This window comes from Bactrocera dorsalis, chromosome 6 (assembly GCF_023373825.1).
Source record: "Bactrocera dorsalis isolate Fly_Bdor chromosome 6, ASM2337382v1, whole genome shotgun sequence".
Classification (NCBI taxonomy): domain Eukaryota; kingdom Metazoa; phylum Arthropoda; class Insecta; order Diptera; family Tephritidae; genus Bactrocera; species Bactrocera dorsalis.
Genome location: NC_064308.1, coordinates 41,190,726 through 41,262,814, shown reverse-complemented (window position 1 = coordinate 41,262,814; position 72,089 = coordinate 41,190,726). Strand labels below are relative to the sequence as shown.

Sequence of the window (72,089 nt, the reverse complement as noted above, 5' to 3'; positions counted from 1 at the left end):
TATTACCGTTATTGGCGTCGGTATACCGTTTAGTAAGAATAGGCAAATTTGATTTGAATGGTACATTAGGTAATTTTTTAGTATTATTAGCACATTGAAAGTTGGTGGACACGGAGTTTAATTTGAATACAACGTAATGGGTCGTCGTACATCTATTGAAAAGCGCGAATTGGTGGTTTCACATTACAAAAATGGAAAAACACAAAAAAAATTGCTGAAATTGTGGATTTAAGTATTTCGACCGTCCAATACATAATCCAACGCTTTGTTCGTGAAAATAGAGTGGTTGACAAAGGTCGTAATGCCCCAAATAAAATTTTCACAGAAGCCGAAGAAAGGTGGATTATAAGAAAAATTAAAAAAGAACCAACTATAAGTGCTCCAGACTTGACAAAAGAGACAGTGCTTGGTAAGTCATGCCATCCTGAAACAATAAGAAGGATTCTACGTAAAGCTGATTTCCATGGCAGGACAGCTCGAAACAAACCGTTTGTTAGTGAGCGTAACAAAAAGGTCAGGTTGCGGTTTGCTGAAAGGTATATCAATAAAGACGAAACGTATTGGGAAGACGTTATTTTTGCCGACGAAAGCAAATTTAACCTCTTTGGTTCCGATGGAAAGTCTTTTGTATGGCGTAAGCCCAACACGGAGTTCGAACCGAAGAATCTACGTGGCACAGTTAAACATGGCGGAGGACACGTAATGGTTTGGGGCTGTATGACATCAGCTGGTGTCGGCAATTTAGTTTTTATAGACCAAAATATGGATAAAACCATTTATTTAAATTTACTAAAAAATAATTTGCTACAAAGTGCAGAAAAATTGGGCATTCGAGACAGGTTTAGATTCTACCAAGACAATGACCCGAAGCACAAGTCACAGTTAGTGCAAATGTGGCTTATATGAAACTGTCCCCATTTGGTAGAAACACCGGCACAATCGCCTGATCTCAACGTTATAGAGAATTTATGGAGTGTTCTCGAGAAAAACATTAGAAAGCATCATATTAGCAACCAACAAGACCTTAAAACAGCGTTGGTGGCGGAATGGGAGAAAATATCTCCAGAATACACTAAAAAACTCGTTGGCTCCATGCAATCCCGGCTAAGATCGGTTTTAAAGCAAAAAGGTTACCCTACAAAATATTAATTTCCAAAAAGCTTCATTTAGTTCTAAGAAACATTCATGTATTTTTAAGTTTCGTTAATCACACGAAATAAGATGTGAGGTTGATTTACCAGGTATTTTGTTTTTGTTGTGTATATTATACTTAAGAGGAAATTATTTTGAATGTTTTTGGATGTGTTCGTAATGTAAAATAACTTTGCTTTGAATGTACATTTAAGATTTAAAAAAAAAAAAATAAAGTATCGAAAATATTTCACATTTTCTTTTAAATAACGGGTGATTTTTTTGAGGTTAGGATTTTCATGCATTAGTATTTGACAGATCACGTGGGATTTCAGACATGGTGTCAAAGAGAAAGATGCTCAGTATGCTTTGACATTTCATCATGAATAGACTTACTAACGAGCAACGCTTGCAAATCATTGAATTTTATTACCAAAATCAGTGTTCGGTTCGAAATGTGTTTATCGACAAATTTTGTTCAGCGATGAGGCTCATTTCTGGTTGAATGGCTACGTAAATAAGCAAAATTGCCGCATTTGGGGTGAAGAGCAACCAGAAGCCGTTCAAGAACTGCCCATGCATTCCGAAAAATGCACTGTTTGGTGTGGTTTGTACGCTGGTGGAATCATTGGACCGTATTTTTTCAAAGATGCTGTTGGACGCAACGTTACGGTGAATGGCGATCGCTATCGTTCGATGCTAACAAACTTTTTGTTGCCAAAAATGGAAGAACTGAACTTGGTTGACATGTGGTTTCAACAAGATGGCGCTACATGCCACACAGCTCGCGATTCTATGGCCATTTTGAGGGAAAACTTCGGACAACAATTCATCTCAAGAAATGGACCCGTAAGTTGGCCACCAAGATCATGCGATTTAACGCCTTTAGACTATTTTTTGTGGGGCTACGTCAAGTCTAAAGTCTACAGAAATAAGCCAGCAACTATTCCAGCTTTGGAAGACAACATTTCCGAAGAAATTCGGGCTATTCCGGCCGAAATGCTCGAAAAAGTTGCCCAAAATTGGACTTTCCGAATGGACCACCTAAGACGCAGCCGCGGTCAACATTTAAATGAAATTATCTTCAAAAAGTAAATGTCATGAACCAATCTAACGTTTCAAATAAAGAACCGATGAGATTTTGCAAATTTTATGCGTTTTTTTTTTAAAAAAAGTTATCAAGCTCTTAAAAAATCACCCTTTAAAAGAGCACACGAAATAAGCTGTGAGCCACTGTATATGTATAAGATTGACGACATTCTGAGAGAGCACATAGGAAAGATATGTTACGTTTATGTTGAAAACGTAATCATTTTTTCTAAAAGCTATGTATATTGATAATGTGCAAGAAATATTTGTGTGATGCTAACATGAGAAAGAAATGTATTCTTAGGCTACGTAATAACCAAAACGGAGTAAAAACTGACACTGAAAAAATAGTGCCATAAAGGAATATTTTGGTCAGAAAAATCTGTACAGTGTGCTATGGTTGCGTGGATTTGTTAGCTATTGAAGAGAGTTTATTTAAGACTTCGAGGCAATAGCGATGTCTTTGAGCAATACTCTCAATCTGAAAATGGCACGGTGAGAAAGCATATGCCAAAAAAGGTTAAACTCGAGTTTAATGAAACTCAAAGAAACGTCTTCGAATGTGTAAAGAGCGTATTGGCATCAGTTTCAGATAGAAACACTAATGCGAAAATTAGATGGAAAAATTACTTTGATGAGCACAGTGCAGGAGTATTCTACTTGTATATACCATGTTTGTATCTGGTATGATAGTTCATGTTAAAATGCTCATTACTAAAATTCTGAATTTATTCCCACAAACTAAGCCAAGGGGTTAATCATTCATTCCACATCGAAATCGAATTCGCGGCGAATTTTCGATAACCTGCTTTACAAATATTTTAAATAGATACAATTGTATTATATTTAAATGTTTAAGCTAAAAACCAAAAGTTTATTTACATATTGTCATCACCATATTTGTCACGATTGGCATCTCTGCAATTTATTAGAATACACATTCATTTTTATTTGTTCTACTGTATATATTCATTCATTCATTTTTACTTTGAATAAGTTCATTTTAACATGTAAGAGTCAGTCGCATTTTGAATTCAATAAAGAACGGTCATCTGACTCTGTCTTGAAGGACAGACTTCAGAAGTGGGATGGACCTAAATAATTCAACGGTAGTGCAACTAAAAGGCTAGCCGGGGAAAACGCTACTCCCTTCTTTCCTTTTCCTTCCTTATCGGCAAAATGTGTACACAGTTAAAAACGTGGTAAAAACGCAGGAATCAGCCATCTTTAGTTTGTTTTCATTTGACCAATGTCGCCATTGCCCAATACGCATATATAGTTTTGAGCACATCTTTGTTTTCAATTACAATTTTTTACAATGTAAAATATCAAAACTGAAAACAAACTATTAAAAATAGTTTATATATTTATAAATAATAGCATTCGACTCTGATTTTGAGTTATTTTAAGAAATTTTCAAACATATTGAACAGATTAAATTATAAAAGTTGATAATTACTGCAGTATATCGATATTGGCAACCCTACGTTGTGAGAGAGCAATCAGCTGCGACGTTTGCGACGGTAAAAATCCAAATGTCGCGGATTCTCACGTCATCCCACGTCAAAGAGAGAAGGAAGTACCGTTTTTCACTCTTCAGTTACATTGCGCGCCCATAAGATAGCTGGCACGACCCACGATTCTGCGTTTTTGACTGGCTAGCCTATAAAAGAAGCGTTAAAAAACTTAAATTTAAAGACCAGCGGCACAAAAGCCGAATTAATAAGCCGACTCCAAGACGTCAATACAGATTTGCTAAAGCAGGTTATGGCGTCAGGTGAATCATGTGGCGCAGAGTTAGCGCAGGGAAGTGGTGAAAATCAGGAGGAGAATGGTGGGCCATCATTGAACAACGATCGGGTAAGGACGCAGTTGGAGGTGCAGGTTAGTGCGTTATGTGGCGCAGTGGAAATGCTAACTGCACAACTGCATACCCCACGTTCAACAGGACCGGACATTCAGGAAACAGTGCACCCAGTTACCCGAGCGCCGATAGCAACGTCGTCAGTATCATTTGTGTCGCAAGGAGAACGCAATTTATTTGCTCAGCCTATGTATGTATATGCACAGTCGCACGCATATACGCAACCATCATCATATCTGCATATGTATATGTACGCGAGACAACGCAGCCAAGTACGCAGCAACCACCTACGTCGCGCAGTGGTGCCAGAGGGGGAAAAAAGGTTTTTTTTTATCATTCCAAATTTGTACCATCTTTTCAATTTAAGCTAAGAACTAATCAAACAACATTATCCGAATACTTGGGCTTGATATATTCAATGGTTTTTTGTTGGGAGAGCTTCAAAGTCCAACAAAGTATCAACGCAAAGTTACTCAGAAAAATGTGATGAATATTGCAAAGGTTAAAACTCAAAAGTTAACCATAAAATATCAATTGTAAAGTTTTTATTTATTAAAACCAATGTTATAGATGTGATTTACATCATCAAATTCTTTTTCAAGATTTTTTTAATATGATGTTTTTTCATGGTCCAAAACAATCATACATATGTTTCACAACAGAATATAACTATTGTGCGCAGGAGCGCGCAGGTTAAATAAACTTTAAAATCTCTCTTAATCGATAGCAGTGATCTGCAGTGAATACTTGGCTTATGATTACACTCTCATATTTATGAATCACCCGCAATGTTCACTTATACTTGCTCTCACTAAAAATATTATCTTCTCACAATCACATGGCTTGCTTGTGTAATAATGAGTGTGAATATGTCTCACAATCACTTATCACTCACACTTGGCTTGGCTTGGTTCTCTGTATACAATTGTTTGAGCTATTCGTTGCATACCATTAGATGAGTTGAAAGGCTCATAAATACATTCACTAATAACTGGCTCACTGTTTATTCATGAATGCATTCACAAATTCCGTGCCTATTCAAAATGTATTTTATACCTACGCGAAGGGGCTTAAAAGGAACGAAACGGGCGATTTTAGTGACTAAAAAACTGAAACTTCTTTATTTATTATCCTTTTATTCAATTATTTCTTAAACCTAGATGCAAGCTTTATCTTACATTCTAGAAAGTGAAGAGCTTAGGTAAATGAGTCTCTTATACCTACGCGGAGGGGTTTTAAAAGGAACGAGTGAGTCTAGTGACTTCGTAAAAACTACGAAACTGAAACTTCTTTGTTTCTTATCCTTTTATTCAGTTTTCTTTTAAAATAGCACATAGCAAAATTACTAAGAGATACATACATATATACAAGAAATGTGGGTGGGTTTTGTGTCAATATGTTTTGTACTTCCTTAAATTTTTCGATTAAAAACGATATGCGGAGTAGTTCATATAGACATTCCAACAATAGTCAGCTTTAAACGTAACATATCAACATATATCGACAGTATATGGCTTGCTAATTTAAGCATTTACCACAAAGTAGCACCATTTTTATATCCTCCAGCAAAAGCTATGAGAGATATCGATATTGAAGCTGTGAAGCATTTCTGCATTGAGAAGATATCAGGCAATATTGAGTTTTACACTTCCGAACACAATGAGACCCCACAAAGTCCATCTTCACCAATTACTTCAACATCAAATACGTCTTCACCTGCAAATGACCTGAACTTCTTTTTTTCCAAATATTTCAAACATGGGCGCGCAGGAACGTATCGAAGATGAGTTAGATCGATATTTTACAAAAAGAGTACAATTTGATAATGACTTTGACGCAATTCAATGGTGGAAGCAACATCAAACTAACTTTCCACGCATGTCAAAACTTGCACTTAAAATATCAATTATACCTGCAAGTAGTGCGGCGTCTGAACGTGTATTTTCCTTGGCATGCAATTTAATAACTGATAAAAGAAATCGACTTGCACCCAAAACCGTAGATAATATAATATTCCTGAATTCTATATTAAAGACTAACTAATATGACAATAAGACCTTAGAAACTTAAAAAACAAAAATATACAATGATATTGAAAAGTAATTTTTTGCACTACCTCAATCTTAATATATATTTAGAAGCTATACTTATAGTATATACATACTTGTATCTTTGGAGTTGAATCTTATGTACTTATGTACATTAGGGTGGCTCTTATATAGCACTTTTTACAATTATTAATAATTTTTCGTGGGCTACCCTTCAGTTTCGTTCCATTCTATGAAAAAAAGAGCTCTATGGAATTTGGTGTCAATCAGATAAGGGTAAGGTGTGCCCCTAGGCCCTTAAAAATCCAAAATGAACCGAAAATCACATGAAAATCAAATTATTTGTTTTTTTGTTCCAAAAACTGTTTATTGAGTAAGTAACTAGCAAGAATTCTTACAGTTAAATTATATTAAATCATATTTAATTTGTATTCATAAAGATTATTAAGTAATAAATATTAAATAATTAATTATTTTTTATAATTTATTAATTATTATCTATATTATATTTAGCTTATACATATAATTCTATAAAACTTTTTCTTCAATTCATTTCAGTTTATTAGAAAAAATAATGGTAAGAAAATATTTACAAAATAATAACATACAAATTTGAAATAAAGAAAGGTTAATAATTTACAAAAGAAAATGTCATGATGAATTAAAAATCCTTATTCATCGATAAAGTTTGTTTTCTGCTATCTGGAAACTTTTGACGGTACTCATTTACAACCTGAAGCACATACTGCTTCTGTTCCTCGTTTTTGGTAAATGAATTATTGTAATCCTCCATTAGTTTCACGCCTCTTTTCGCCGGATCGTTTACAACTTTCAGTTTCTTAACTAGATTAGAGCATTAATGAAATCTTCATTTTTGTGCCACTGCGAAGGATCTATGTTAAGGAACTCGTCACTTAAATCGAATCTAGTGAAAAATTTCCTTGTTTTATTAGAAACAAATTGTTCGATTTCATTGTTCATTATTTCTGGGATTTGATTTATTTGCACATTAATCTTTTTGGTATTTTCTTCTGATATATCTGCTTCACGATATAGTGCACTGACCATTTTTCTTTTTGATTCAGAAGACAAGAACGCGAAGGCGATGGGTTCAGGAGATAAATACCACAAATGATTTTTAATTTTTTGTAAAGCCACACGGGAGATGTCACTATCAATATTCTGATATTTATAAAGTGTTGAAAGAACACTGAAATCTAAATATGGGGCTTTGGTTGCAGAAGGAGCACAAAACCACGCTTCGACATATACACGGATTAGGAAAATGCAAATATCACAAATAGCATTTTCTTCATGCGGTGATAACCTAAATTAATCGCGAAACATGAATATTTCCAAGCAATAAATAGCCTTTGCCATCCACCTTGCATGATGGATAGCCCCTGGTACTCGGAAGATCACTCCACGAGGCGGTGTTGTGCCAAGAAAAATAGCAGTCAATTCTAAAAATTCTCTATAATCCTCTCTGGGATGTTGTTCTTGCAAAGCGTCTTGTACAAAATCAAGAATTCGAGATACATCGACCGAATCAAAATTTTCCTTGACCTTTTCATGCTCGATTCCGGTTTTAAAATTATTAACGTTAATTCCAGATCAAGCAGCTTGGAACTTTTTAATATTGGTACAGTTAAGCCTGTAGTTTTCCCCATCTTTTCCTTATAAATTGCTTTTAAAATTATCTCGTACATGTGATGCCGACAGGGTAAATACAAGAGATCTTTTTCCAAAAAGTTTTCAATCAAAACACATGCACCTTTAAAAGCGCCTGTATTTGATGCTGTTGTGTCAAAAACGAATGCTTTTACGTAATTCTGAAGACCCCATTCTGCAAGAGTTTCACAAAACGCTGTTGCTTGTTCTTTTCCATTCCACGATTGCAATGCAGGTACACCAAGAAGTTGATCAGTACCACAATTTGAAAGAATTACAGAAAGTCGGTCTACTGTCTCTTTACCCGTGAATGCTGGAAGTAGTTTACCATCCCAATGCAAGGCAGCAGCGTGCAATTTCCTATCCTTGAAAATATTTTTAATTTCAGCAGCTTTTTATTCGCGAAGATTCTCTCGAAAATTGTGAATAGAGCATCTGTTGATAGCGAAATTTTCAACATTATAACCAAGCGCTTCGATGGAAGCTACCAGAATATGAACAGCATTCCTGTCACTGATCTTGCACTTATCCAAGGCAGCAGCAAGCTTAGGAGTGATTATTGTTCGACGCCCCCTTTTCCTTTTTGCTTGTGGTGATAAATCTTTTGAGACTCGCGGAACTTCCTCCAAATCACAGAAATCCAATTCTTCACTACTGCTTGAACTAGACGTCATGAGCATAGCAGGTTGAGCTGAAAAAATTAAAAAATTTAATCAAATGAAAACATATGTATGTAAGGTGGCAACGCTGGTCAATAGAGGACAGCCCGGCAGGAAGAGGTGATGAAGAGAGAGCGCAAAGAACCGATAGCAGCACAGTGTGAATTTGGCATTCAAAGACTGAGGTTCAACGTTGTATAATTTAATTTCTTTTTATATTAACTTTTGTCCATTAAAACTCATTTGTATTAATAAACTTTGGTCCTATTTGACCTTACATGGGGGCTCAACCGAAGAGCAAAAACGGAGCGCGGAATGTTGCATTCAAATAAAAAGCCGAGTAAATTCACAGCAGCCAAAAAAACGCAGAAGAACGGAGCAGAAAATTCGAAGAACGAAGCGGTTGCTGTCGAAGTAAGCAGCGAAAACAAAGCAGAGCACAGCAGTGAGAACAGAGCAGCAGTCAACGAAGTTGAGTTATTCGAACAAAAGCAGAGCAACGTAGAGTTCGACGAAGAAGGAGAGAAGAAAGAAGAAGAAGCAAGAAACATGGCCGGTGGTAACGACGTTGGAGAATTATTCAAATTATTTGTGGAAACATTGAAGCAGAGTGACACAAACAAAAATAATGTGTCAATAGAGGCGTTCGCGAAAATTATAGCGTGTTTTGATGGGGAATCTATTCCAATTGGACAGTGGATTGCTAATTTCGACGAAAATGCTGAGGCTTATGATTTGACACCCAAGCAAAAGTATGTCAACGCACGTAACAAAATGAAAGGCACAGCAGCATTGTTTTTAGAAACTGTTACAGTATCCAGCTATGAATCATTGTGTATTGCATTACTGGAGGAGTTCGAGAAAACACCAAGCAGCGCGGAGGTACATAAACGGCTAAGGCAACGACGAAAACTTGCATCAGAGAAATTTCATGAGTACGTTCTTCAGATGCGTAAAATAGCAGCGGTAGGTAATGTAGAAGAGGAATCAGTGATTTCGTAAATAGCTGACGGTGTCGAAGTGCGAAGTGATCTAAAATATCCCTTATATAGCGCACGAAGTTATAAAGAATTAATCAAGGCATATGAATTGATCGAGCCGTTGGTTAAGCCTAACGAAGCAGGTAAACGTCGATATGCAGCAGGTGGTCGTGAGCAAATTGAAACAGATAAGAGTGGCAGCAACGTAGAGCGTAAGAATCAGCATTGTTTTAATTGTGGTTCAACACAACACAAAAGGGTCGATTGCAAACAAGACACAAAGTGTTTTAAATATAATGGCACGGGTCATATGGCTAAACAGTGTCCCGAGTATAGGCGTAACATCAACATTGTATTTAACAAAGAGCGAATGAAGCAGTTGACAATTAATAACGAAAACTTGTGCTGTTTGGTAGACACTGGTGCAGACGTGTCGTTAATACGTATGGGTGTGTATGAGCAAAGATTTAGCACATGTAAATTGCAGAAAAGTTTCGCTACACTATATGGTTTAGGCAACGTCACCGCAGATGTGGTGGGTGAATTTGTAGCACAAGTCATAGTCGACGGGTTATGTACGCAGCACACCTTTTTAGTAATCACAGATAGTAAAATCAATGTAGACGTAATCATTGGGTACGATTTTTTAAAAAAATTTGTTGTAACAATAGACGGCAATGGGTATTGCTTTCGTCAGATTGAAGATAACACAAGTGCTTGTAATGTTTATTTTGTGAGTAGCAACAATGAAGTAGATGTCAGAGCTAAATTCAAGAAGGTTGTCGAACAGTTAATTGAAAACTATAAGCCGAGTTTTATTCAGTTGAACTGTCCAATTAAGTTGAATATTGTTCCAAAAAATAATGATATCGTCTTTCGTGAGTCTCCTACTCGTTTGTCAATAGCGGAAAGAAAATTTGTAAGGGAACAAGTAGATGAATGGTTGCAGAAAGGCATTATACGTGAGTCGTGCTCAGAGGTCGCTAGCAAGGTGGTATTGGCGAAGAAAAAAGATGGTCGATACAGATTATGCGTAGACTTTCGTAAACTAAATACAATGGTGTTAAAAGATGGGTTTCCAGTACCAATTGTTGAAGAAGTACTCGAAAAAATGCAAGCCGCAAAATATTTTACCGTCATGGACCTTTCAAATGGTTTCTTCCACGTCGAAGTCGAAGAACGTTGTCGAAAATATACAGCGTTTGTAACGAAAGAAGGGCTCTATGAATTTAACAGAGCTCCATTTGGTTTTTGCAACTCTCCCGCCGTTTTTGTAAGCTACGTTAACTATATTTTCCAAAAATTAATAAACGAAGGTATAATGGAAATGTATGTAGATGACATCGTAATTTTTGGGTGTACAGAAGAACAATGTTTAAGCAATATGCAACGGGTATTACAACAAGCGCAGCAGTATGGGCTAGAAATTAAGTGGGCAAAGTGCCAATTTTTAAAAAAATCGAATTCTTTTTCTTGGACACGAGGTTGAAGACGGGCGTGTCTGGCCTGGGCAAGGTAAAGTTAAAGCAGTCAAAAACTTTCCGATACCAAAAAACGTACGAGATGTACAGGCGTTCTTGGGTTTAACCGGATATTTTCGAAAATTTATACGAGACTACGCTAAACATGCCAGACCATTAACAGAACTGCTCAAAAGAGATTCAGTATTTCAGATTGGAGAGACAGAGGTTATAGCGATCAATTACCTGAAGTCGGCACTCACGTCAGAACCAGTTTTACAAATATACAAGCAGAATGCTAATACGCAGTTACATGTCGATGCATCGAAACATGGCTTTGGTGCAACACTTTTGCAGCAGCATGACGGAAAGTGGCATCCTGTTTTCTATTGGAGTAAAAAGACTTCCTCACAAGAGGAAAAATTACACAGCTATTTCCTTGAAGTTAAAGCAGCTTATTTAGCATCCAAGAAGTTGCGTCACTACCTGATGGGCACAGAATTCACCTTGGTGACAGATTGTGCGGCTTTCAAGCAGACAAATGGAAAAAAAGATATGCCACGTGAAGTGGTGCAATGGCTGATGTATCTTCAGGACTTTTCATTTAATATAGAGCATCGCGCCGGAAGCAGGATGAAGCACGTGGACAGCTTAAGTCGATTTCCCGTGCTGACAGTAACGTCAGAGGTTCAAGCTCAGATCTTAAGGGCCCAGACGAAAGATGAACATCTGGCAGCTGTGGCAGAGATCCTGAAAACAAAGCAGTACGGCGATTATAAAATAAAAAACAAGTTAATCTACAAGCAAGTTGACGGGCAAGATTTATTGGCGGTTCCGAAGAAGATGGAAGGCGAAATAATAAAGGAGACGCACAGATTTGGGCATATGGGGTGTAAAAAAACCATACATGCTATACGGCAGAACTATTTTATCCCACATCTCGAAAAGAAAGTTCAGCAGACTATCAAAAACTGTATTGAATGCATAATGCATAACCAGAAGCTGGGTAAAAAAGATGATTTTCTACATTGCATCGACAAAGGTGATATTCCACTATCTACGCTTCATATTGACCATTTGGGTACATTGGATGCGACATCAAAGAGCTACAAATATATTTTTGCTGTCGTGGATGGTTTTTCCAAATATACTTGGATATATCCTACTAAAACTACAGAAACACAAGAAGTTGTAAGACACCTTGAGTCATGGGTGACAATTTTCGGCAGTCCGCAGCGTATAATAAGCGATAAGGGTACAGCTTATACTTCCAAAATGTTTAAAGAATTTTGTAGCAAATATAAAATCGAGCATGTCGAGATAACAGCGGGCGTACCAAGGGGTAACGGTCAGATTGAGAGAGTCAACCGAGTTATTCTTTCCGTTTTAGCGAAGATGTCAGCAACAGAACCGGACAAGTGGTATAAGTACACGTCACAAGTGCAGCGGGCCATTAATTCTCACATTCATGATTCGACAAAGTTTACACCATTTGAAATTGTGTTCGGTGTGAAGATGCGCAACGAAACAGATAGCGAGCTGCTAAAGATACTGCAAGAAGAGGTACGAGAAGGTATGCAAGACGAACGCAACAAGATTCGACAAGAGGCCCGAAAGCAAATTTTAAAAGCACAAAACGCATACAAATCAAATTACGATAGTAAGAGAAAAGGCGAACATGGGTATCAGGTAGCTGATTTAGTAGCCATTAAGGTCACTCAGTTTATAACAGGCAAAAAACTAGCCAGTAAGTATATTGGTCCACACGAGGTGGTTAAGATCAAAGGGCATGGCAGATATTGTGTTAGAAAGGTTGCTGATTTTCAAGGACCACACCAAACGTCAACTAGTGCAGATCATATGAAACTGTGGCGTTACGTCGAAAATGGTGAAGATGACTTTCATGAGGAGTAATCTGAGACAGATGACGATCAGGATGACCGAATGTAAGGTGGCAACGCTGGTCAATAGAGGACAGCCCGGCAGGAAGAGGTGATGAAGAGAGAGCGCAAAGAACCGATAGCAGCACAGTGTGAATTTGGCATTCAAAGACTGAGGTTCAACGTTGTATAATTTAATTTCTTTTTATATTAACTTTTGTCCATTAAAACTCATTTGTATTAATAAACTTTGGTCCTATTTGACCTTACATGTATAAATCCATAAATATTTATATATACAATCGATACTTACTCAGTTGTTGCATTTCATGATCGCTTCGCCTTTTCCTCTTCATCTCTTGCATTTTTCGTTCAGAAACTCGTGCTTCTTTCGCAATTAGCTGGTAATCAATTCCATACATAAACCCTGGCCGTCCTCTCAACCGCTGATTGATTAAGAACTGTTTATCTTCTTCAATGGTAATGATACTCAAAGCATTGGCGTGTGCTCTATCAAAAAGGTCCTCAAGTTTTTCAAGGAAATCTGTTTCTTTTTTCTTATGAACCTCCGACAATCTTCCAGCATGTTTTTGAAGTTGCCTCCATTGTCGATACAGACCTTCCAACTTTGGTATACAATTCCTTAACTCTTGCGTCGGAATTCGTGCTTTTTCCCAATATATCATCGCTTCCCGCACAGCTAGTGAGGCACTTCCCCGTACGGTTAACTTACACACTCGCAAATTGGAAAAGAAAACGTTTAACACTTGTTTCACCGATGACAGTTTACTTCCAACAATTTCATTCGAGTAATGCCCAAGAAGATAAATTTTCTCTCGTAATCTAGGAGTTGACATTGTGCTACCGTATGTGTTCACTTCGAATGTTATAGGAGACTGATATTTTCATCCACTCAATTCACAATACACGAAGCACACCCAAAATTTAAAAAAACGCACAATAACCGTCAATATTTACTGTAAATAGTTATTTTCATCCACTCAATTCACAATACTCCTTAGTAATTCACAATAAACTGCGTTTTCGTTCTGATTTTGGTGAAAACATCCTGAAAATACGCTATGCATTTGACAGTTAACACATGACGAAAACCATGTTTTCAATTAGGTTTTCAGCTGAAAACACGGAAAGCGTGTTTTCGCTGCAATGCGAACATACTTTTACGAATCTTTTTCACTTTCTTTTTGCAGTAAAACAAAGCAATTTTCCCCCGGACCTAATTTGGGCGATAACTTTATACAAGTTTTTGAAACCAAGAAACAAAATTGATTTTTTATTTGAATTTTCGTTTATTTTGTATTTTTGAGGGCCAAGGGGCACACTTTAAACTTATCGGATTAACTTCAAATTTCGCTCATCTGATTTTTTTATAAAAAGGAACTAAATTGAGTGGTAGCACAAGAAAAAAATTGTATTTGAAAAATAAGAGCCACCCTAATGTACATAAATCTTGAAGTAAATGTTATGCTTAGTATTTTTATTTTTTACCGAAATTAACTGAAATGTGTTATTTTGTTAATAATTCATTTAATTTTTATACCATTAAACTGACGTGATTTTTATTTTTAATTTTAATTCCATTGAAAGGAACTGAATTGTCATTTTATAAAATAAAATGTAATATTATAAGTGATAACATAATAATGTAAGTATGTATGTATATGTGATTTTTTTTAATAATAGAGAAAATTAACACAAAATATGAAAATCCAGTTTTTTTTCATTATATCTAGTCATTATTAGAACCAGTTACAAAATCCTTGTTGTTATACAATAATATAATAGTAATTCTTACTGATCTCGTAATGGATTTCTTAGCCTTTGGTTCATAGCGTTACGGCTCAAGTGGCTTGCGCACAATTGAGCTTCTTCGTATATTCACAAGTGTTTTGTATTCATGAATGTCAGAGAATCTTAAGCAAAGATTCATAAGTATTGTGAGCTCATAAGCAAACACTTGTGAATATATGCTTCATACAAGCTAAGCAGCTCATAAGCCAAAACTCTCTCTCTCGTAAATGTAAGTGAGCAGTATTCACACTTATACTCATTCCGTGAATAATTTGCTTGCTTCATACTCAATTTTTCGCAAGTGGCTCAAAGTTGTGTTTAACTTGTTCACTGCAGATCACGGCACCACACCACACATGGCATGCAAGTTAACGATAGCCTCCGCATAGAAACCTTAGCATAACTGTAAACAAAAATTGAATCTTTGCACTCTGCAATTACACTGCCTCATAAACTAGAAACATAATTCACTTTTCTGATTATTTAAGAATTCGATACGCTTTTTCCGTTCTGTATCCAAAAATCCATATCGCTCGCCCTCACACGAAGGCATAACAATAACAATCATAAATAAACCACTTAACATTCCGTTGGAATTTGATGTCACAGCTAAAAATGTAATTCAACACTTTGTTCTGGACTCAATGAAGCTGATGCTTACACTTCAGCTCTAACCTTAAGTAAACAAAAGTAAATTGTATAAATACTAGTATCTTAGAAATAAAGAATTGATTTGTATCTTACAATCCAAAGTAACCACAAGCGTTTTTATTTAATCCGCGCGTTCGCGGATGTAAAATATATATTTTTTTTAAAATTCCCTCGTTACGGGAATTAATTGGCGCCCAACGTGGGGCACGAATCAAAAAGTGCCTAATAAAGTTTAAATTTATTAAAAATATAAAAAATTGAGTTATTAAAAATTGTGAAAAATTGTAAAATTAAAAGTATAAAAAATCGCGTTATTAAAAATTGTGAAATTAAAAAAATTGCGTTATTAAAAATTGTAAAATTAAAAGTATAAAAAATCAAGTTCTTAAAAACTGTGAAATTAAAAGTATAAAAAATCACGTTATTAAAAATTGTGAAATAAAAAGTATAAAAAGTTGCGGTATTGAAAATTATGAAATAAAAGGTATAAAAAGTTGCGGTATTAAAAATTGTGAAGAAAAATTTGTAAAAAGTCGTCTTATTAAAAATAACTTGCAATGAGTAAAAAAGTGCCTATTAAAATAAGAGAAAAAGTAATAGTGACCAAAAAAGTAAAAAACTTTCACTAAAAAATTTTTAAGTAAGAACATTTAACGAAGTGACAATCGCAAGATAATAAAAACAAGAAATTTTTTTTTTTAAATAATCTATTAGAAAAATAACAGTGACTAAAAAAGTGTAAAAGAAAAACTTTCAATAAAAAATAACTGCTTGAGTAAGAACATTTAACGAAATGACAATCGCAAGATAAAAAAACAACAAGAAATTTTTTAAAATAATCTATTAGAAAAATAACAGTGACCAAAAAAAGTGTAAGTGAAAAACTTCCACTCAAAAAATAACTGTCAAAGAGTGACTTAAAAGTGCAACAGAATAACAGCCAAGCAACAGGGGTAACAACATCAGCGGACGTGTCAACAGTAGTAGCAGCAGGCATAAAGGAAACAGCAGTAACACCAACAGCATCATCAGCAGAAACTTTAAAAGAGACAGCAGAATATATTTGTAAGTTAAAATTAAAATATTCTTGTATATTAGAAATGGGAAATAGCCCAAGTATCAAATATAAAAAATTGTCATATTGCGATTTTTGTAAGGGCGATCACGAAATTAAGAAATGTCCTAAACTAAGAAAATAAAGAAACAAAAACTATAACTAATGGTTTGTACAACCAATAAATTAAATAATTAAAAGCTGCGATTCACCACCGCAAGGGGGACCCTCCAGCTTATAACAAATTAAAATTCTCTGCGATTCACCACCCAAGGGACCCTCCAGAGAATTATAAAAAAATTAATTCAACCAAAATTTTTTTTAAATTAAAACAATAATTAAAGGCTCGATCAGCCATATAATAAAAATATATTGAAACCGCGATTCACCACCGCAAGGGGGACCCTCCGGTTTATAACAAAGCTTAATTCTGCGATTCTGAACTCCAGACCCTCCAGAATAAAAAAGCATCTCTTCCTAGAAGGGATAAAATAAAAAAATTAAAAAGAAAAACCAGAAATTGAAAATTAGACAAAATGGCTAACGGTGACGCTTTGACCGTAGACTTAATAACTCGCCTTATTGCTGACAGCAACATAGCATTACGTGAGGAAGTAGAACAATTACGCTCACAAATAACAGTCAATACCACTAGTGCAACTGATTTTTTAACACAAACGATAGACGACAATATAGCTTGCCTAGAATCATTAGATGTAGTTAAATCCGTACCTGAATTTACTGGTAGGATTAATTCATATGTTAGTTGGAGAGAGGCTGCGCTTAACGCTATGAGCCTATACGTGAGGGGCAGTAGGAAGTACTTTGCCGCACTCACAATACTAAGAAATAAAATAACGCATGATGCAAATGATGCATTAACAAATCACGGAACAGTACTAAATCTCGATGCAATTCTATCTCGTCTAGACTTTGCATATGCGGACAAACGTCCAATACACATAATTGAACAAGAATTAAGCATCTTAAGGCAAGGTGCAATGTCGGTTGTAGAATACTACAATCTCGTCAACAAAAAGTTGACGTTATTAATAAATAAAACCATTATGACACACGGAAACAACGCTGACTTGACCAAAGAATTAAACAACAAAAACAGAGAACATGCCTTAAGGATCTTCATTACAGGACTAAACACACCATTACGAGACATAATTTTCTCTTTAAGCCCACAAGATTTACCTGACGCTTTAGCAAAAGCACAGGAACTTGAATCGAATAATCAAAGAGCTCGATTTGCTCAAAACTTTATGTTTGACAGAAATAGAATGAAGCCAACTTACCCAAACAATAACTTAAGATTTCCTCAAAGGAACAATCCCAATACACATTATAATTATCCGAAACCAACCCCAATGGATATAGATCCTTCTGTATCCAGACTTTATAATCGAGATTTTAATATGAGGGGACAACAAAGTAATAATAATTTTTACCAACAACAAAGAAATACCAATAATAATCAAAATTTAAAACCTTTGCAAACCAATGCAAACTTTCAGGCCAATAGGGGGCAAAATCAGGAAACCCATGGGATAAAGCGGCATAGAGAAAGCAATAATAGCTTTCGCCCGCAAGAAAAAAGTCAGCGAATTAACAATATGAACGAGAGCCATTTTTTAGGCGAAGAGGGGACGAACTCCCCTATCTCAAATTACATGACTCAAAATTAAATAAAACTTTAAAAGCTCTAATTGATACGGGAGCAACCTCATGCTACATTAAGCCTGGGGTTTATAATAATAAAAACGAATTAGCCATTTATAAACGCATAAAAACCGTGAATGGCTATTCCATAATAAAATTTTACCACTTAATTACCCTATTTGGAGTCGAAGAAATCTTCTATGAAATAGAAGGATTAGAATCGGATCTCCTTTTAGGATACAATTTCCTTAAAAATATTGAGGCACTCATCGATGTGTCCAATGGGAAAATTAATTATAGGGTAAAAAATAACTCAGAAAATAAAAAAGGTAGCATGAATATTTATTTTGAAAACAAAACTAAGGAACAAAAAGCTTCCAAAAAACCAGCCGAGAAAAGTATCGGTGATATTAAAAATGAAAGAAATATTAAATCTGTAGAACAAGCAAGTTCTACACCGCCAGCCGAAGATTTTACCGGCAATATTATATTAAAAAAATTTATTTTGGGACAAAAAGGTCCTAAAACGCCAGCTGATGATTTATACCAGCAAAATGAAAAAAATAATCATAAAAAACATATTGTGGAACGAAAAAGTTCTACAAAGCCAGCCGATGATAATACCGGCAAATTATGTAAAGAAAATATTGTGGAAAGAAAAAGTTCTACAACGCCAGCCGATGAATTTGCCGGCAACATAAACGATAATTATTCGATACTGGGTGAAAATGGCTCAGAAATTAATGATGATAATGATTATTATTCAGAAAAGAATTCCAAAAAGTTAGATATTGAAAATCAAGATGAAAGATTAACTCAGCTTAAAGCCAAAATAAAAGAAAAAATTGCTCAAATGCATTCAAATATTAATACAAGCTTTCCCTTCATGACAAATGTTAAAGCGGAAATAAGAATGAAAAATGAGGATCCGATATGGAGCAGACAATATCCATATCCCCTATCTGTAAACTCGTTTGTAAATGAGGAAATAAATAAAATGATTAACGATAATATAATAAGACCTAGTAAAAGTCCATATAACTCACCAATTTGGGTGGTACCAAAAAAGGGTACAAATGACAATGGAACACCAAAACTTAGAATGGTAATAGACTACAAAAAAATAAATGAGCATACAATTTCTGATCGTTATCCGATTCCGGATACAAACGTAATACTGTCTAATCTAGGCAAAGCAAAATATTTTTCAACCATTGATTTAGAATCAGGGTTTCATCAAATTTTAATGACAGAAAATGATATTGAGAAAACAGCTTTTTCCGTTAATAATGGGAAATATGAATTTTTAAGGATGCCTTTTGGGTTAAAAAATGCCCCTAGAATTTTTCAGAGAGCAATGGATGATATATTGCGAGAACATATAGGAAAAATCTGTCACGTTTATATGGATGACATAATCATTTTTTCGAAAAACGTAACTCAACACTTAAAAGATTTAGAAACAATTACAAAAATACTAAGAAATGCTAATATGAAAATTTCATTAGAAAAATCAAAATTTTTCGCTGAAGAAATAGAGTTTTTGGGTTATATAGTAGCTCAAAATGTCATCAAAACAGACCCAAATAAAATAAAACTAATCTTAAACTATCCAATACCAAAAAGTTTGCGAGCATTAAGAGGATTCTTGGGACTTGCAGGATATTATCGTAAATTTGTTAAAGACTATGCTTCGATAGCCAAACCTTTGACAAAATACCTATCAGGAGAAAACGGTAGGATTTCTAAAAATAAATCAAAAAAATTTGAAATAACTCTAGATGAAGAAGGAATAAATGCATTTAATAAACTAAAAAAACAATTAGCTTCAGAAATGGAATTGATACAGCCTGACTACTCAAAAACATTTGTATTAACTACCGATGCATCTAACGTTGCAATGGGTGCGGTACTATCACAAGGGGGTAAACCAATAACCTTCATTTCAAAAACTCTTAATAAAACAGAAAGAAATTATGCAACTAATGAAAAAGAGCTTTATGCCATTGTTTGGGCATTAAAAAATCTACGAAATTACCTCTATGGTGTAACCAATTTGGAAATACACACTGATCACCAACCATTAACATTTGCTTTATCACCCCGTAATCCTAATCCAAAAATGAAAAGATGGCACGCATTAATAGAAGAATTTTCTCCAAAATTTGTATATCAACCCGGTAAATCCAATATTGTAGCTGACGCATTGTCGCGTCTTGAATTATATAACATTTCCGATGATTCCCACAGTCAGGAATCGCAACATTCAGCACAGAGTAGTGAAAGCGTTCAAATACAAGAAACACAAAAACCAATAAATCAATTTAAACAACAAATAATATTATGTAAGAACAGATTTACTGTCCATGAGTTAATTGAAACTTTTGGAAATAAAAGGCATTTAATAGAATTTGATACAGTAGAAAATTTAGTAACAATTTTGAAAGAATATATTCAACCAAAGTTAGTGACAGGGATTCACTGCACCGTTGAAGATTTGCATGAAGTTCAGGAAACTCTCAAACAAACATTTCAGAACAAATTCGTATTTACAAAACTTTTTCCAATGGATATTATTAATAGAGAAGATCAGTCCGGATTAATCGAACAAACCCATAATAGAGCTCATCGAAGCTATAATGAAAATATTAAACAAATTGAAAAATTATATTACTGGCCAGAAATGAGGAAAAGAATGAAAGAATACGTTCGAAATTGTATGATATGTAATAAAAATAAATATGATCGTCATCCCAAGAAAATACAAATAGGCAAAGCCCCAATCCCAGAAAAAGAAGGGGAACAACTTCATTTAGACATTTTCTACGCACAAAAACTTAAATTCATCACATGTATAGATGCTTATTCAAAATTTTTAGTATTAAAACATATAGAAGATAAATCAAATATTGAAGAAAAGGTTTTAGAATTGCTTCAAAGCTTCACAGATGTAAAACAAATTACTTTAGACAATGAACCAAGCTTTACCACACCAACATTTAAATCCTTAATGCAAAGGTTAAATATTGAAATTTATTTTTGTGATCCACGTCACAGCATAACTAACGGACAAGTTGAAAGAGTCCATTCAACAATAATTGAAATAGCCAGATGTATTAAAGAGGAATACAATATTGTCAGTAATTTAGAAACAATACTTAGAGCAGCACAAAAATACAATTCAACAATACATTCAGTAACAAATTTTAAACCAAATGAAGTACTTTACAATAAAATAAACCATGAAACTTTGCCAACAACTTTAAAGCAAGCACAGGAGAAAATGTTAACGTTTCATAATAAACATAGATCAGATAAGCAATATCATCCCGGCCAAATCATTTACGAGAAAATAATAGGAGAGAGAAATAAATTAGAACCTAGGTATAAAAAACAGCAAGTTAAGGAAAATTTAGAGAATAAAATAATAATTAATAATAGAAATAGAATTATTCATAAAGATAATATAAAATCATAATTTTATAGGTTTCCAATATGATCATTTTAATCTTGACTGCATTAATCAGCTCAGCATCCGCTGATGTTATTGACTATACTCGACAAGACTACGTACTTATCGAAAATGGAGATGTTTCCATTTATGAAGAATACGGGGACCTATTCCACATTACTAATTTATCTTATTTTGAAAATATAATAGCAGACGAAAATAGAAACTTTTACAGTATTAACGAACAAAATCACGACAGCCTAGGAATTATTACACAGGAAACTGAATCTGAAATTTTGATAATTAAAACTTTAATAGAACAATTAAAACAAACTAATTTTCGACAAAAAAGAGGTATAAATGAATTAGGAACGCTTTGGAAATGGATAGCTGGTACACCAGACCATGATGACATTGTAAAAATTAATAATAAATTGGACGAACTGGTAATAAATAACAATAAGCAATATACTACAAATTCAGAAATTTTTAAAATAATAACAGAATTAACTGAAACAGTAAATAATATTAAAGGCGATACTGCCAACCGGAAAATAAAAAGAAAACGAAATCAATATGTTATTCATGAACTGCAAAATCTAATAAATACAATAACTTTTGGTAAAATTGGAATTTTAAATCCAACAATTTTACACTATGATGAATTAAAAAACATAACATATTACCAACACGGTATTATAACTATAACAGATTTAATGGACATTTCTAAATTTAAAATAGCCCAAAAAGGAAACATAATTATAATTTATATTAAATATCCTAAAATACAACTAACATGTAAGTACTACGATGTAAGAGCCATAGCTCAATTAGATGGTAAGCTTATTATTGACCAGAACATAATATATTGTAAAAATAAGTTTTTTAATATTCAAAATTGTAAGACAGAAATTTCAAAAACCTATTGTAAATTAAATAAGAAAAACACATGTTTGTCAGAAATTTTAAATAAAAAACAAGGAAAATGTAACAAAATAAAAGAAAAAAATTTACAAATTGAAGAAATTAAATCAGGAGCGATATTAGTTTCAGGAAAAAACATTGTAGATAATCAAACATTAAATGGAACATATTTAATAACATTTGAAAATTATACTATAATAAATAATCAATCTTATGAAAACACTGAAGTAAAAATTTGGAATTATTTTAAAAATAACCACATTAATAATTTTGAAATATTAGAATATTTTGAAACAACCAATAAAATGTTAAAATTAGACAATATAAATATTTTAGCAGAACGGAACAAGAACATAATAGTAAATTCATATTTTTGGTATATAATTTTAATCTTGGGAATAATTTTCATAACTTACTTAATACTAAAATTAAAAAAATCTCGCGCAATTCCCAAACCAATCGAAAATGCGCAATTTCAAGAGATCACTTACAATGCTCTTTTAAATCAAATATCTAAATTAACTCAAAATAATAGTGAATCGGGGACGATTCATTTTAGGAAGGGGGGAGTTAACGATAGCCTCCGCATAGAAACCTTAGCATAACTGTAAACAAAAATTGAATCTTTGCACTCTGCAATTACACTGCCTCATAAACTAGAAACATAATTCACTTTTCTGATTATTTAAGAATTCGATACGCTTTTTCCGTTCTGTATCCAAAAATCCATATCGCTCGCCCTCACACGAAGGCATAACAATAACAATCATAAATAAACCACTTAACATTCCGTTGGAATTTGATGTCACAGCTAAAAATGTAATTCAACACTTTGTTCTGGACTCAATGAAGCTGATGCTTACACTTCAGCTCTAACCTTAAGTAAACAAAAGTAAATTGTATAAATACTAGTATCTTAGAAATAAAGAATTGATTTGTATCTTACAATCCAAAGTAACCACAAGCGTTTTTATTTAATCCGCGCGTTCGCGGATGTAAAATATATATTTTTTTTAAAATTCCCTCGTTACGGGAATTAATTTGCATACAGCAAGTATGCCGGATCGGGTAATGTTGGCAACAGCAGTAATTTTAGTGACGACCAGCTGTGGAGATTACCTGCCTGCGAGAGCGTTGCTGGACTCAACCTCCGACGTAACCTTTATGGCGGAGGACTTGGCACAGAAGTTGCGGATTCGACGTCAGCACAAAACATTAAGCGTAATAGGAATTGGCAATTCAAATACAAAAGCGGGGTCAAAACTAAGCGCGCTTATCAAGTCGCGGTTAAATAATTACGAATTTTCGGCGGAATTCTGGGTAATGCGATGCATTTCGGCAAATCATCCAGACCATAACATCAATGTTAGTGGCTGGAAAATTCCGCACAATATTGAATTGGCGAACCCAGAATTCCACAAATCTAAAAAAGTGGATATCCTTTTGGGTGCTGAAATATTTTTCGATGTTTTAGCTGTTGGCCAAATTAAAAATGGTTCTAACCAACCAACTTTTCAGAAAACCCTTTTAGGATAGATTGTATCTGGCAAATACGCCAGTAATATAAGTTATCCTCCCAGATTACATAACACATTATGCCAAGCTGAAAAAGACTTTACTACAATAGATTGAGTAATCCAAAAATTTTGGGCTCTAGATGAATTACCTTCAGATCCAAATGGCATTAAAATCACACAAGAGCCACAAGAGTGTGAAAAATTTCTCGTAAATACAACTCGAGTATTGCCTCCTGTACGGCTTAAAGTCAGAATCCCTTTTAAAGCTGACCGTAAGTTACTCGGAGGATGGAGTCGAGTGTAGAAGTTCACGCAAGTGAGGAAAGTTCTCTGATTGCTATCCACTTTGGAGTGGCCGGAAACGATTCTTTTACATATGACTGAAGCAGCTCACGACTTCTGGTCTTTGACGAAGTATCCTCCTCCGCCGCGTAAAAAAATACCCCCAATGAAAAATCAACAACAGCCCTGGATGGGAGACCCCTCTTTTGATGACGACTATGGCAAACGAAATAAGGACTACGAATTGAGGGCATACACCTGGAATGTCCGGTCCCTTAATTGGGAAGGTGCCGCTGCCCAGCTGGTTGATGTCCTCGTGGAAATAAAGGCTGACATCACCGACGCCCACGAAATGCGATGGACAGGACAAGGACAGAGACGAGCAGGTACTTGTGGCATTTACTACAGTGGCCATATAAAGGAGCGCAAGTTTGGTGTGGGATTCGTGGTGGGAGAGAGACTTCGTCGCCGAGTACTATCATTCACTCCGGTGAATAAACGTCTAGCCACAATCAAAGCGAGGTTCTTCAACATATCGCTGATTCGCGCCCACGCCCCGACGGAAGAGAAGGACGATGTGACCATGTGAGCGCTTGAAGCGCACTTACGAGAGCTGCCCCCGCCACGATGTCAAAATCGTGCTTGGCGACTTTAACGCCAGGGTGAGCAAAGAAGGTATCTTTGGCACTACGGTCGGTAAATTCACCCTCCACGAGGAAACATCCTCAAATGGGTTGAGGCTGATCGACTTCGCCGGGGTTCGAAATATGGTTATCTGTAGTACTAGATTCCAGCATAAGAAGATTCATCAAGCTATCTGGCTGTCTCCAGATCAAAAAACAACCAACCAGATCGATCAAGTTGTGATAGACGGAAGACACGCCTCCAGTGTTTTAGATTTGCGTGCGCTCCGAAGTCCTAACATCGACTCGGACCACTATCTTGTTGCAGCCAAGATTCACACCCGCCTCTGCGCAGCAGAAAACGCACGCCAACGAACAGAAGGAAGGTTCGACGTCAAGAAGCTGCAATCACAACAGACAGCCGAACGATTTTCTACTCGGTTTGCACTCCTGCTCTCTGAGAGCACTCGTCAACCACTCGGTATAAGGGAACTGTGGGACGGCATTTCAAATTCCTTACGTACAGCTGTGACCGAAACCATTGGTTTTCGGAAAGTGCAAAAGAACAGCTGGTAGGATGAGGAGTGCCATGTCGCAGCGGAGAGAAAACAGGCTGCCTACTTTGCAACTTACGATCGACCACAACACGTATGGGATAGCGCACAACGCCAGGAGAAGGCGAACCCGATTCCCCAATCGATGACGATGGAGCAGACGTTCCATTACTCGATCATTAAGAAGTTCGAATAGCAATTGCCTGCCTGAAGAACAACAAAGCGGCAGGGGCCGATGGATTGCCGGCCGACCTATTCAAATACGGCGGCGAAGAACTGATAAACAGCATGCATTAGCTTCTTTGTGAAATATGGTCCGACAAAAGCATGCCCAGCGATTTGAATTTAAGTGTGCTATGCCCAAGCCATATAAAAGGAGACCCCACAATCTGCGCCAACTACCGTGGGATAAGCCTCCTCAACAACGCGTACAAGGTTCCATCGAGCGTATTGTGTGAAAGACTAAAGCCCACCGTCAACAAACGGATGGGACCTTATCAGTGTGGCTTTAGACCTGGCAAATCAACAACCGACCAGATATTCACCATGCGCCAAATCTTGGAAAAGACCCGAGAAAGGAGAATCGACACACACCGCCTCTTCGTCGATTTCAAAGCTGCTTTCGACAGCACGAAACGGAGCTGCCTTTATGCCGCGATGTCTGAATTTGGTACCCCCGCAAAACTAATACGGCTGTGTAAGCAGACGTTGAGGAATACCAAAAGCTCCGTCAGAATCGGGAGGGACCTCTCCGAGCCGTTCGATACCAAACGAGGTTTCAGACAAGGTGATTTCCTATCGTGCGAGTTCTTCAGCCTGCTTCTGGAGAAAATAGTTAGAGTTGCAGAACTAAATATAGAAGGTACCGTCTTCTATAAGAGTGTACAGCTGGCGTATGTCGATGATATTGATATCATCGGCCTCAACATCCGCGCCGTTAGTTCTGCTTTCTCCAGACTGGACAAGGAAGCAAAACAAATGGGTCTGGCAGTGAACGAGGGCAAGACGAAATATCTCCTGTCATCAAACAAAAAGACGTCGCACTTGCGACTGGGCACTCACGTCACTGTTGACAGTCATAACTTTGAAGTTGTAGAAAATTTCGTCTATCTTGGAGCCAGCATAAACCCCACCAACAATGTTGGCCTGGAAATCCAACGCAGGATAACTCTTGCCAACAGGTGCTACTTCGGACTGAGTAGACAAGTGAGCAAAGTCCTCTCTCGACGAACAAAAACCAAATTCCATAAGTCACTCATAATTCCAACGCAGCGCCTTCCACGAATTTAATAGCCAATTTAAAGACTCCCCTTTCGAAGTGAGCCATGGCGACTTTGAACACCAATCCGTTCGACGGCAGGATGAGGTCCATGAGACCACCGCTGTACCAGTGGCGGTTATCGCGTATTAGAACGGACGAGTTACATTTGCGTACGACTTCCGTTTCCCCTCTGCCTCGTCACTGGTGATTTTCTTCTTACGGGTCCCTGAAATGGATGGCGCAATACTGGTCTGCTTAGTCGATCCTTGCCTGGCCTCCTTCACTTCGGAAAAAACACCCACTTTGCCACTGTTAATATGTCTTTGGAAAATACTTTTCAATATGTTCTCCGTGTCAATAGGAAAAGTTTATCTCGTTACTTTCCTTCCATGTATTGTTTGGACTTCAGTTTGGGCGGAGATATGTTATTATGATGTAGGTTTTATACTTGCTGACAATTTTTTCTTTTTTGAGGAAATGTTCCTCTTCAGCGAAATGTATTGAAACTGGTTTTTTGTGAATTGGATTCTTTATCATTGCTTTCGTCGACTGCTATTATATTATTTTTCCCTTTCTGATATTTAATCTCACAATTGAACTCTTGCAATTTCAATATCCACCTTTGGTGACGTTGTGAAAATTCCTTTCCATTATACTTGTTATTTAAATACACTATTGGTCAATGATCTGTAATTATTTTAAATTTGTTCCCATAAACATATGGCCTAATGTACGTAACTGCATAAATGATAGCTAAACATTATTTATCTGTGGTGGCATAGTTTTGCTCGAGATTATTTAACATTGTAGAGATATAACACACCGGCTGACCTTGTTGAGCAGTACTGCCCCTATGGCATAATCACTTGCATCTGTGGTGATCGAAAATTCCTTTTCATATCTGAATATTTAAGTATTGGATGAGACGAAATTAAAGCTTTAAAATTTTCAAAACCTGCAATAAATTGCGGATCGTTGGAATTTATTTTGCGGTGGGGTGTCATAAAGCCATAGGACGTAAAGCCATATTGCCTTTATGTCTCAATTCAAACGGACATAAAGCCATAATTTTGATATGACCTTAAGTCTCATATCAACTTTAGTGGAATAGGACATAAAGCCATAATGGTGTTATGTCCAATGTGATGTTTTGCGTTACAAATGATTTATTTCACTTAATTTCTAGGTTCCAGGAATTAAAGCTCCAAACATTTTGTAAGAGGAAAAATTAATAGTTTTCCACTATAAATATCCCTTTTACAGAATGTCTACTTCTGAAAAGTAAAATATAAAGAGCAATATACACAAGCTTTAAGATTATATACTTTTTTTTTATTATTGTTTTTGAAACTTAAGCATAATTCTTATAAATGGAATTAACAACAAAAAGTAAAATAAAATTGTTCCTTTAACCGAATGTTAACAAAAACAAGGTAGTAATGTATTTAATGAAATGAATTATATATAACTTTAAAAAAAATAATTAACAGAACATCCTTTATTATTGTCCGACAAATTGGACATAACGTTTTATTTCCTTTTGATTTACTTGCTTCATTTATTTGCTGATAGCAAGGCTGGCAAACCTTAAAATGCTTACATGGATTAAACTATTTAATTGCCTTTTCTTATCGCAGCAAATTACGCATAATAGAGTTTCTTTATGGTTATTATTGCTATCTGTACAATTATCTCCTAGATTTTCTTCATTTTCGTTTTCAAACTCATCATCATCGGATGTATGGATTTCATTAATGTTGTTCTCTGCAATCATGCAGTTTTCAATTTTTGAAAACTGTGCGAGAGTTTCCATTAAAGACAATTTATTTTGATTTAGTAAGCGAATACGTTTGTGAATAAAAGTATCACGTTGTTCATAAATACGTTTTCTCGGTTTACATAACGCAGCATTACCAGACATTGCTTTTAAATAATCCATAGATTTATTTGAATCGATATCTAGTAAAACGTCCAAAACCTTAAAAAAATTTCCACGCTAAGGAAGCTGCATACTTAATTTACTGTGAAACGCTTCAGCAGAATTACTTGTTCGTACGGGTTGTTTATAAACTGTAAAGTTGACAGGTTGTTCCTAAAAATTGTTAAATGGTAAAACATACAAATTCATTTTATTAATATCAATAAAAAGATATAAATAGTCAATTACTTTTTTCATCCACTGATGCTCAAAGTACTTTATAAAGGGTTTAAAGAAACTTTCTCGCGATTGTCCACTAATAAATTTTTCATCCATTGCTTCTTTTCTTAAAAGATGGTAAGCTTCAGTAATATGCGAAGGTTTCAGCAATGGTAGGTATACAAATTTTGAATATAAGCTTTTGGTTTGCTTATTTCTGTTTCCCGTTATTTTAGATGCCTTCCTACGAAGGGCGCTGGTGTAATGGAACCAACAGCCGATCATTTTTACTTCTGGGTATACGTATTTAAAGGCTTTGCGTATGCCGCATTCGAAATCACTGATCACGTTTTTCGGATTCATATCTATTACATTTGATTTTATATACTCGTATGGTAAAATGTGTATGTACGCTTCCTCCGTTTTATTTGACATCAGTACATACATATACTAATGGGTAAGCCTGGAAAATGAAATAGACATGTTTAAGTTATATTATGTTGGTTTATATAAAAAACAATATACAAATTTCAAGCTACTTACGTGGTCGCTGTGCATTATGTGGATTATAAGTAATTGTTTAAATTTATTTGAAACGGGTGTAATATTGAACGTACCATCAACAATATAATTACATTTCTCTAAATTATTCTTTTCTCGTATAGTTTCAGAAATTGTGGGCGAAATAAATAATGTGTACGCAAAATTTAATTCCATTATAGTGTCTATATAAAATTGTTTTCCAGCATTATATCTAGACATTCCAAATTCTTTATTAATTTCTTGACTTTTGAGAAGTTCAATAATTACTTCAAAATTCGTAGGTGCTGTAGGTAATTTTTCTTGTCTGATTCGCAGCAAATTCCTACGCATTTTACCATATTCAATTAACATTCCCCCTGCTTTATGCTTTTTACAGTTATTGTCAAACGATTCGCGTACACTTGATCTCTTCAAACTTGCAGTTTTAACATCGCTTTTAATTATATTTATTACTTTTAATTTTTCAAAAAGATTATTTTGCGGCCCATGATTATGTACCTTGTCCTGTTTTTTTACGACAATATAACGCACTGTTGAACTCAATTACAACTGCCATATTACAGTTCTTTTCATAGCAATAATAATAATCAGCATTATTATATTTGTATTTATATTTATAAATTTGCTGTTCTTTTTCTACGTATCGGTCCGCGTTCTTTTTGTCATCAACATACATTAGCAACCCAAGGCACATGAACGAGTACTCCCAGGATGCAATGGGTCACGATCAATCAGAAAGCGATCGTCACGATGTCACAGCAAGACTTTTCAAGCAGCTTCGAGAGACATTATCTTGAAGCAACGCATATATGGTGCTGTTAGATGCTAGATGTACTCTGTTGAGTGGCAAAAGAGAGGTTTGCCGCACGCACACATTATTCTTTGGATGGTGGAAGGTGGTAACATAAGATCAAATTGATGAAATCATTTAATCATGCGGCAATTCCTGATGCAAAGAATGATCCAGTATTATACGAAGTGATGAGAACCAATAAGGTTCATGAACCTTGCGGTCACCACAACCCCACTTCGGTTTGTATGTCTGTCAATAAATGCACGAAACAGTATCCCCGTATTTTTCTTTCGGAAACACAAACTAGAAATGATGGATATCCACTCTATCGGCGTCGCTCACCAGACGACAATGGCAGAAAATTTAGCATTCAATTTAGGGGCGTGAGTATCGAAGTTGACAACACATGGATCGTACCATATTCACCACTGTTGTCTAATTCACATTCAAAATTCATGTCAATGTAGAGCAGTGGTTCCCAAACTTATTTTGTCTACTGCCCACTTTGAGAATAAATATTATTTTAGCGCCCCCATTTTTTCACCTATTTAAAAAACACTATAACTTCAAATTAATTATTGTGACCTATATATGTATGTACATATATATAAAGGGAAAATTCTAAACGAAACTTTTACAATAACCAGCAAGTTGAAACCTGAGCGCAGTAGGTAACATACAACTGCGCTTAGGTCTCAAGTTAACTCTTACGGGCTCTACCTGCCAATAAAAATGATTATTCAAACACAAGTTTATAGTATTAAATCAGAGCATCTTTTATTAAAAATAAAACAAAAATAATCGATCCATTTATAAAAACTAATGTGAAGGATGGATCTGATGCTGTTTAGTAAGTTTGTTAATATCAGATTCCAATTTACTCAAGAACAGTCGCAAGTCGCCACGTTCGGTAACAAGCAAACGATTTCTATTTTTAGTAAGCAGTGTTGTCACAGCACTAAATCAACGTTCACACAAATATGACGATGGGAATGCTATCAAGAATCGTTGAACAATTGACCACAATCCAGGGTAAAATTGCGAGATCGGTTTTTGTAGCCAAAATTCTTGGTAACCATTTTTGAACTTGATTTTTATTTCCTCGTTTGTTGTCAATTCTATACGTTCTTCTTCAAGCTGAGGTGACATTGCTGTGTTGACATTTGAAAACGGATCCAACACCCGGTCTGGTATTTCCAAGTTCAAAATGTCCTGGTATCGTTCGGTGAAGTCAATGTGGAGGTTTTCCAAATGTTGGCAGTAAGCAAACAATTCGTCGTTACTGCATGATACTGATAAATTCGGAAAATTGCGAAACTCACGTCTGCCCAGATTCTTTTTGTGTAGAAGCAGTTTGGCTGCGAAAGCAGCAACGACGTTTTTTGTTTTAATTAAATTTAGTTTATCGCCTTGCAGTTGGAGATTCATGTCGTTGAACAATTTATACAGGTCTGTCATGTAAGCTATATCATTCTTTGATGTTATGAGCTTGTATTGAAATTCTGTATCTTTAGTTTCCAAGAACTCTATAACAGAGTCAAACAGATTGTAGAATCGAGTCAGACAATTACCTCCTGATAGCCAACGAACTTCAGTATGAAACAACAAACGATTGAAATCCTCGTCATTGGTAACACAAAGCTGATAAAATAATCTATCATTCAAAGAGCTGTTGCGGATTTTATTGACTGCTTTGATTACATATTGCAGTGATTGAAATAGTATTTCACTTAAGTTTCTAGCAACTAAATGTTGTCTATGAATAACGCAATGTACACCAAGGACATCTGGTATTCTATTTTTTAAGTGCGCTATTAAGCCTTTATGACACCCTATCATAGACAGAGCGCCATCCGTAGCAATTGAAATAATATTTTTCAAAGGAATCTCTTTCTCAACGCAAAACTTTTCCAATATATTGAATATTGTTTCGCCTTTGGTATCGGTCTCTAAATTTTTAGCAAATAATAGTTCTTCACATATGCTTCATTAGTTGGTAAAGTGGACTCATCGAGCTGAATTGAGAATTGGCTTGTCCTCAGGTGATAGCACAATGATTCTTCAATGTTTTCAGCCATTTAAGCAATTCGTCTTTGCACAGAATTATTACTCAAAGGAATTTTTCGGATAATAATGTATCTGCGGCCGGTTTATGAAGCACGGTAGTTATTACTTCATTTATTGCAGGCAATATTAACTCTTCGCCGATGTTATGTGGTTTGCCTTTTTGAGCAATTAACAAAGAGATATTGTACGAAGCTCGAAGTACGTCGTCATCTTGCTTAGCAGCCGCCGAAAATAGTTTTGCTACACTTGGCTGAGTATTATGCTTCTTCTCCAGGTCTTGAAAATATGCGACATTCTTGTCTCTCTTATCTGGATTCATTTTATTCAAATGATCTTGCAGTCTTGAAGGCTTCATTGCTTCATTCGAAAATGTTTTTAGACATAGAAGACACAAAGACGAGGATGGGTTTGTGGGATTTTCAATGAATCCGAATTTAATGTATTCCGCACAGTATTACCGTCTCTTCTTTTTTACTTCCGACATTGTTTTGCTTTGAGAAATACGTTTAACTTCGCGAGTAGTGTAAAGGAGGCGTAAGTAATGCTCATATATTGGGCGCAAAACCACAAATAAATATAAAATAAATATTACATTGTTTATATAGGAATGCTTAAGCACAATTGTTATTTAGTAGTCCAAAAATATGAATTCTTATTTAATTGACCACATACAGATATATGAACTAGGCGGAGAGAAACATAGAACCGAGTTTGAGCAATCTTTTAATTCATATTAGTTGATGTTCACAAGTTGTTGTTGAGAGTCCAGAGCTCATGTAGTCGTTGTCTAAGAAGCCTCCTAGCTAAATAAAATTACAAATAACCCCCCAGGCCTCTACACAGCGGCACCATTTTCTTTCTGGGTCTCTTACCGCCCCCCTTGCAGCGCCCACAAGGGGGCGTTATCGCCCACTTTGGGAGACCCTGATGTAGAGTATTGCAGTTTGGTGTAATCGATAAAATACGTTTGTAAGTACGTCACCAAAGGAAGAAACATGGCGATTATTGGTCTTGAACGATACGGTCGATACGTGAACTGCAATAAAGCGCTTTGTAGGATATTTAGTTTTGCAATTCGTGAAAGTTTTCCGACTGTTGTGCGTCCCGCTTTTAATTTGGAATATCTCCAAAGAGTGTATTTCAACCCAGATAATACAGTATAGCCAGAGGAAACATCGCCAGCAACAAAATTAACATTGACGAGTTTTTTCTCAACTTTCGTCAGTGATGCGTTTGTGAGAACATTGCTCTATTCGAAAATACCTTGATATTATACATGGAATGCATCGTCGAATAGTTACGCACAAAACCAGGCCAACCAGTAGCTTGAGATCCAGGTGTCTTATCAACTAATGCATTAGGACGAATTTACACAATCCACCCGAAAAACGACGATTGTTTCTACCTTCGGTTGCTATTGATTAATGTACGCAGTTCAACTTTATTTGAGTCATTGCTTACTGTGAATGGTTCAATGTGTGCAAGTTTTGGAGAAGTAAGCCAGCAATTACAAATGCTGGAACACGTTAATCACTGGAATGAAAATGAAGTTCGCGTACTTTTCGATGTAAACATCGACATTGTCAAAGACATTTTACATCGTCTTCGCTAAAAATTGGAAATGGTTCAATTTCGGTTGATACTTCCGGTGGTTCGATATCAATTTCATCTTCCCTTTATCAATTCACGAAAGATGAGCTCATCACAAATGTTCGGACATTTGGCCAAATTATCGTTACTACGATTCCTTAAGTGCACGCGCAATGTTACCTTCCAAAAATACCGATGTTGTTGACTTAAACTGGAAGATACAAAGTCAAATTCCGGGAGATTTGCGCTCATACAAATCGATCGATCGTCTTGACTATGAAGACGACGCTGTGAATTATCCAATGGTATTCCTAAATTCTTTGGACAGGCTTGGTATGCCACCGCATCATTTGCGTCTCAAAGTAGGATCCGTCGTTATTATGTTTCCCAATCTTTATGCGCCGAAACTGTGTAATGGAACCCGACTGATTGTGACGCACCTATCGAATACAAGGGGACAGAATGCTTGATCCTACGAATTCCTTTGAGTTCTATCGATTTTCCATTTCAGTTCAAACGTAATCCGTTTCCAGTGAAAATTGAATTTGAGATGACAGTCAACAGGACCTAAAGATAGTCGCATAGTGTGAGGCATAAATTTGGAAATGCTATGTTTTTCATACGGCCGTAGCGTGCTCACGAGTTGAAAAACCATCTTTTCTGTACACCGGAACAGAAACCGAAAAACGTTGTTTATAAAGCTGCGTTACATTGAAAAAAAATGAAATGATAAATTTAACTTTCTTTTCATTTCAAACTATATAATTTCACGCAGGATAACGGCTGTGGGGTCAGCTAGTTCATTATACGGAGAAACTATTTACATCTTTTTAAAGTATATTATAGCAACTGACTTTTGACCTTTCAATACCCAATAAAAGGATTTAAGCTTGTTAGCTCTTAATCATTAAATGTTTTAAACATTTTTCTTGGAAAATAATACCAAGATGCTTCAAGTTACAAAACGTTTCATCAAATACCTTTAAATTTCACAAATTTATTTAATTTTCATTGTTTAACATTGTTTATAAGTGATCATGAACGATACAACAAATCCCTCCATTTACATATTTCTTTGGTAAGATTTCAATCTGGCTGTCGCTCGTTTCCAACTGCTAAACGTCAAAACCTCCTGAACTCGATCAACTGTCAAAATTGAGGTGGTTTTGACTTGTAGCAATTGTTCTCTCACTTCCAGGAGTTGGACATCTCTTTATCTCTGTTTCCTACAATGGACTTTTTTACAGCTGATTATTGACTCGTGTTCACTACTATCAACACTACATTGTGGAAGTTCTGGTTTTATTTCCGTATGATTAAAATACTCGTCTCCTTTAACGCGAAAGCAGCGAACTGATAAATATGATTTTATGATATCATGATGTTGTTTTGGTAAAATCAGTTTCAATTTCGAAAGCAATCCTTTGTGACAAACTTCATCGAACGCTTATGGAACCTTCAAAAACACAGGTGAAATGATTATTACCCTGAAAAGTTTTTTCAAAAATGTGTGTATTCCTGTGGATTTGATCAATCATTGAATGGTTAGCTCGGAACCCACTGATGCCCTGGTTTTTCTCTATGTTCTATGATTTTATTGAGAGTTTAATGAAAATTTTCTCAAAAAGATTCGATATTATTGCTAGAATTTCCTCACTCAGCTCACTGCTTGTGCAACTTGAGATTGTTTCGCTTTTTTGACTGGAAATAGTTTGATAATCTACATGTGTTTCATACAGTCACCGAAATAAGTATAGTGTACAAAGTAAAAAAAGGAATTTAAGGAAGTTTACAAGCTTTTTTTTGAAAATGATTGCATGTAAGCAATTGCGACCTATTTGTTCATTGTTGATCAGAACTTATTAGTGGCACAGGTACTTTTGTAGTACCGTTACTTTCTGTTTAATTTGCGCACTTGTACATTCAGAGCGAAATAATTATAGCGTACAAAAAGGAAAAGTATTCCGTATCGACAAGACGTTACATTTACTCTGTATTTTTAAGGATTTTTAAAGTGAGTTTGTTTTAAATAAATTATTAAAAAAATATTTATCCATCCTAACGAGCTTAATTTAATAACTAATTTAGAAATGCCTCGCGGAACCCAGTCATCGCTTGTTGAGCGCTCTAAAATTCAAACGATGCGGAAGTGTGGAGCTGCAATAAGGGATATAGCTGAAATATTCCATCGCAAGAAGAAAACAATATGTTCCGTTTTAAAAAATCCCGAAATTTATAGTACAACAAAAAGAAATGGACGTCCTCCAAAGGTTGATGAACGGTTGAAACGGCAAATAAAGCATTTGGCAGTCAGTAAAAACATTTCTCCAGCAAAAATTAGGCTTCAACTAAATCTTGAAGTGTTCACCCGTCGAGTTCAGTAGATTTTAAAACAGAATAGTAACATCTAGTATGCCAAACGAGCGCCTAAGCCTAAGTTGCTACCTCGGCACAAAACTGCAAGGATGCAATATACCCAAAAGCATTAATTGTTGGACGACAAGTGGAAAAAAGTGGTTTTTAGTGATGAAAAAAAATTTAATTTAGATGGCCCCGACGGCAATGACAAATATTGAAGAGATATTCGACGACCACTATAAACAAGGCATTCGAGAAATTTCAAGGGGTAATCTCTTATGGTATGGGGGCTTTCGGATATAATGGTGTAACCCCAATTTGTTTTGTAACGTATAAAATAAATTCTATAAGTTATACTGAACTGTTAGACAACGCCTTAATAGATTTTTTCGAACGATTTTGTGAGGAACCCTGAATTTTTCAGCAAGATAACGCCGCGATACACAATGCAGCTGCAACAAAACGTTTCTTTACGGACAGATATATAGCATTAATGGACTGGCCCTCTATAAGTCCCGACTTACACCCCATGGAAAATCTCTGGAGAATACTTTTGCAGCAAGTTTATTCCGGTGGTCGACAATTTGATACTGTTAGAGATCTAAGGAAGTGCATTGAAGCCGAATTGAAGAAAATACCCATTTCCACCCTTCGCTCTCTAATTGAATCCATGCCGAGGCGCATAAACAGCGTTATTTTGGCTAACGGTAACCATATAAGTTATTAACACTTCGAATAAGTTTGATATAATATGAAATATTTGTTTGTACGCTATACTTTTTTCGTACCAAGTGAATTAAATTTTTGAATCATTTTATTATTAAGTAGTAATTTTTGTTTTTAAATATTGTGTAAATAATCCTCGATGTTGATTCCATTAATAAATAACATAAAAAATAATCATATGAAATTAGAAGTCGAATAAAACAGATTTTTAGCTTGTACACTATACTTATTTCGTGGACTGTATGAGAAAAATATTTTGAGTAAATCTTCCGAAAATACTTCAACTCTTTTTGAATTATTTCTGGCCCAACTATCAGCACTTATTTTAATGGGACATTCTTGAGTTTCTGGTGTTTGTAGTTTCTTACGCCTTTTCCAACGAGAGTATTAGGAATTTCTTCCTTTGGTTAGGGACCGAAGATATTTTACGAAACCTTCATTTTTTAACTTCATAATTTTCCGATTCAGAAACTGTATTTAAAATAGATTTATCAATACGTTTTACTTTTTCGTACCTTTCGCTTTAAATTAATTTTTTCTCTTATCTAATTTGGATATTGAGAGTTTACAGGAATTTTCCTTACGCCGAAAGTACACTATACTATAGGTCAAATAGATTGGAGAAGTGCAAATAGCAATTACCCGTCTGAAAAACAACAAAGCGCCTGGGGCCGTTGGATTGCCGGCCGAGCTATGCAAACACGGCGGCGAAAAGCAGGTGAAGAGCATACGTCAGCTTCTTAGTAGAATATGGTCGGGCGAAAGCATGAACTATGCTCGGAATTAGAATGTGCTCTGCCCAATCCACAAATAATAATAATATTAAATAATTTCGTCAATCTTAGAACTAAGAACAACTCTTGCCAACAGATGCTACTTCAAACTAAGTAGGCAAGTCCTCTCTTGACGAACAACAGGCAAATTCTATAAGTCACTTATTTTTCCCATTCTGGTATATGGTGCAGCGGCGAGCACTATGACAACATTTAATGAGTCAACGTCGACAAAAAGACTTTGCAGAAGATTTACGGCCCTTTGCGCGTTGGCCACAGCGAATATTGCATGGAACGATGAGCTCTATGAGATATACGACGACATTGAAATAGTTCAGCGAATTAAAGGCAGTGGCTATGCTGGCTAAGTCATGTCTTCCGAATGGACAAAAACACTCCAGTATTAGATGCTGCAACCGCCGAGGTAAGCAGAGGTAGAGGAAGACCTCCACTCCGTTGGAAAGACTAGGTGGAGAAGAACCTGGCTTCGCTTTGAATCTACAATTGTCGCCACCTTGCGGAAAGAAGAAACGACTGGCGCGCTGTTGTGTCGACTATAATCGCGTAAGCCGTGTCTACGCCAGAAAAGAAGAAGAAAAAAAAAAGAAGGAGAATAATGAACATACATATATGTATGTATGCATATAGTGTACATATCGTGTACATATCGTAAATTTACATTTGCATTCGCTAAGTTAGAGAGCTAAGGCTTAAAGGAGGACACAATTATAGTGATAATTCAGCACTAAAATCTTGAACATCCTGCCCGGCTAAACCCTCGCTGTTCAGTGATTCTTCTGGACCTGTTAGGCGGCATAACTTCCGCACCGGTTGCTGACACCGCTGCTTAAAAAGAAGTTAATTTGATGGTGTTTGGTTTGTATTGTACTCTGTCACACGGTACGTACCCGACCATCACTCGTCCCATAGACAACTCAGTGTAACGTAACGTCTGACTGCACATGACCCTCAGCATATGCTTTATAGCCGAACGAACTTCAGCCTCACATAGACCCTGTGACCACTACCGAAGCCTTTAAGTCTTCCTGCATTTGCACTTTTGGTGCAGATACCACGTCGATTAATGAAACGATCGTAAACATCTATAAATGCCGGTGTACTCAAGTCCTCTACCAGCTCAATATGTACCGCTCGTGACACCATACAAATAAATATGGCAGCATAAATTTTTATAGTCAGGGTGGCGCGATGCGTTACCACTCGGAAATGGAATGTCCCTCAGTAATCCAAGCCACTACGAGAGAATAGTGGAGCCACTTGTACACGTTCATTCAAAAGCGAAGCCATATGTTAGTGTTGTATAATTTGAAGATGTATACGACATTTAGTGCATGTACAGATGAAAGCTCCCGTGATCCAATAACCCGGAAACGTTGTCTAAGAAACTAAAGCATTTGTTGTGTACCAACAAGTAAATAGTAAAGAAGCCAAGGCCCCATGGGGAATTATAATTTTAAGTCGCTGATCTTCACTTAAGTATGCCGTCTGCATCCAGGAAAGGATTGCATGCTAAGATTTGATTATGACCCACAGTTCTGGAATGCAATGCAAGTGCTCTAATTTATTGTTTAAAATGATTACCTTATGCTTGTCGAACAAGTAGAAGTAACGTCCAGTGCTGGTCTGCAACAGAAACTATGTATATCGTTGCTATAACCACGATATTTCGGTTACTACCGCCTTAACCAAATAATGGTGTTAAGTATACAACTCACAGGTATCCTGTTGTCTTTCGTAGATGCTATAATCCACTGGGAATCAGCTCTGGAAACGAAGATGGAGTGGTGATCTCCTTCCTCCGTTAAAGTAGATAAGCTCATTTTGTAGTCCATGTCTTGCTAAATGCACGTCGGTCCAATTCACCAAAGATGATGATCTGTTGTGACGGCGAGACTGTTTGCACAATTGGTTGGTTTTGATTTCGACCGAATATGCTTCCAAACGTTAATATTAGAATTGGTTTGGATGTAAGCATCTCGATTGGATACATATGGTTTGAAGGTGGATGGAAGTTTGATTATCCAACATAAAACAACAGTGAAATCCCTCTAATAAGCAAATTGGGCGACCTGTAGGCTCAAGGCTTGACATACGTTATCCATCGCATTGTTCAGAAGATGAGCACCACACAGTTCAAGGCGTGATATCGTCACATCCTTAATTAGTGGCATCTTCGTCTTCACTGAAAAAAGAACATGTCATTCCACTATTATCTATAGTTTGTACATACATATATGATTGCTGCATACTAGCGTCGCAAAAGCCGTGTAAATGGACTAAAGAATCTACTGTTATACCTAGCCAACGAGGAATACGAAGTCGTGTTATCTTGAAAACTGTTGCGAAATATCACCGATGAATTTTGTAACTCTGGTGGAAATTCGACAGATCAGCCTTCCATAGGTCCTGTATGAATACTTTGGCAACCACTACAACGGAAGCCGATTCCCTAATTGTATCACATAATTTCGCCACGTCACTCTCAACGTTCCGCTTGGTATGCATTGAAGTGTTGAAGGGATTCCAGTGCAGACCCAATACCTTTGTGTCGGTTACCGCAGATAATACCTGTGTAGAATTAAAATTCTGATTTCCCAAAATTAATTGTCCTTACTTCACAATAGTTGCTACATCTTGAGCACGGGTAATGCAATTTCGTCGCCCTTATAATTGTCATTCGTACATTGATGTAGTGCACGAGTTAATTTTTACATGAAATAAGAACGAGTCAAAAGAACATATTTTTGAACTGCACTGAAATGTATACTTTTTATTTATACTCTTAAGACTAACTTATTAAGTGGTTCTTACATCTATTTATACTTGCTAGTATGTTTAGGATGGAGAATGGAGTCATGTGTAGAAGTTCACGCAAGTAAGGAAAGTTCTCTGATCGCCATTCACTTGGGATTGGCCAGAAACGATTCTTTTACATATGACTCAAGCAGCTCACGACTTCCGGTCTTTGACCAAGTATCCTCTGGGAAGCCTAAGAACATCCGTTTGAAGGCGAGCTAAAGTGAGAAGGCGAAACATCCCTCTGCATAGGGTTGTGCGCTAGGTTTGGGACCCGCCACGTAAAAAAAAAACTCCAATGAAAAAGCAACAACAGCCTCGAATGAGAGACCCCCCTTTTGATGACGACCATGGCAAACGATACAAGGACTACGAATTGAGGGCATGCACCTGGAATGTCCGGTCCCTTAATTCGGAAGATGCTGCTGCGCAGCTGGTTGATGTCCTCCTAAAAATAAAGGCTGACATCACCGCCAACCAAGAAATGCGATGGACGGGACAAGGACAAAGACGAGTAGGTCCTTGTGACATTTACTGCAGTGGCCATATAAAGGAGCGCAAGTTTGGTGTTGGATTCGTGGTGGAAGAGAGACTCCATTGCCGAGTACTATCATTCACTCCGGAGAATAAACGTCTAGCCACAATCCGCATCAAAGCGAGGTTCTTCAACATATCTCTGATTTGCGCCCACGCCCCGACGGAGAAGAAGGACGATGTGACCAAAGATGCTTTTTATGAGTGCTTGGAGCGCACTTACGAGAGATGCCCCGCCACGCTGTCAAAATCGTGCTTGGCGACTTCAACGCCAGGGTGGGCAAAGAAGGTATCTTTGGCACTACGGTCGGTAAATTCAGCCTCCACGACGAAACTTCCCCAAATGGGTTGAGGCTGATCGACTTCGCCGGGGCCCGAAATATGGTTATCTGTAGTACTAGATTCCAGCATAAGAAGATATATCAAGCTATCTGGCTGTCTCCGGATCGAAAAACCACCAACCAGATCGATCATGTTGTGATAGACGGAAGACACGTCTCCAGTGTGTTAGATGTGCGTGCGCTCCGAGGTCCTAACATCGACTCGGACCACTATATTGTTGCAGCCAAGATTCGCACCCGCCTCTGTGCAGCAAAAAACGCACGCCAACAAACACATGGAAGGTTCGACGTCGAGAAGCTGCAATAACAACAGACAGCTGAACGATTTTCTACTCGGCTTGCACTCCTGCTCTCTGAGAGCACTCGTCAACAACTCGGTATAAGACAATTGTGGGACGGCATTTCAAACTCCTTACGTATAGCTGCAACCGAAACCATTGGTTTTCGGAAAGTGCAAAAGAACAGCTGGTACGACGAGGAGTGCCGTGTCGCAGCGGAGAGGAAACAGCCTGCCTACCTCGCAACGTCACGATCGACCACAACACGTGCCGGATGGGATAGATACCGAGAGTTGAAGAGGGAAGCGAGACGCATTCGCAGAGAGAAGAAGAAAGAGGCCGAAATGCGTGAGTACGAACAGCTCGATAAGCTGGCCGACAGGGGTAATGCTCGAAAATTCTACGAAAAGATGCGGCGACTTACAGAAGGTTTCAAGACCGGAGCATACTCTTGCAGAACCCCCCAAGGTGATCTAGCCACCGATGCCCAGAGCATACTTAAATTATGGAGGGAATACTTCTCCAGCCTGCTGAATGGCAGTGAACACACAACACCAGGAGAAGTCGAACCCGATACCCCAATCGATGACGATGGAGCAGGCGTTCCATTGCCCGACCATTAAGAAAAAGTTCGAATAGCAATTGCCCGACTGAAAAACAACAAAGCGGCAGGGGCCGATTGATTGCCGGCCGAGGTATTCAAATACGGCGGCGAAGAGCTGATAAGGTGCACGTATCAGCTTCTTTGCAAAATATGGTCGGACGAAAGTATGCCCAACGATTGGAATTTAAGCGTGCTATGCGCAATCCAAAGAAAAGGAGACCCACAATCTGCGCCAACTACCGTGGGATTAGCCTCCTCATTATCGTATATAAAGTTCTGTCGAGCGTATTGTGTGAAAGATTAAAGCCCACCGTCAACAAGCTGATTGGACCTTATCAGTGTGGCTTTAGACCTGGTTAATCAACAACCGACCAGATATTCACCATGCGCCAAATCTTGGAAAAGCCCTTGAAAGGAGAATCGACACACACCACCTCTTTGTCGATTTCAAAGCTGCTTTCGACAGCACGAAAAGGAGCTGCTTTATTCCGCGATGTCTGAATTTGGTATCCCCCCAAAACCAATACGGCTGTGTAAGCTGACGTTTAGCAGCACCAAAAGCTCTGTCAGGTTCGGGAAGGACCTCTCCGAGCCGTTCGATACAAAACGAGGTTTCAGACAAGGCGACTCCCTTTCCTGCGACTTCTTCAATCTGCTGCTGGAGAAAATTATTCGAGCTGCAGAACTTAATCGAGCAGGTACAATCTTTTATAAGAGTGTACAGCTGCTGGCGTATGCCAATGATATTGATATCATCGGCCTCAACACCCGCGCCGGTAGTTCTGCTTTCTCCAGACTGAACAAGGAAGCAACGCAAATGGGTCTGGCAGTGAATGAGGGCAAGACGAAATATCTCCTGTCATCAAACAAACAGTCGTCGCACTCGCGACTGGGCACTCACGTCACTGTTGACAGTCATAACTTTGAAGTTGTAGATAATTTCGTCTGTTTAGGAACCAGCATTAACACCACCAACAATGTCAGCCTGGAAATCCAACGCAGGATTACTCTTGCCAACAGGTGCTACTTCGGACTGAGTAGGCAATTGAAAAGTAAAGTGCTCTCTCGACGAACAAAAGCCAATCTCTATAAGTCGCTCATAATTCCCGTCCTGCTATATGGTGCAGAGGCTTGGACGATGACGACAACCGATGAGTCGACGTTGCGAGTTTTCGAGAGAAAAGTTCTGCGAAAGACTTATGGTCCTGTGCGCATTGGCCACGGCGAATATCGCATTCGATGGAACGATGAACTGTACGAGATATACGACGACATTGACATAGTTCAGCGAATTAAAAGACAGCGGCTACGCTGGCTAGGTCATATTGTCCGAATGGATGAAAATACTCCAGCTCTGAAAGTATTCGACGCATTACCCGGCGCGGGAAGCAGAGGAAGAGGAAGACATCCACTCCGTTGGAAGGACCAAGTGGAGAATGACCTGGCTTCGCTTGGAATATCCAATTGGCGCCACGTAGCGAAGAGAAGAAACGACTGGCGCGCTGTTGTTGACTCGGCTATTATCGCGTAAGCGGTGTCTACGCCAGTAAAGAGGAAGAAGTATGTTTACCTATTATTAGTTGATACTTTGTTTGGATACAGATGTATATATATAATTTTTCTAAGATAGATTCCCTTTGCTCTAATATAAGATTCTTTTGGTATTCAAACTCAAGGTTGTTCTGATACATTCTATTTATGTCATAGGAAATTCGTTCTTTAACTCACGTATTGAGGTAAATGGGCAATACAAACCATTCCATAAGTTACCGCCTTCAAATCGTACACTTGAAGAGGTTCATTTGGCGATTCACGCCAAAGTATTCGTCTGTCTACCAGTATTCGCAGAAACATCTCCGTTACGCCCGTGGTGACGGCTACTTTGATTCTGCGAAAACGGTGAGGGATCCCGTCTTCGCGGAAGTGTTAAAAACCACGTGAAATTTATGGTTGTGAAGGTGTATGAAGTACCTAATTTCTTTGTTGGTGAAAGCTTGCTTGCTAACCTCCATGTGATCGAGACCAATGTCTTCTAGCATGAATGCGATGTACTGCTCGCCAAGTCAGGGGTCGTTTATCAGCCGCTGACGGAATTGTAGAAAATTACGAACTGCCAATTGAAGAGATTCTCCAAGGACAGGAGCATCTGATCGAAATACTATTTGCACCTGGTACCTACCGTCTGAGACACAGGTGACTGTTGAAAATCTTCTGATAGTCATCAACGTGGATTTCGGATGATAGTGTGGGCTCTTTGAGTTCCCAGAAGCTCCTAAGTAAAGAGTCTAGCCGTTGTTCGTTTACGTATTTCGCAGTAAGAGGTGTGTGTAATGTAGAGTGTGCCTTGGTTGTGACTGGTCCGAATACTACCTAGCCAAGACAGTAATGAAACTCGCCTGGGAGCCCAGGTCTCAGAAAGCGCGACACGCAAATTGTCCTCCGTTATTATCAATACGGGCACTTAAGCAAAAAATCGATGTTCAATCACGAGATCCATGATCATCTCCAAAACAGTTGAAAAATAATAAAAGCTGCTTATCTGTATCCCACCATTTCAGTATTGAAAGATTGACGAAAGTTGGCTAATAGCAGTTGCACCTTTCACTGAATATAACGGCTGCAATGAATTTACCGTTGCAACCGGATCCTTAACAGTACGGGTTGGCCTCTGATGAAGAGTTGTTGTACCGTTCGTAGGTCCTTGAAGCAAATTGTTGGCACGGTTCTCAATAAATGCTAAATAGTCCTGAGACATTGGTACGTTGTTCGCCTGGTGGCTCATCTCTACTCATAACTGGTGGATGTGAACAATATCGGTAACAGAAGTGGCACCAATAGGGCATCCCAATGGTTTACCATACGGCCCATAACATTTAAGGCTCGCATCGCATTTTTGAGGATGTGGACTGGTCGAAGCATTTAGATTCGACGAGTTGATTGGGCAAACGTGGGTTATAAAATCGACGTTTGATCTCATCATAAAGTTCACCGACCAATGGTACGTTGTCTGCATTGAAATGTTGGCATAATTTACTTAATTTTTACATAAATCCAGATCCTTTAGATTGTGAACTAGTGATGGATCACCATTAATCGCCTGATCAATTGATTCGCCAAACAATTGCCACCTTCACCAGCGCCACATATACGACGTAGCCGAATACATATTTGTGTATACAGCAACTCTGTAGCGGCCAGAATTCGTTATTTGTGGTTGATTCGCTGGGGAAAAAACCAGGTCCGTGTGGTACTCCATAAACCATTTAAAATATTTGTCCAACTGCTCAGGAATCACATCGTACCCAATGCTGTCCGGATCGTAATTAGCTGCTTCTGACATTTTGCCAATGCGCACAATGTGGCACGCGCTAAAGCACGTAGATTGAAACTGGCAGTAATTACAATCAGGATCGAATAAATTCCTCACAGGTGGCATCAAATGGATTGTACACCAGTCTATCACTAAAATGGCGGCTTCTTTATTGAATTCTTCCTTCAATATACATTTGGTAAACGGATTGTAGCATCTCGCTGTATATGTATGTGCATTAAGGTGGGCTAAAAATAGGTTGTATTTTTTTTTCTTAGCTACCGTGAAAATCTCATCCGACATTACTAAAAACAAGTTCTGGTAAGACCTGAGCTCTTAATATTAATATTAAGAGGTGCCTCATCGACATTTTCGATTTCCCATGTAAATAACACAGGAAATTTTGTTTTTTTTTTGTTTGGATTTTTAATGTACACAAACAAATAATAGGTAAGTGGGAATCAACACTTATTCTTATAGAAAATTTACCGATCACAGAAAAGGTCTGGAACATTTTTTGGCTGAGTCAACTCATTCAAAGTTATTCGTAGTGAAAGTCCAACAAAAAATTATAAAAAATGATTTCCACAACTTTTCATCTTATATTGGGTTGTCAAAAAAGTCTTGCGGTATTTTCGCTAGTTGGCGCTGAAAGCGCGTAGTTCTAGTTTTATTCGTCGCATCGGGTCATGCTATACCTTTTTGGAAAGCCCATTTCACGCGCTAACACGTGTTTGCTTGATTGTCGTTTCTTTTAAGTCGTTCGCGAGTTATAGCGTCGCAAACATGGAGCAAAATAAAGAGAAAATACGGCATATTTTACAGTACTACTACGATAAAGGCAAAAATGCATCTCAAGCCGCCAATAAAATTTGTGCAGTTTATAGACCCGATACAGTTAGCATCGGTCAAGAGCTGGGTATGAGTCATCAAACCGTTATAAACTATTTGAAGAAGCTTGGAGTCACTAAGAAGCTCGATGTATGGGTGCCACATGAATTGACGCAAGAAAACATCTTTGACCGTATCGACGCATGCAAATCGCTTCTGAATCGCAACAAAATCGACCCGTTTTTGAAGCGTATGGTGACTGGCGATGAAAAGTGGGTCACTTACGATAACGTAAGACGCAAACGGTTGTGGTCGAAAAGCGGGGAAGCGGCCCAGACGGTGGCCAAGCCTGGATTGACGGCCAGGAAGGTTCTTCTGTGTGTTTGGTGGGATTGGCAGGGAATAATCCACTATGAGCTGCTTCCCTATGGCCAAACGCTCAATTCGGACCTGTACTGCCAACACCTGGACCGTTTGAAAGCAGCACTCATGCAGAAGAGGCCATCTTTGATCAACAGAGGCAGAATTGTCTTCCATCAGGACAACGCCAGGCCACACACATCTTTAGTGACGCGTCAGGAGCTCCGGGAGCTCGGATGGGAGGTTCTTTTGTATCCACCGTATAGTCCGGATCTCGCACCAAGTGATTACACCTGTTTCTGTCCATGGCGATCGCGCTTGGTAGTCTGAAGTTGGCCAAAAGAGAGTCCTGTGAGTTTTTTGCCAATAGGGAAGCGAGTTTCTATGAGAGGGGCATTATGAAGTTGGCATCTCGTTGGGAACGCGTCATCAAACAAAACGGCGCATATTTGACTTGAATCGCATTATTGTAACCAATTTTATGAACTATTGAAAATTCAATAAAAATACCGCAAGACTTTTTTGACAACCTAATATATTATTTCCAATGAGCCACTAAAATCATAAAAAGTCAAGAATTAAACATTTGATAATAATATTACCGAAAATAGTATGTTATACAAGTTACAGCTTTTCCATCATAAGTGACACTTCGCGAAGAAAAGGGTTTTGAGCTGTTGAAATATTTTCTTTGCGCTATGAGGATTCAATTCAAAATCTGCTAGGACAGTTTGTTTTGAAAGAGATGAAAGATAAGCTGGATTCTCAGAAATGAGTTGCAATAGGTACTAATGGTTGTGTTTTTATGTTTGAAAACCGTGGAGACGTGAGGGAAATACTAAAAGAATTGCTTTGATTAAAAAGATATATGAAACATTCAGAGAGGTTACAACGTTTTTCCAGTTTCAGTCCTGAAACGTAACACTGTTTTAGCTCAATTTTTGGCCAAAAAAAAGTGCAGCTTTGTGAGACAAGGTGAGATAAGACATTATACCGTTTTTCAATTCACAGTCATCCTTGCAGAAAACGAGTTCAACTTCGAGTTTATTGTTAGAATTTTCTGTCTCAGTGATGTTTTTTCACTGACGCAATCACTTAGTGTGATTCTGCAGAACGAATCAATTGATCAATTGAAAGCATCAATTGTCATAAAAACATACTGAAGACACAAAAATTGCATGATGAATTGAAGTTCTTCAAACTTTCAATCAGCTGTTGCTAAAATTTAACATTAACTTAGAAGAAAAATAAATAACTATACTCATTGAATGCCTAGTTAGACGCTTTCACTCCATGGAACCATGGAAGATGCTAATGATTACGGGAATGCACAAGATTTCTGCCTTATAAAACCTCAGCATTGCGATAAGAATATATTGGGTAGTCGAAAAAGTTGTTTCGTATTTTGTCAACAGACGTCATTACAATCGTAAATCTCCAGTGCTACCAATCACATTGTGTCATACCATATATGTAGTGTTAAAAATGTGAGATTTTATGCTTCATTTAGTCTCGGGGAAGTTGGTAAAAATGTACAGCTGTTCAAAAATGAGTGAAAATGAGGAAGAAATTGGCTATATTTTGAAATTTTTGTATAATAAAGGGAAGAATGCCACGAAAGCTACTAATGAAATTTGTGAAGTTTGTATCAGTTCGTGCAGCACAACAATGGTTCGATCGCTTCCGTTCTGGAAATTTCGAGATTCCGATTAACACCGATGAGAGTTTTACTCTGATGGAATAATGTCTCTAACGAAAAAATGGCAAAAAGTGGTCGACCAAAATGGTACATACATATATTTTATTTACTTATTAGTAGGGTCAAATCACGTCAAGTGATCCAGGGAAATTTCGCAAAATCAGCGATTTTGAAAATTAGCAGTTCATTAGGAGGGTGACCAGACGCATACCCCCTGATATAAATACAGTAGAACTCCAATTATCCGAATTAATGGCGACCGGGACCCATTCGGATAATCAAATATTCGGATAATCGGATTTTTTTTTTTAAATTGCCATTGGAGAGAATAAAAGCTACGTTTTGATATTGCACTATTTTTTTATTGAATTAAATGAAAGAAACATGAAATTTTCACATGTTTTAAATGTAAATAAAATGTACTTATGTACAAGTTTAGAAATAAAAATCATAGTTTTTTAAACATCTCCGTCAATCTAAGCTGTTTTGCGGTCTTAAACCGTTTTCGGGTAGCCAGGTCACGCATTCGCTTGACGGTGAGCAGTTGCAAGTGGTCACACTCGGGCTGACGCTCCATCCACTTCAAAGCAGTCTCGAGGCCGGCAAATGCTTCACTAGCTGATGGTTCAGCGTCGACTTCAACATCAGCAGAAAGTTCTTCTTCTACTTCCACTTCAACATCTTCTCTCACACTTACAACAATTTCATCGTCATTGAGAATTTGAAAACCAGGGTCAGACGTGTCACAAGCCATCCACTCTCCTACATTGTGATTCGGATAATCGGCGATTCGGATAGTCGGAGTTCGGATAATTGGAGTTCTACTGTATTTTACTTCTTCTTTTTTTATTGAAGTTTAAAATGTTGAGCATGATAAAATTGGAAAATTATTTTCTCATAAACTACTGGATATATGTAAATCGAAGAAATTTTGTGAAGTCAATGAAAAATGTTCGTGCTATATTTTAAATATTTTTTTATGGTTCTTTTGTTTGAATAATAATATTTTACATAATTTTTTGTAAAACAATTGAAAATTTTTTGAATAATAATATTTTACATAATTTTTTGTAAAAAAATTGAAATTTTTTAAGTGTTCTTCACGCTAAAAAAAATTTAAAAGTATGTGACACAACTTACCAGATGTTGCTTTAGCTTCATGGCATTGTTACGGAGCCCTTAAATATGCACAAAGTGTGCACGAAGATGGCCCTAAAAGTGTTCACTGACGACCAGAATTTGCTGCGAGTAGAAGTGTGCCAAGAAAATTTGAAGATGTGGGAAATAGACCCCCCATTTTTGAATAACGTAATCACCGGTGACGAGTCATGTATCTTTGAGTATGATCTCGAGACAAATAGGCAGTCTTCCGAGCATTTTGAAACGACAGAGGGGATACAAGCAGCATGCACCTCGGTTCTCAAGCCTATTCCGGGGAATGCCTTCCGTGACGCCTTCAAATCTTCGAAATCGCGCTGGCGCTGCATCGACGCAGAGGGAGCCTATTTTGAAAGTTTTTAAAGAATTGTAATAATTGGTACAATAATTTTTTTTAAATCGACTTTTATTACTTTCCGGACAAAGCCTGTATGTCAGTTGAGGCTGCCATCTTGTGTTAGCCGTTAAAGAGCGCAGTGCTCTAGGAGTCCCTTGAAGTGTCGACAGCGACTTGACTGTCTGGACACTGGACAACGTTGTAAGCTTACTCTGTCGAATGTGTCTGCCGCGGAATGTATCAGGAAACAGGAACTTTGGACCTTGAATGAAATTGTTTTAGCCTACGTTGCCTCTGACAGCCCCGGAATGATGATACCTTACAGAAACTAGGAAAAAATGTGTCAAAATATTACAAAGAGGATAAATCTGGAATATTGCGTGTTCACATGAGCTATGGACGTTCTGCAACATCACACATCACATCACATCACGTCACGTCACAACACCTCATCACACAACAGTTCACACCATACACCAATACACACACACGCATCAAACACAGTACTTAACACCGATCATTACTACAACACAACAACTACACCATTATCAACGAGACGAGTCGTAATCAGCTAATATTCACCACCCAAATCATCAAAAAGGATTGATTCGACCAGGATTGGCCTCTTACCGTTTTCATCCGTGAAGCAAAGTAGTCGTCCGTGATACTCAGTTTTTTTCATTTTATTGACCGCAACAATCACCGCAATTTTCTTTTTTATATAAAATCACCAAGTGACGGGAGTGACGTGAAGTACCGAGCTCGTCAATCGTGTTCAGCAGTGGGTTTTACAGAAAACAAAAAAAAACCATACATACATATTCAATTGTTTAACTAAAATTAATAAAATTTATAACGAGTCTGAAAATCAGTGCTTTTTATTTTCGATCTCATACGTATACTATACCAAGTAAGTATACTAGTCGTGAACAAATGGTCCTTCGAGCCTTTCCGAAAGACAGCTAAGCAAGAAAAAAAAAGAAATTAAAGTGAACAAATTAAAGAACAAAGTTGCAGTGAAAAAAGAAACAAACCACATAATCGCACGGAAAATAGAAAGTGACGTGAAAAGATATATAAAAGAAATTGAAATATAAAGAAACAGTGAAAAAAAACTACAAAAATCAAAACCGGGCACGAAATAAACTAAAAACCAAAACAACAAAAGCAAAAACGAAACCTATTAAAATCAAATAGGGGCGCGGTATAATTATGTACAAAGTTTAAGAAACATACAAACATTAAAACTAAAATAGCAACGGGCGCGGTGTAATAACATATACACAAAACACAACTGTATAGTCACGGGAGACTTCACCAACAAACAACAAAGAGAAAGACAGCAAATCATCGGGGACAGCGCTGGACGTACATAAGAGGAAAAAAAACTGAATAAGGAACTGGAAGAAACAAAAAAAGAGTAAAGGTTCAATGACCCAAAACCCTTGGCGGAAATAAAAGTGAGGCAACCTTTTTTTTCAACTGAAAAACAGGCTCAAAACTTTGGAAAATGTGAAAAAAAAATCACTCAAAAGATGAGTTCCTAATATTAATATTAAGAGGTGCCTATTTCAAATTTTCTGTTTTCCATATAAATTACATAGAAAATAAATCATTTTTTTTTGTGGTGGTTCTTGTGCGGAGGTTTTATATGTGCCCCGATGGCTGCCAGTAGGGGTGGTAAACTCGATCCCGATTCTACTCGAGAATCGAGATTTCTCGTAAAATAATCGATTATATACATATATAAAATAAAATTCCATACTCTTCCTAGACGGTTTGCCCGATTTCAAAGAAATTTTCAGGGATGATTGGGGTCTGTTTGGAGGGTGCACATAAGAAATTTAATGTGTGTATCATTGCACGTTTTGCAAAAAAAAAAAAAAAATATACATCCCGCCTATACAAATTCTCATGAAATAATGTTTTGCCGCAAGATTGGCAGTCCCGTCAAATGCCTTTTACTAATAAAAAGAAACAACTGGCGGATGTTTACAATTAATAAAAAAAAAAACATTGACATCGCATTTTGGTCGTTTTTGCCTGTCATTCGTTCTTTCTATGGATGACTGTCAAGCTAACAAGACATACAGAACGTAAGTGTTCCGAATGCACTGAGTGTATCAAAAAAAATGTTTCAATGTTTGTGTGTATTTTTCTCAGATTTCAACGTGAGTAACATTCTGCGTACAACACAAAGCAAGTGAGTACGAGTATTGTTGTTGTTTCGTATGTGATGCCATGCGGTTCGATTGTCGCTTGAAAATGCGCGGTGCGTGTAAAAAAAAAGTGTTTCAACATTGTGTGTTTTTTCCAGATTTAATTCCATCGATTTGCTACCGATTTTGTGTTTTTCTGCTGACCGTGCAACGCACACAAAGCATGTGAGTATTGTTATTATTTCGTAAGTGCTTCCATGCGGTTTGCAAATACACTATTGGTGGGTCTTATTGCATATGCGTGTGTGGGTAAAATACATAGTTTAAGATGTAGTTTTAGCTTAATTTTTCCATTTTTATTTATTTACTTCAAATATGCATACTCTAGAAAATTCGCCAACGTAATAAGGTTGGCAGGCATACCAGTGATTCACGTCGAATGTCAATATCAAGAAGAAAGCAAAGCGAAGAGCAACGCGCTCAAGTGAATGCCCGAGGTAGAGCGGTATACAGAGAGCGGCGTGCACAGATTAGAGCTGAATTCGCCGACAATCAACGGCCAAATCACCGTCAAGGCCGAGTTCCGCTCCGCCTTCGCGATCAAATGGAACATGTTGGCTTTCTCTACGATCCTGACTGCGACTACAGCCTGCATGGTGCCATTGGAGCAATGGATATTATTTGTACGCATTGCAATGCCGCGAAGTTTCGAGGAGAAACAGTTGGCATGTGCTGCTCCAGTGGCAAAGTGAAACTGCCTGCATTGGAACCGCCACCAGAACCATTACAATCCTTGCTCACTGGAGAATCGCCGACGTCTAAGCATTTCTTGCAGAACATACAAGCATACAATTCATGCTTTCAAATGACTTCTTTTGGTGCCACAAAGATCATTAGAGATCCATTTATGCCGACGTTCAAGGTGTTTACTTTGCATGGAATTTCCAGTGAAACATTTGACATTTTTATTCTACAGATTCAGGGACAAATATACCATCGAGCAGGCTCGCTCGTACCATTTGCCGATGCCGACTATCAATTTTTGCAAATATATTTCATCGGTAATGAAACTGATCAAACTAAATCAACGATGTAAAATTGCGACCGGCACAAGGCGAGAAATCGTACTAAATTTGCAAAGATTTATCCATGAACACAATGAATTGATTAGATTGTTCAAATTCGCATTGGACTGCATGCCGTCTGATAACCATCGAATCGTCATCACAGCAGACAAAATGCCGATGGGGCAGCATGCCAGGCGATTCAAAGCACTAAAAATCGATGAGGTGGCAATCGTCATTGTTGGCGAACAGTTTGAATTGCGAGATATTGTACTGCACCGTAGAAACGAACAACTTCAGCGTGTTTCCGAGCTACACCGTAGTTATGATGCATTAGAGTATCCGATATTATTTTGGAGAGGTGATGACGGCTATCACATCAATATGCGATTGATAAATCCAACTACTGGTAAAAAAGTACAATTGCTGAGAAGAAATGTTACTTACGATTCAATATTTTGTGTATTGTTCATTTATAGCCCAAGAAGCACCGAAAAAACTCAGTGCAATGAACTTCTATTCGTGCGGAATAATGATTCGTCCGCAAGAAGACAACTACATCCCGAAATGTCGCAAGCTTTTCCATCAGTATTTGGTTGACATGTATGCGAAGATCGAGACCGAACGTGTCAACTTTATTCGATCCAACCAAGCGAAATTACGTTCTGAAGAGTACATCCATTTGAGAGATGCCGTAATGAATGATGCAAATGTGAATAGCATTGGGATCTGTTCATAACGTTCACGTGCAATCCCAAGTGGAATGACATCAAATGCCATTTGTTCCCCTGTCAAACAACAACTGATCGTCACGACTTAACAGCACGTGTATTCAGGGAAAAGCAAAAAGCAATGATGGATTTAATTGTGAAACTTCGTGTTTTTGGAGAAGTTCAATGCTGGATGTACTCGTTCGAATGGCAGAAAAGAGGATTACCGCATGCACACATCTTGATTTGGTTAATTCGCAAAATACGACCAGATCAGATTGATAAAGTCATCTCAGCGAAAATTCCAGATGAAGCAATCGACCCACAATTGTTCGACGTTGTAACAAAAAACATGATCCACGGCCCTTGCGGCACTATTAATCCAACGTTACCATGCGTGATTGACAAGAAGTGTTTAAAGCGCTATCCTAGAGCTTTAGTTGATGATACAATCATTGAAAATGACGGATATCCATTATATCGGCGTCGATCCGCTGAAGATGGCGGTAATTCAACGGTCATAAAAGTTCGGAATCAAGACGTTGATGTTGATAATCGTTGGGTCGTGCCGTATTCACCATTGTTGTAAAAAATTTTCGAAGCGCACATCAAGTAGAATATTGCAACTCTGTTAAATCGATCAAATACATCTACAAATACGTAAATAAGGGCAGTGATATGGCAGTTTTCGGAGTGGCTGATTATCAGAAAATCGATGAAATTCAGCAATACCAAATGGGCCGTTATATAAGCAGCAACGAAGCGGTATGGCGCATTTTATCATTCCCAATACACGACCGGCATCCCGTTGTTCTTCATTGGCACCTTTTTCGAGTTGTGTGAAAACGATGAATTTGCAATTTTGGCGCGTAATCGAGCATCGGACGCAGACTTGTTATATACATTACAAATGTATAATGATGCTTTGATATTGGTTGAAGATCTGTGCCTTATAATTGCGAATAAGGCATTAGCGCAACTTGGCATAACTGCGCCCAATCGTTCAGCGATTGATATGCTTGACCATGAGCTTCAACGTGAACAACAATACGATTGCAATGAATTGCGTCCTTTCATACAAGCTAACATTACCAAATTTAATATTCAGCAGAAAAATGCTAATGATAAGATTATACGAGCAGTTGACAATAACGTCGGTGGATTCTACTTTCTGGATGCGCCCGGTGGTACAGGGAAAACGTTTCTGATCTCTTTGATTCTTGCTACTATACGGTCACAGCAGAAAATTGGGCTGGCAATTGCTTCGTCAGGCATCGCTGCTACTATACTTGATGGCGAACAGCACATTCTGCGTTGAAATTACCGTTGAACATCCAAGTCGTTGAAACACCAACGTGCAACATATCGAAGAATTCAGCAATGGCAAAAGTTTTGCGAGGAGCTAGAATAGTTCTATGGGATGAGTGCCCAATGGCTAACAAAAAGTCATTAGAAGCATTCAATAGATCAATGCAAGATTTGCGCAAAAAGCAACAACTTTTTGGCGGAGCATTATCCGGCGATTTTCGGCAAACTTTGCCAGTCATTCCTTGATCAACTCCTGCCGACGAAATAAACGCATGTTTAAAATCATCAGTTTTGTGGAGACATGTTCAAAGGCTGACTCTTACCATCAACATGCGAGTCCAATGATCGATCCGCAGCGGCGTTTTCGAAGCAGTTGTTGGACATTGGCGAAGGCAAAATACCAATCGATGATACCGGTTTGATCACATTGCCGAACAACTTTTGTACACTTTTACAATCAAAAGAAGAATTGATTGAATGTGTATTTCCGAATATTGTTCAATGGCAAGGCAGCAGGTGAAGTTGTACTACTACCACGCATTCCCAAGATTCCAACGCACATGCCGTTTGAATTTAAGCGCTTGCAGTTGCCAGTACGTCTTGCCTTTGCGATGACCATCAACAAATCGCAAGGGCAAACGTTTCAAGTGTGCGGCGTCAATTTGGAAGAACCGTGCTTCTCCCACGGACAAATGTTCGTCGCATGCTCGAGAGTGGGAACACCAAGGTGCTTATTCATTTACGCGCCAGGTAGAAAAACCAAAAATGTTGTATACCAATGTGTTTTATAAATGTTTTATAAATAAGTAACAGTTTTACAACAATAAATAAAACACAAAGTACTCGATGCTTGCGAATTTCCAGCGATACACCTTGGGCTATAAAGCAAAAAGCTGGATCGCTTAGAGCAGTGGTTCCCAAACTTATTTTGTCTACCGCCCACTTTGAGAATAAATATTTTTTTAGCGCCCTCTTTTTTTCACCTATTTAAAAATGACTATAACTTCAAATTAAATATTGTGACCAATATATGTATGTATATTAACGGAGAATTCTAAACGAATCTTTTACTATAACCAGCAACTTGTAACCTGAGCGCAGTAGGTAACATGCAACGGCGCTTAGGTCTCAAGTTAACTCTTACGGGCTCCACCTGCCAATAAGAATGATTATTGAAACACAACTTTGTAGTATTAAAACAGAGAATCTTTTATTAAAAATAAAAGTAAAATAATCGATCCATATATAAAAACTAATGTGAAGGATGAATCTGATGCTGTTTAATAAGTTTGTTAATACACCTAATGCTGTTTTTACACGAATTATTTTTACACGAATTTGAAATAACACGAGTAAATACGAAAAAATATTTCTATTTTTACACGACATAATTTGAAATAACACGAATACAAAAAAAACAAAATTACTTTTTTTACATGAATTATTGGATTTAACACGTTTTTTTTCAATTATTGTATTCACAGTTTATGGTAAATTTCATATGTGGCAACTTTGCCCGATATTTGACATTTAAACTGTGAACGCACAATTCGTGTTTTTGTTTCCTGGTAAAGTGGCAACTTTGATCAGCTGACTAATGCGGGATTCCCCGAATTATTGAAAAAGTAAAAACGTACATAATGTATTGTACACACAATTTAGTTCCTATTTGACAATTATAATTGAAAGATCGTTAGTTTTCGCTGATTTTTAACAAGTGCTAAGTAAAATAAAGTAGAAGCTCATATAATTTTGGTAGACCAATAACAGGTTAGTTTCAAATATTTAATTTTAGATTTTTGCATTTTTGATTAATAAAATATATTTTGGTAGCCATACCCATGTTACATAATTCTCCTGCATTAAAAATGAGGAAAGCGATCAGCTTAGATACCAAAATCAAAATTTTAGATCAACTTGCAACGGGACAAGGCGCAACGGTTGTGGGAAATAATTTCGGAATCCATGAAGCTACTGTAAGAACAATTAAAAAAAATGAAACGGCAATTAGAGCATCAGTATGTTCTGGAACAAAATTAAGTGCAAAGTCATCATCGTATGTAAGGGATGTTGTTAAAGAGAAAATGGAAAAAGCTTTGGTAATCTGGATAGAAGACAAATCCCAAAAGAGAATACCAGTAGACGGACTTGCTATCAAGCAGACAGCATTAAGAATCTATAAACGTATCCAGGAAATTGATCCAGATACATCATCTCAGTCAAAACAACATGCATTTTCCGCAAGTACTGGTTGGATGACTGGTTTTTTAAAAAGACACGCTCTCCACAATATAAAAATTAAGGGAGAAACTGCATCCGCTGATGAATTGGCTGCTAAAGAATTTCCCGAAAAACTAAAAAAAATTATTGAAGATGGAGAATATACTCCAGACCAAGTTTGGAATTTAGATGAAAGCGGCCTTTTTTGGAAGAGAATGCCTAGAAGAACTTATGTAGCAAAATCGCAGAAAACAGCCGGTGGTTTTAAAGTAGCAAAGGACCGTATTACGTTGTTGTTTTGTTCCAATGCTTCAGGAGAACGTATTCTTAAGCCACTCCTAGTACATCGTGCCTTAAGACCACGTTCCATGAAAAGTGTAGATTTCAATAAATTGCCTGTACACTGGATGGCGAACAAAGAGGCTTGGGTAACCAGTGCAATTTTCACAGAGTGGTTTCAGAAGCACTTCATCCCAGAAGTTAGGCGCTACATGAAAGAAAAATGTCTCGAATTTAAAGTTCTTTTGATTCTAGACAATGCACCAGGCCATCCAGTTTTGGAGCACCCAAACGTACAATTTTGTTTTTTGCCGCCTAATACCACTTCCCTTATACAGCCACTAGACCAGGGGATAATTGCTACGTTTAAAACGTATTACATAAGAAGTTCATTTCATTATGTTGTAGAAAAACTTGATAATTATGAGGAATCATCAGTCATAGATGAATGGAAAAAATTTTCTATAATGGACTGCATTAATCAAGTCAAGATCGCGTTAGATTTATTAAAGCCATCAACTTTGAACTCGTGTTGGAAAAATATTTGGCCAGAATGCGTAAAATGCAAAGATCCTGTTATCGATAATAACGCTGAACTTGCTGATATAATAACAATGGCCAATGCAATCGGTGGGGATGGATTCGATGACCTATCGTTAGCAGATGTAGAAGAATTGTTGGTAGATGAAAGCTTGAGCGAAAATGAAATTATCGAATTCACCCTTGAGACTCGTTATGATAAAGAACATAGTGACAGTGACGAAAGAGATCGTCCAATTTTGAAAGCATCTCTAATTAAAGAAGGTCTTGATCTCGCTACAAAATTAGGTAGTCATTTTGAACAACATGATCATGACGAGGAACGAGCTGCCAAATTTCAACGTGAACTGAAATCATTAATGGCATCTTACAGGGAAGTTTATAATGGGTTAACGCGAAATAAAACTCAATCTAAGATAACTGATTTCGTTCAAAAATCTACTGATGTCCCAACACAGTCGGCTAGAAATGATAATGATCAACAAAATCATTCCAGTGATGGCAGTGATATTGTAGTCTTTCGCAAACGTTTACGTTTATTATCAGACAGTGACAATAAATAAAATTGTTTAATGTTTAAATTTTTCTTATGGTTGTACTTTATGTTATTTAAGTTTTTTGGCAATGAATTTCTGATATTATTTTTTTTATGAAATCTAAATTTTAATTTATTTTATTATAATTTAGTTCATTTAATAAATTAAAACGAAAATAAATTCTTAAAATAACTACAACAATATTTTTTTATATTATTTAGTCTAATTGTAACTTATTTTTTGAGGTCTAGAACCAATCTATTATTTTTGTACTTGACCAGTATCTTTTTTTACACGATTTTTTTTTACACGAATTTCTCGGGAACCATTCTATCGTGTAAAAACAGAATTAGGTGTATCAGGTTCCAATTTACTCAAGAACAGTAGCATGTCGCCACGTTCGGTAACAAGCAAACGATTTCTATTTTTAGTAAGCAGTGTTGTCACAGCAATAAATCCACGTTCACACAGATATGACGATGGGAATGCTATCTAGAATCGTTGAACGATTGACCACAATCCAGGGTAAAATTGCGAGATCGGTTTTTGTAGCCAAAATTCTTGGTAACCATTTTTAAACTTGATTTTTATTTCCTCGTTTGTTGTCAACTCCATAAGTTCTTCTTCCAGCTGACATTGCTGTATTGACATTTGAAAACGGATCCAACACCCAGTCTGGTATTTCCAAGTTCAAAATGTCCTGGTATCGTTCGGTGAAGTCAATGTGGAGTCGGACAGAGTCAAACAGATTGTAGAATCGAGTCAGACAATTGCCGACGATTGAAATCCTCGTCATTGGTAACACAAAGCTGATAAAATAATCTATCATTCAAAGAGCTGTTGCGGATTTTATTGACTGCTCTGATGACATATTGCAGTGATTGAAATAGTATTTCACTTAAGTTTCTAGCAACTAAATGTTGTCTATGAATAACGCAGTAGCAATTGAAATAATACTTATTTTTCAAAGGAATCTCTTTCTCATCGCAAAACTTTTCCAATATATTGAATACGGTTTCGCCTTTTGTATCGGTCTCTAAATTTCTAGCAAATAATAGTTCTTCACATATTTTCTCATCTTTAATAAACCTCACGTAAGACAACAACATTGCTTCATTAGTTGGTAAAGTAGACTCATCGAGCTGAATTGAGAATTGGCTTGTCCTCAGGTGATCGCACAATGATTCTTCAATGTTTTCAGCCATTTCAGCAATTCGTCTTTGCACAGAATTATTACTCAAAGGAATTTTTCGGATAATAATGTATCTGCGGCCGGTTTATGAAGCACGGTAGTTATTACTTCATTTATTGCAGGCAATATTAACTTTTCGCCGATGTTATGTGGTTTGCCTTTTTGAGCAATTAACAAAGAGATATTGTACGAAGGTCGAAGTCCGTCGTCATCTTGCTTAGCAGCCGCCGAAAATAGTTTTGCTACACGTGGCTGAGTATTATGCTTCTTCTCTAGGTCTTGAAAATATGCTACATTCTTGTCTCTCTTATCTTGATGCATTTTATTCAATTGATCTTGCAGTCTTGAAGGCTTCATTGCTTCATTCGAAAATGTTTTTAGACATAGAAGACAGAAAGGCGAGGATGGGTTTGTGGGATTTTCAATGAATCCGAATTTATTGTATTCCGCACAGTATTGCCGTCTCTTCTCTTTTACTTCCGACATTGTTTTGCTTTGAGAAATACGTTTAACTTCGCAAGTAGTGTAAAGGAGGCGTAAGTATTGCGCCCAAAACCACAAATGAATATAAAACAAATATTACATTGTTTATATATGTAGGAATGTTTAAGCACAATTGTTATATAGTAGTCCAAAAATATGAGTTCTTATTTAATTGACCACATACAGATATATGAACTAGGTGGAGAGAAATATAGAACCGAGTTTGAGCAATCTTTTAATTCATATTAGTTGATGTTCACAAGTTGTTGTTGAGAGTCGAGAGCTTATGTTGTTTGATTTGTAAGATCAAACGAACTCAAATAAGAATCTTTAAATTCTTACCGCTGGTGGGGGAAAAATAAAGACCTTATTTGAGTGAGAATATTTCATTCTACAAGAAGTGTTTCATTCTACGTGAACTATTTTAGTCTGATTTTATTTAGTAATTTTACGTATTTATATATAATTTTAAGAACTATCTTAACTCTCTTAATATACATATGTGTATGTGTGTATGTTCATATGTATGTAGCATATTGTTTATACTATATGGTATGGTGTTGTTTTCAACCTATGTTATGTGACCTTGGGTTTGTTTTAATGTGAGTACATTTACAAGCAGTTACTAAAATGTGTTCTAAGAACCCATGGGTCATCATTTGCAACATCTTATCCTTAGTAATGTTTGTGTTATTGTCTGTTGAATGCTATTGTTTTGCATGACAATGCATTTTAAGTTTGTGTTATGTGTGTGTACAGGGTGGCTGATGAATTTTGCTACATTAAGAAACTCAAATAATTTTTTTTCAGTGTATGGATTTCTTTTTGCTTTTATTCATGTTAAAGCTTATTCTATTTTATTAAATATAGCTTAATTAGTTTTAAAAATAATGGAATTTAAATGCCCCCCCTGCTCGTTGATGCATGTGCGGCATCTTACCAAAAAGTTGTTCATTACTGCTTGGAGAGTTGAGACGGGAATAGCCGCAATTATTTCTCGAATAGATTGCCTTAGTTCATTCAAATTTGTTGGTTTTGCTTTGTAGACTTCCTGTTTGCAATAACCCCACAAGAAAAAGTCAGGTGCAGTAAGGTCAGGCGACCTGGGTGGCCAACGGAATGTGGAGTTTCTGGATATCAGCTTATTGTGAAATTTTCGTCGCAATTCTGTCATAATAAGTTAGGCTATGTGAGGAGCTGCACCATCTTGCTGAAACCACACAGAGTTGAAAGAAATTCTCATTCGGCGTAGTTCTGGATAGAAAAACTCTCTCAACATGCTCAAGTAACGCTCTCCAGTAACCGTAACGATGTGACAGTTTTCTTCAAAGAAGTAGGGCCCGACAATGCAGCGTGATGAAACTGCACACCACCCTGTGACACGAAGTGGATGCAATTCCGTCTCATGGAGTATCTGTGGGTTGGAAGCACTCCATATTCAACAATTTTGTTTGTTTATGTTGCCGTTTAAATCGAAATGGGCCTCGTTAGACATGAAAAGACACTTCAACATGTTTCCATCCTCTTCCACCATTTGAGGCATCTTCTGGCAAAATTCCAAGCGAATCGGCAAGTCTGCAGCGTTCAGTTTGTTGGCCATTTGAATTTTATATGGGAATAAGTCCAAGTCTTTGTGCATAATTGACTGTAATGACTATCTGCTTACACCCATTTGAGCAGATAAGCTTCTTGTCGATACACGTGGATTGTTTTGTATGGCAGCAGCTACAGCAGCGATTATTTCCTCCGTTCGAACTGAAGGGTTTCGATGGTAAGGTCTTCTGTTGACTGTCCCATGCTCGGCAAAATTGTTTACAAGTCTCATTATGGTCCATCTGCTCGGAGGATTGCCGCCAAACGTGCGCCTATACTCTCTTTGAACCGAAACTACGGACTCCAGTGCGTGATAGCGGCGGACAAACCAAATTCTTGTTTCAGTGTTCCAGTTATCCATTTTTGTTAAATGCAAAAGTCAATCTGCAAAATAAAAAAAAATTAACCAGATTCATTAAATAGAAAAAAAGTTATTTAGCGGCGGTAGCGGCTTTCATCAGCCACCCTGATGATTGTTAACAATTTTGAAATATATAAAAGTTTTTAAATATAATGTTGTTGTCCGTTCTTTGGCAGCAACGAACATGTTCAATTTTGAACATTCTCCCTGGCGACAAAAGTAACTACAGTTGTGATCGTGTCATGTTCGCTAACTAAGTGACGTTCACGATGACTATGCGCATATCTATGTTGAATGAATGATAGTTTACTCATAACTATTTCTTCAAATTCGCTACAACAGTATCCTGCTGACTTTTCATCTTTCACATCGGACGACGGTGTACCTTTGATGTGACACTTCTTTTTTTTTACCTTAGTATTCTCCTCTTCACTGCCTTTCTCTTTCGGTAATTGTTCAATGTGTTTGATTGGTAGACATCCCACCCGTTTATTCTTCTTGGCCTTTGGATTTAGGGCTGCATCTTCCACTGTCATACTTCTATCGTCAGCGTCTTTAATTGCCATGTCTGCATTTTGCTTTTCTTCGGGGGGGTCAAGTACCAATGTTGTATCTGTTTCTAAATTGATTTTATTTTCGTTCATTGAGGAGGTGCTTGCTTTAACTTCCTCTTTAGTTTTCTTCGTTTCTGCCAGAATCCATGGTTTTTGATTAGTTGACGACTTGTTGTTAGCTACCATTAAGTCGTGCTCTTTTGTTGTCTCATTAACTTCAACATCTCTTTTTGCAAGATATTTCATCTCATCTTTTGCATTCTCCTCAATTTTAAAAAGAGACATTTTATTGTTCACATCATTAAATGTGCGTTGCTCCTCAAAAGTAATTTCCTCTACGCGCAGCTTGCCAAAGGTAATGTCTTCTACGCGCAGATTACCTTCCTTCGATGTGTTATCAACGCAACAGTTCTCGAAGCATATAGCTTCCACGCGCAGTTTCTCAAATGTAATTTCTTCGCGCAGCTTGCGAATGTCATCAACGCATTGCTTTTCGAAACGTCTATCTTCCGATATGTCATCAAGGAAATGAACTTGAAAGCGTATATCTTCTACGCGTAGCTCATCTTTACTATTTTCTAAATTATATTTTTGTTTCTTTAATATTTTCAAAATGTAAGTGACACAAAAAGAAAGATCTTCTATTTCAACATTACGATAAGAATTGTTGTAATAGAGTTGCAATTCGTAGAAATTTCTTTCCATGTTGCTCCATAAATTTTTGAGACGTTTTTCGAAATGTTCGATTTCAATTACGACTCTAGTATTTATATTTATTTTTGCCTCTGCAATTGTAGATCGAATTCTTTCCGATCTTTTTTCAATTATCTGCTCTATGAGGTCTATCATTTTATCAGTTGCTAATTTATCCTTTTCCTTTTTTACGAAAATTATTTGTTTATTTAATATATACACTATTTCATATACTTGCTGTTTTAAGCCTTCCACTTCCGTTTTATAATTTGTTAAGTACGGTATTCCACATAGTTCTTCATAATCCTTTTCTAATAACTTCCACATATTCCTAATGTGGTTTTAACAAGTTTCTAGCACTTTTTCATTGGTGCTAAATAAATTCATTTTTATACTCTCGCAACAAAGTTGCTAAAGAGAGTATTATAGTTTTGTTCACATAACGGTTGTTTGTAAGTCCTAAAACTAAAAGAGTCAGATATAGGGTTATATATACCAAAGTGATCAGGGTGACGAGTAGAGTTGAAATCCGGATGTCTGTCTGTCCGTCCGTCCGTCCGTGCAAGCTGTAACTTGAGTAAAAATTGAGATATCATGATGAAACTTGGTACACGTATTTATTGGCTCCATAAGAGAGGTTAAGTTTGAAGATGGGCAAAATCGGCCCACTGCCACGCCCACAAAATGGCGGAAACCAAAAACCTATAAAGTGTCATAACTAAGCCATAAATAAAGATATTAAAGTGAAATTTGGCACAAAGGATCACATTAGAGAGGAGCATATTTGGAAGTAATTTTTTTTGGAAAAGTGGGCGTGGCCCCGCCCCCTATTAAGTTTTTTGTACATATCTCGGAAACTACTATAGCTATGTCAACCAAACTCTATAGACTCGTTTCCTTCCGGCATTTCCATATACAGTTCAAAAATGGAAGAAATCGGATAAAAACCACGCCCACCTCCCATACAAAGGTTATGTTGAAAATCACTAAAAGTGCGTTAACCGACTAACAAAAAACGTCAGAAACACTAAATTTTACGGAAGGAATGGCAGAAGGAAGCTGTACCCAGTCTTTTTTTAAAAATTGAAAATGGGCGTGGCGTCGCCCACTTATGGACCAAAAACCATATCTCAGGAACTACTCGACCGATTTCAGTGAAATTCAGTTTATAATATTTTTTTAACACCCTGATGACATGTACGAAATATGGGCCAAATCGGTTCACAACCACGCCTTCTTCCAATATAACGCTATTTTGAAATCCATCTGATGCCTTCTCTGTATAATACGAGTATGTAAGGGTGATTTTTTAAGAGCTTGATAACTTTTAAAAAAAAAAAAAACGCATAAAATTTGCAAAATCTCATCGGTTCTTTATTTTAAACGTTAGATTGGTTCATGACATTTACTTTTTGAAGATAATTTCATTTAAATGTTGACCGCGGCTGCGTCTTAGGTGGTCCATTCGGAAAGTCCAATTTTGGGCAACTTTTTCGAGCATTTCGGCCGGAATAGCCCGAATTTCTTCGGAAATGTTGTCTTCCAAAGCTGGAATAGTTGCTGGCTTATTTCTGTAGACTTTAGACTTGACGTAGCCCCACAAAAAATAGTCTAAAGGCGTTAAATCGCATGATCTTGGTGGCCAACTTACGGGTCCATTTCTTGAGATGAATTGTTGTCCGAAGTTTTCCCTCAAAATGGCCATAGAATCGCGAGCTGTGTGGCATGTAGCGCCATCTTGTTGAAACCACATGTCAACCAAGTTCAGTTCTTCCATTTTTGGCAACAAAAAGTTTGTTAGCATCGAACGATAGCGATCGCCATTCACCGTAACGTTGCGTCCAACAGCATCTTTGAAAAAATACGGTCCAATGATTCCACCAGCGTACAAACCACACCAAACAGTGCATTTTTCGGGATGGATGGGCAGTTCTTGAACGGCTTCTGGTTGCTCTTCACCCCAAATGCGGCAATTTTGCTTATTTACGTAGCCATTCAACCAGAAATGAGCCTCATCGCTGAACAAAATTTGTCGATAAAAAACATTTCGAACCGAACACTGATTTTGGTAATAAAATTCAATGATTTGCAAGCGTTGCTCGTTAGTAAGTCTATTCATGATGAAATGTCAAAGCATACTGAGCATCTTTCTCTTTGACACCATGTCTGAAATCCCACGTGATCTGTCAAATACTAATGCATGAAAATCCTAACCTCAAAAAAATCACCCGTTACATTAGGAACCAAAATAAAAAAAATATGTAAATGACGGATAATGAAATCTTGATTATCACCTTATCATGCGGAAGTATAAAATGTTCGGTGACACCCGAACTTAGCCCTTCCTTACTTGTTCCTTCATGGATGTAATATCGAAGACTGTGTACCCTATTTTGCATTCTCTGCACTAGGGATTCAGTCTTTTGCTCTTTTACTTTAGACATGTCCGCAATGTTCGTTGGATCGTTGGAGGTAATTGTTTTGGTGGCCTGGCTGACCTTGCCGTGCCTCGATTCACAGCCGCTGAATATATTTTTTTAAATAACAGTTTTACACAGCGTTTAGTTTCGTACTAAAGCGGCTTACGTGATATAAATATGCGGGAATATGGACCCGTCTTACAATTTCTTATTCGTTTGCCTATATACATTCATATATAATAAGACTTTTACATATATTGCCTGTATTTTATTCATACAGGTCTTACTTGCCTGTATTTTCCTTCATACAGGTCTTTTTCTTTGGCTGAGACCACAATCCGGCTCGAAGGACCAAATGTTTGAAATTATAATCAAACTGTTTGATTCGTAAGATGAAACTTTTAAACTTAAATAAGATGCTTTATATCCTTACCACTGGTGGGATGGGGGGGGGAAAAAAAGATTTTATTTAAACTGAGAACTATTTCATTCTACGAGAAGTGTTTCATTTTACGTGAATTATTTTAATCTGATTTTATTTAGTAATTTCACGTATTTATATATGATTTTTAGAACTATCTTAACTATCTTAATATATGTGTATGTGTGTATGTTCATATGCATGTAGCATATTGTTAATGCTACATGGTATGGTGTTGTTTTCAACCTATGTTATGTGACCTTGGGTTTGTTTTAATGTGAGTACATTTACAAGCAGTTGCTAAAATGTGTTCTAAGAACCCATGGGTTATCATATGTAAACATCCTTATCCTTAGTAATGTTTGTGTTATTGTCTATTGAATGCTATTCAGTGGCGGATTAAGAGTATCCGAGGCCCTAAGCAAAGAGCCTGTGTAGGCCCTATATTGCTTAAATGGAAATGAAAGGAATAGAATGGAAGATAGAAAGTATATGTAAAATGAAAGTTCATCAAAATAGAAAGTGTACAAGGTATAGTTTAAAACTTAAGACTTTTTTCCTTGCCTTAATCAGAGCTCCGAAATTACATCGTCGAAATTTATCTAACGAAGTATGTCTGCCTCAATACACATTAATGCTAAAGAATTAAGCTTGTCTGGACGGATTTTTGTTCTTTGCGGATTTTTTAATCTTTTTAGTTGTGAGAACGATCGTTCAGCAGAGCAGTTAGTAATCATTAAGCTATGAAAGATTCTAATCGCCACTTCTATATTTGAGAAACGCACTTTACCTTATCTTTGATAATCATTTCATATAAATCGGAATGGGTGATCTTTGTTTCTGAAAATTCATATTTTATTCGAACATATTTGTGAAAATGATTAAATTCGCCGAGGAAGTTTTCATTGAAGTCTTCTAAAAGAAATTAAAACTTTTGTGAAACTTCGTTGTATATATCACCTCTTCTTTGCATTTGAGCATTAAGTGTGTCAATTATTACATTGAAAGTCTCAATGTGGAATTTGTCTCTAGGGTTCAAATCAAGTTCCTCTGCATTTCCATCATTTACATGTTTCTTCTTAATTCGCCTTCGAGTTTCCTTATATTCCCCATTAGGAAAAATTTTTCTTGCCTCGCCTTCAAATTTTTCAAATTGATTCCTCATTTCAACGAGATGACCCGATAAAGAATGATACAAATTGGAACACGTTTTAAGATCTAATCCTTCTTCTTGGAGTCCTTTACTGGTGTGATGAAAAACTTGAAGAATATCATTCCATAAAGTGAGCATAAATATTAATTCAAAATCTTGCATTTTGTTTGAAATATTTTGCAATTTCATCTAAAGCATCCACAATTTTGGGATAGGATTGTAATATTGCACTCGTAGCTACAGCGTGAAAGAGTGTCCGACAGCGACTTCAGAACGCTATCGTTGCCTATTAATTCTTTTAAAACTGCAGACGATGAGTAGAAGCCGAAAAAAATTGTATAATAACTGCACAATTAAAAAAAAATTCACTGCGATCGTACAACAATCAACACCACTACGACCAATCAAGTTTAGAGTATGGTACAAATACAGCATATTTATTATGCTCTAAAATTTTTTGCTGCATCTGTTTGTATAGTCCTGACATATTAGCAGCATTGTCATATGACTGTCCTCTAGTTCAAGTAAACTCAAAAAATTGCCATTATGTATAGATCCAAAAGACTCATCATGTCCCCTAAAGGCCAAACCACGTTCTGCAAGTGTTTGTACGAGGGCTGTCCGATAAATAACCGACCTAACCATGATGCACGCGACTTTTTCAAAAGTTTTTTTTTATTTTTCTACATAGTCTCCTTGTAACTCCACACACTTCTCCCAGCGATGCTCCCATCTCTGCAACCCTTCCAAATAGTACTTGGCGTCTTTGTCTGCAAAATACGAGTTCACGAAAGAGATTGCCTCCTCATTTGACGAAAATCTCTGGCCGTCGAGCGCAGTTTTAAGTTGAGGAAACAAAAAAAAGTCGCTTGGTGCTAGATCCGGTGAATAAGGTGGATGGTCAAGCAGTTCGAACCGCAATTCGTGGATTGTTGATGTGTGAGATGGTGCGTTGTCTTGGTGGAACAAGACTTTCTTTTTTTGCAAATGTGGCCGATTTTTCGAAATTCCTTCCTTTAGCTTGTCCAATAATGATGCGTAGTATGCTCCTGTTATAGTTTTTCCTTTTTCAAGATAGTCGATAAAATTAATTCCATGACTGTCCCATAAAACACTCGCCATCACTTTCCCAGCCGAATACACAGCTTTAGGTTTTTTTGGGGCTGGTTCCCCCTTTTCAATCCACTGTTTAGATTGGTTTTTTGTCTCGGACGTATAATGATGAATCCAAGTTTCGTCTACAGTTATCAATCGGCGCCAAAAACGTGTTTTATTGCCTCTAAACTGAGCCAACAGAGCGCTGGAAATGTTCATGCGCGCACGTTTGTGGTCTAGCGTAAGCAAACGCGGCACCCAACGCGCGGACAGCTTTCTCATGCCCAAATCCTGGTTCAATATGTGACAAACAGTTTCTTTTGACATCTTCATAATCTCAGCTATTTCCCTAACTTTAATCCGCAGGTCGTCTAGTACCAATTGATGAACTTTAGCGATGTTATCGTTAGTGGTTACAGTTTTTGGACACCCAGGACGTTCATCATCTTCCAAGCTCCTGCGACCACGTTTAAATTCAGCTGCCGAAAATTTTACGGTGGTAAACGATGGTTCAGAGTCACCATACACAGAGTCCAACTCATCTTTGATTTGTGAAGGCGTATTGCCTTTCAAAAATAAAAATTCAATTACAGCTGGGGAAATCACCGAAAAAGACTCACAAAAACGACTGTCAACAGATAATTGCGCAAGATAAATTTCTGAAATTTTGGCGAGTAGCTATTATAATATGCACAATTTGAAGTAGAAACTTTTTTTTTCAGATGTGCCGCTAGCTTCACGTTGAGGTCGGTTATTTATCGGACAGCCCTCGTATAACTGCAATAACTCGTTGCAATACATTTTGCCAATATTTTCTTTCTTCTTTCACTTATGCCTCTAGATTTTTGGTGATCCCTAGACCTTGTCTTCGACTCAAATAAGTTAGCATAAAATCCTTATGAGCTGAACTATTTTCATGGTGCTCAATTGGAATTACGTTGCGCCAATCACTAAATCCGTCAGCTGCAAATTGGCTTCAGGCTGCCGATGGATTTGTTACCAAACAACTTGCAAACAAAGCAATACAAATTTCTTTTTGTTTTTGAATACAGTAACCATTCCCGTTTATATGTTTCACCGTTGGCTTTTTTACCGAAAAATAGTCGTGGTGTGCAAAAATGGACACTTTTACCATTAGCATATATGTATACGGCGCCATTCATAAAATGGGCCCTGATGGTGCTGGCAATAGCAAATATCTTCCTCAGAAAATTCCGTCCACAGCCCAGAATCTGCATCTGTTTTTTTATTGGAATTTACGAGATCAATTTTTGAAACTTCAGGAATCGCAAGAATAACAGGTTCAGATTTATAGGGAACAGGAGCAAGTGTTCTAATTTCGCTATTTATTTCATCGTCATCAAAATGATCACCTGAGGTGTCTGTAGTACTGTTTTTATCAATTTGTGCTCTAACAGATGATAAAGATTGAGATTCTTGACATACATTATTATCTTTACCAGATTCTAACTGATTGGTTGGAAAAAACGATGTCATTTTGGGAGTGCATCTGTTTTTCTCTTCTTAAGCTCTGACTATTTTCGTTTTTGTGCGCCACTGAGATGATGGCGTTTCAGTTTTATATAGATGATTAGTATCAATAAAAAATATCACCTTCTGTATACGTACGGTGCCCTCTGGAACCTGAAATAAATTAGTTATAGTTAAAAAAAGGGAAGGATTTTGTATACCGTCCCAGGATATCAAGGATAAAAAGGATATGGTCGGATAGAGGAGATTATCCTGATCAAGGATATATATGGTTATAGCCGCAGGAAGCTTATAGTTTTCGAGTTATTCGCGTTTAGATTTTAAAATTTGCAATATTTTAATTACATATTTTCGATATTTTTCAATTTTATATACACTAACACATCACTTGTTCATTTGCACACATTTATTTTTTGTACTATAGTGCAAAAATTGCTTTTAGTACGTATTTCAATTATTGTTGAATTATTATTATTTTAGAATAACAAATGAATTACAAACTGTCAAATAATCAGTGTTACCATACTAACCTAACCTAACTAACATACTCTCTATGACATTGCTACTTCTTCGCGTAGAACTCCTTTTTGCGTAGGCCGCGCTTCAAAAAAATTTACCCTAGTCGGTCCAACACCAGGGTGTATCAGAGATTTTGCGCGTTGAACTCCTTTATGCGTGGGCGGCCTTCGGCCGCGCTTCAAAAAAAATAACCCTAGTCGGTCCAGCACCGGGGTGTACCAAATTTTTTTCGCGTAGAACTCCTTTTTGCGTGGGCGGCCTTCGGCATTTCGGCAATTTTTAATATATTTTTTATTGTTTATCAACGATTATATTCCCTGTATTTAGGGTATTATATTTCCTTATATTTTTTTTGTTTTAGTTTGTAAAATATTTTAGTATGGTAACACTGATTATTGGACAAATTTACAAATTTATTTTTACAAATGATGTCGATAAGGTAATACTGATTATTTGACAGTTTGTAATTCATTTGTTATTCTAAAATAATAATAATTCAACAATAATTGAAATATATATTAAAAGATATTTTTGCACTATAGTATATAAAATAAATGTGAGCAAATGAATAAGTGATGTGTTAGTGTATACAAAATTGAAAAATATAAGTGCAAAATTAATTTTATATATCGAAAATATGTAAATGAAATATTGCCAATTTTAAACTTTAAACTCGAATAACTCGGAAACTATAAGCTTTCTGCGGCTATATATTCGTGATCAGGAGAATCTCCTCTATCCGACCATACCCTTTTTATTCCCGAAATCTTGGGACGGTATACTAAAGCCGACCTTAAAAAAATATATAATAGGGGCTTTTATTGCGTATGTAAGTTGACATAAGCTGCCCTTTATCAACGAGTCAGCGAATCCACATTCTCACGCTGGCAGCTAGCAGTCAACATAAGCAGCACTTTGTCAACAACAAAGTCCGCGCGTGGCCTGAGTCAGCGAATTCACATTCCCACGCTGACAGGTAAGGCTAAGGTAGCGGCAAACTGCCAACGCAAGCGTCGGCGTCGTATCCGCTGCAATAACTCCACAACAACTGAGACAAGGTGCAGGTTTAAGACATTTAGAATGTAAGTTTAGTTTTAAGCAGAGAACTCATCAGACAGGATGGTCTGATCAATAAATAATAATAATAACAAAAAACAAGACGGTTATTTGTAATTGGCGCCCAACTATATGGGAATAAAAGAAATTAAAGTTCGTTAAAAAATAGTAAAAACTATTCGGGAACAAAAATTAAAGTTCGATAAAAAATAGTAAAAAAAACTATTCGGGAATAATTGTACGGACCATCAAGGAGGAGACGTCACAAAAAAAGGAATCACGGACCAAAGGGGATCGAAAATTTCTACAAAAATTAAACAATAGAATTAAGATTCAAAAATATGTAAGTAGAGTGCAAAAAATATAGTATGTTGAATTGCTCTAATAAAAAAAGTAGATAAAAAATA

General features: G+C 37.0%; 2 protein-coding genes across 2 annotated transcripts; both read left to right on the top strand.

The window, feature by feature from the left end:
- The first annotated feature begins 16,835 nt into the window (after positions 1–16,835).
- Positions 16,836–53,119, top strand: LOC125779782 (uncharacterized). The gene is made up of 2 exons (XM_049461052.1): positions 16,836–17,060; positions 52,383–53,119. The coding sequence occupies exons 1-2, from the start codon at positions 16,836–16,838 to the stop codon at positions 53,088–53,090; spliced, it is 933 nt and encodes a 310-aa protein (XP_049317009.1). The 3' UTR covers positions 53,091–53,119.
- A 3,278-nt stretch (positions 53,120–56,397) lies between these two features.
- On the top strand, positions 56,398–58,811 carry LOC125779282 (tigger transposable element-derived protein 1-like). Its single transcript, XM_049460503.1, has 2 exons — positions 56,398–56,846; positions 56,910–58,811. Exon 2 carries the CDS (start codon positions 56,918–56,920, stop codon positions 58,676–58,678), a length of 1,761 nt encoding a protein of 586 aa, XP_049316460.1. The 5' UTR covers positions 56,398–56,846; positions 56,910–56,917; the 3' UTR covers positions 58,679–58,811.
- Positions 58,812–72,089: the final 13,278 nt, after the last annotated feature.

Coding starts and splice junctions, on each gene's coding strand:
- LOC125779782 (XM_049461052.1), top strand. CDS start 16,836: ATGGCTAACGGTGACGCTTTGACCGTAGACTTAATAACTCGCCTTATT. Junction 17,061..52,382: donor CTGGTAGGATTAATTCATAT/GTTAGTTGGAGA, acceptor TGCATACTCTAG/AAAATTCGCCAACGTAATAA.
- LOC125779282 (XM_049460503.1), top strand. CDS start 56,918: ATGTTACATAATTCTCCTGCATTAAAAATGAGGAAAGCGATCAGCTTA.